The sequence below is a fragment of the Rattus norvegicus genome, chromosome 2 (assembly GCF_021556685.1).
Source record: "Rattus norvegicus strain SHRSP/BbbUtx chromosome 2, alternate assembly SHRSP_T2T, whole genome shotgun sequence".
Lineage (NCBI taxonomy): Eukaryota > Metazoa > Chordata > Mammalia > Rodentia > Muridae > Rattus > Rattus norvegicus.
Genome location: NC_141535.1, coordinates 3476097 through 3538438, shown reverse-complemented (window position 1 = coordinate 3538438; position 62342 = coordinate 3476097). Strand labels below are relative to the sequence as shown.

General features: G+C 41.0%; 1 long non-coding RNA gene, 1 other non-coding gene and 1 pseudogene across 2 annotated transcripts; all 3 read right to left on the bottom strand.

Annotated features, from left to right (window-relative positions):
* Positions 1-2301: 2301 nt before the first annotated feature.
* On the bottom strand, positions 2302-7894 carry LOC147995920 (uncharacterized). Its single transcript, XR_015673328.1, has 2 exons — positions 7614-7894; positions 2302-4065 (listed from the first exon to the last, which is right to left on the bottom strand). It is a non-coding gene; the product is annotated as an uncharacterized LOC147995920 (long non-coding RNA).
* A 38700-nt stretch (positions 7895-46594) lies between these two features.
* LOC134486018 (5.8S ribosomal RNA) lies at positions 46595-46747 on the bottom strand. Its single transcript, XR_015679371.1, has one exon. It is a non-coding gene; the product is annotated as a 5.8S ribosomal RNA (ribosomal RNA).
* Positions 46748-47273: 526 nt separating this feature from the next.
* LOC147995919 (18S ribosomal RNA) lies at positions 47274-48178 on the bottom strand (annotated as a pseudogene; the record flags this gene model as incomplete).
* Positions 48179-62342: the final 14164 nt, after the last annotated feature.

Genomic DNA, 62342 nt, shown 5'->3' with positions numbered 1-62342 from the left:
GAAGTTGTTTGTCAGGTTAAGTAGTTCTCTGGTGGAACGTTTGGGGTCACTTAAGTATACAATTACATCATCTGCAAATAGTGATAATTTGATTTCTTCCTTTCAAATTTGTATCCCTTTGATCTCTTTTCACTGTCTGATTGCTCTGGCTATGACTTCGAATATTAGACTGAATAAGTAGGGAGAGAGTGGGCAGTCTTGTTTAGTTCCTGATTTTAGTTGGGTTGCTTCAATTTTTTCTCCATTTAGTTTGATGTTAGCTACTGGTTTGCTGTATATTGCTTTTACTATATACAGATATGGGACTTGAATTCCTAATTTTTCCAGGACTTTTATTATGAAGGGGTGTTGAACTTTGTCAAATGCTTTTTCAGCATCTAATCAAATGACCATGTCATTCTTATTTTTGGGTTAGTTTATATAGTGGATTACATTGATGGATTTTTGTATATTAAACAATCCCTGCATCCCTGGAATGAAGCCTACTTGAATATGATGGATTATCATTTGGATGTGTTCTTGAATTCTGTTTTAAGACATTCAAGGGTATTTTTGCATCAATAATCATAAGGGAAATTGGTCTGAACTTCATTTTCCTTATTGGGTCTTTGTGTGGTTTCAGTATAAGATTAATTGTATAATCTTATTATACAATTATTAATTCATAGAGGGAATTTAGGTGTGTTCCATCTGTTTCAATTCTGTAGAATAGTTTGAACAGTATTAGTATGAGGTCTTCTATGAAGGTCTGGTAGAATTCAGACCTGAATCCATCTGGGCCTGGGCTCTTTTTGGTTGGGAGACTCTTAACAATAACTGCTTCTATTACTTTAGGAGTTATGGCGGTGTTTTAATGGTTCCTGATTTAGCTTTGGTACCTGCTATCTGTCTAGAAAATTTTCCATTTCCTCCAGATTTTCCAGTTTTGTTGAATATAGGCTTTTGTAGTAGGATGTAATTTTTTTAATATCTTCAGATGCTGCTGTTATGCCTCCCTATTCATTTCTGATTTTGTTAATTTGGATACACTATTTGTGACCTCTGGTTAGTCTGAGGGTTAATCTATCATTTTGATTTTCTCAAAGAACCAGCTCTTGGTTTTCTGATTCTTTGTATACTAATTTTTGTTTGTACTTGGTTTTCAGCTCTGATTTTGATTATTTCCTGCCTTCTACTCCACTTGGGTTTATTTATTTCTTTTTGTTCTAGAGCTTTTAGGTGTGCTGTCAACAGTGGCCCTTCGAATTGGGGGTGACTTGGAGGGGGCATTTTGGGTCTCCTTGGGTATTCCATTGTCTTTATAGGTGATATCTTCTGTCCTACTGTGGTCTTTATCTGGTTGGCTCTTTTAACCACTACCTCTAAGGAGAGATCTCCTTATTTGGATGGGGGAAGGTGGAGTAAAGGGAGAGGCAGGTGGAAGCTCCTTTGTTTTTTTAATGGAGACCTACCCTGGGGGCTGGGGGAGAGGGAGGAGCAGACAGACTGTTTAGTGTCTCATTTGAAGCCTTGGGGGTTTTCTGCATCAGCTGAGCCACAGAGCACATCCCCTAGGTGATACAGAACTTAGAAGTTTGACCACACTTACCCCACACTGCCACAGGGTAGATGTTGGGTTGTGGAAGGCTGCAAGAACACTGCCAGGGGTTTGGTGGGGGTGGTGGTGGTGGTGGTGGTGCAGGAACTGAGGAATTTTTTTTTAATGTTGTGTTTTTGTGTGTGTTGGTGAACTGTCTGTTACAGAAAAGAGGAGAAATGGTTTGTCCAATGGGAACATTCCCTTGGCCTATCCACCTTGGGGGATTCCACAGGAGTCCAAAAGGTTAAGCCTTCCTGCAGATTAAAGAATGAGCAGGTGCCCTGTGGCTTAAAGTGTCTGCTGCTTTACCAAGTTAGATAGGGAGTCTGCCAAAACTGATTGCAGGTTGTTTTGCAGGCTGTCAGGATTTAGACAGGGGCTAGAGGGACCTTCAGCCAACTCCAGAGAGTAGCTCTGGCCAGGAGCCTTCAGTTGCCCTTTCAGATTGACCTAAGCTTGAGATGGGGCTGACTGAAAACTCAGCAGGAAAAGATAGGTTGCTAGTCTCCAGAGTTGGGGGAGGTGACTCACCTTCCCACACTGCAGTTTTGTTGATCATTGTTCCAGCACTACATTGTAGGGCTCTGGTGCCAGAGTGCTCTCCGCAGTGATCTCTGACCAGGCTGGCTAGTTGTGTGGGTACAGGTTGAAAGACCCCCGGAGAGGATCTTTCCCTCAGGAGGAGTCCCAAGCGCCCAATGACCGAGCCAAGTCCACTCGGATGCAATCAGCAAGAGGGTTTATTGGAAAACACAGGTACCTGCGGGCACACAGTCTCTTCGGAGGACTTGCACGCCCAGCAGTTCCAGCATGGGGCTTTTATAGGGATTGGGGAAGCAGAAGCAGGCGTACAGAAGCAGATGCATAGTTATGGGGATTGGTGGATTCAAACGAGACACATAGACATGTTCACATATGATTGGCTATTTCACATCATGAGGTAATAAGGTATAGCTACACACATTGGCAGGTTTGGGGCATCCTGGATGTTGGGGGCTGGGGGCTTATCTCTTCCTGCCAGGTGGCCTGTGAGTCAGATCCAGTACTCCTGGTCTGTTCTTCATTCCTTTCCTTATCTTTATGGCTTGCCAGTCCTGCCTTGACAGTGTTTCCTGTGCTCCTTTATCTTTATGGCCTGCTAGTCCTGGCTGTAGGGCTTAGCCCTCGGTCTGTGGCCTTTTGGGGTTTATTCTTTTAATTTTGTATCTCCAAAACTAGAATTCATATAATTCTCCTTCATTCCTGTCTCCTTCTACTAAATAATTCTAATCTTAGAATTTTGATATCAAGTCTCGTATTTGGTCTCACCAGTTGTCCTAACTGACTGGTACTGTTGTCTCAGAACCATCAACCACACAGCACCCACTCGATTTTTAACAAAAGCAATTAACCTGTTTGTCACGCAGGGTCCAAAAACTAAAACCAAGAAAATTATTAGTAATTGCCCAGCCATATAGCAGAGAGTAGGGTAGTCATCCAGGGAGACCGAGTGAACCAAGACTCAAACCAACGTTGTTGAGCGTCTCTATCTTTTTGTAGGAGTCAAACCTATTAATTAGTTTCTCTAACACACATGGACCTATAATCAGAAGCAGAAGCAAAATTAAGAAGGGTCCCATAAGGGAAGATATCAGGGTAGTCATCCAAGGAGATCTACTAAACCAGCTCTCGAACCATCCCTGATACGCTTCTCTGTCTTTTGTCTAACCTTTCTCTAAGTTTATTCATGGAGTCTTTAATTACTCCTGAATGGTCTGCATAGAAGCAACATTCTTTCAGTGTAGCACACAGGTTCCTTCTTTAAGGAATATCATGTCTAATCTTCTCCTATTCTGAAGGACTACCTCTGAGAGGGAGGTTAGGTATTCTTGGAGGTCAGCTAAAAAGTCTTTCACTCTTTTTATATCTGAGTCAATGGCAGTTCTGAATTCTCTATAAGCCTTACATTTCAGGGCAATGGCAGATGTCCTTGTGCTTCCCTTGCAGCACCTAGATAGCCTTAAGTAATTCTCAACTTTTTTTTTCTTACTAAGTCTTTAGCATCAGGATTCCAATCTGGACACTATCTAAACCTACGCACCAAGGTCATGACTAGCTTTTAGAACTTCTAAACTTATACAGATTGTGATCTCTGAGGCACAGTCCCAAGAAGTGTTAGGAGTACTAACATATGCAGTGTTACATCATTTGTAATAGAAATCAAGCCTATCCCACACCTATCTTGATAGAACCCAGGACAAACATGACTGAATTTACTGAATTTCCCTCTAGGTCCCAGCTCTCAGCCCCAACAGCTAGTACACGGCTGGTGAGGGCTGAGAATTGACAGCTGTCAGGGTGGTCAGCAGCACCAGGTACGGTCCTTTCCATCGAGGCTCGAATGTCTGGGCTCAGTGTAGCTGCAGTCTCCGACCTGGAACTCAGGGGTCTCCGGGGCATAGGCTGCTGTCAGCTGTGAGCAGATTTCTTTCTGTAGGTCTTTTAGCCTGGCACACAAATCATTATTACTATGGCACTATGACATGTTGGTTCAGTAACATCATCTAATACAGTCAGGGGGGCTGAGGCCCCATATAAGATCTCAAAGGGGGTAAGGCTGAATCGGGAAGGGGTATTTCTTGCTCTGAAGAGAGCAAGAGGGAAGGAGTGCCAACCAGTCTGTGCCAGTCTCCATGGTCAATTTAGTCAGGGTCTCTTTTAGAGTTCTATTTATTTACTCTACCTGTCCTGAACTTTGAGGTCTGTAAATACAATGTAATTTCCAATCGACCTCTAAATACTTGGCCACACCCTGGCTTACCTTGGCAACGAAAGTAGGGTCGTTGTCTGACTAGATTACCTTGGGCATTCCAAATCGGGGGGAGATTTCTTCCAGTATCTTCTTGATTATTGCAGAGGCAGTCTCTCGTTTGGTGAGGAAAGCTTCTATCTATTCCTGAAAAAGTATCTACAAGCACTAGGAGATACTTGTGATTATATTTTTCTGGTTTTATCTCAGTAAAGTTCACTTCGACTTTTCACTAAACTCTCTAGGTCTCTTTGCCCTGTTTGCTTGCTAAGCATTCACTTATTGACATACCTTATACTTTCTACTGCCTCTCTGGCTAAAATCTTAAAGTCTATTACATACACTTAACTACTTGGACAAACTTTTTATCTCCTAAATGAGTCCATTTCTGTATTTGGCAAAGTGAGTCTTTTCTTTGTTCTCTGGGGAGTATAGCTTTCCCCTCAAGTGTGCCATTGTCCTTTATCTTTTAAGCAATTTGGGCCTTTTCTAAGTGAGGCCATCCCTTAGTCCAATCACAGTTCCCAGTGGCTGTCTCTTGCAGGCCTGCAACCAGGATAGGCTCCTGCATAGCCATTTCCCGAGCCACTTTATCTGCTTCGTTATTGCCCCATGCCACTGAATCTCTTCCTTCCTGATGTCCTGGGCAATGAATAGTACTCACAGTTGTTCGCTTCACCAGGGCATCCAAGAGATGGCAAAGGCATCTGCGGCACTGATGTACGGGGGAGGGGGGGTTGAGGTTCAGCCATCCAGAAGACATTGTGTTGTCCACCATGGCAGCACCCACTTGTCTCTGACCTTCATTCATGAAGAGAACTGTTCCCGTCTGTAGACAAGGTAGCCTCGGCTTTCAGCAGTGGTCAATCAGCCAGTCGCAGAGGTCTTTCCTCCACCCATGGGCTTCTGCCAGTGCTTGACACTCATGTTGCAGTGGCTCCAGGTCAGGATTGGGCAGCCAGGGGACCAGATTGTCCCCAACCAGTGGAGAATCTAGTCCATCGCAGCTGACCAGTGGTCCCAACTTTTGGGACGTTCTATTCAAAGGCAAAACATCAACCACTCTATCACAGTTTAAGTCCTGGATTGGGTGATAATTGTTAGTGCCCGGCTGGCAGGAGTGACGTGTTCCAGGCAGAAAAGCACTGAGCCACACATCTCCCAGCATCAGGTACTGGTGCACTGAGACAGGTCTTAAGCTCCACATTCACAGTCTGTAGATATGCATACACATGGCCTCATCCAGCCATTTTAGCCCATGCAAGCCATTTTGGAGAGCAATTTTCTCATGAGCAAGGGATAGGGGCAATCAGGGATGACCATGAGTTAGTGGGTTACCCGACCCACGCCAAGGTCCACTGTTCTTCGGGCAGTCCATAAGTATTGTTTGTTGCCAGTAGCCCCCTGTACCCAAGGTCTTTGGATACTGGCCCACTGGAGCATAGGAGCACAGAGCATTGGTTCCCTGTATCCATAAAACAACTGGGCAGGCTTCCCTCCTATCTCTGCACATAGCCAGCACTCCAGGACCGAGAGGCTCTCCAGTGTCCCCTCTTGTTCTTTCTGGGGCAGTCCCTGACCCAGTGTCTTTTTTTTTTTTTTTTTTTGCATTAGGCACACTGATCTTTAGCCAGGAATTCTCTTCTGTTGCCAGGTACTGTCTTCCTACGTTCCCTAACTACTGTGGCCAGTATATGCTCCTCTCTTGTCTTTTATCTCTCTTTAGCTCTCTAGCTTCCTCTTCTTTTAGTCTCTTTTCTTCCCTAGCTTCCTGCTCTTTTTACCTTCTTTTCTCCTTCTCTTTGTTTAACCTTACTTTCTCTGTAACTTATACTAACTCTCAGCAACTTAGCTCAACCCTTCAAATTTCTGTAACTTTCTCTTCATACCCTTTCCTTATCTTAGCCAGATTGGTGGGGCATTTTCCAGCCCCTAGGAGACCCACCCTTGGAGCCTGGGGGCAGACCCGGAGCACTCCCTACCTTCAGGTGTATTGAAGTCAGTCGGGAGTGAGGGCCTTCTACCCATGTCTGGAACATTCTTTCTGGCCTCTAGTAGGATTCTGTCTTTCCTCAGTGGTAAAGAAGACCTGTCACAGTTACTAACAAGCATCTCAAATGGGATGGTGAGAAAACAAGAGAATCTTGAGAATAGAGGTCCACTGAAGAGGGCAAACAGCATTTAGTCACACAGCTAAACCAGGAGGCTTTCTTGGATAAAAAAGGCCAAAAAAGGCAGCCTATCTGTTACCGGCTGTCTCTCTGGACTTAGATTTTCCCTTAAGGAGTACCTCCCTTCAGTGTCAGCTTGGTGGCTTTGTCTCTCAAGAGAACCAGCCTCCAAATGACACTAGGCTTCTAGTAACAACTAATAACAAAAGGATGGAAAGACGTTAGAACCTGGGTGCTAGATACTAAGCAGCTGACAAAAGAATTGTAACCAGTTCACCTGGGGCTTTCAGGACTTTAGTAGCAGCCCTTTACCAAACTGTCTCAGTGGGCTATAGGCCCATGGAAAAGAAAACATTAATCCTGACTGGCAAAACAAAGTTTTTCACAGTTGTAGATTCTTTTTGAAACTATTTTAGGGGCTTCTCTGCCCCCCAACCTGGGGCATCTCTCCTTGGGGAGGAGGCTCAAGAGAGAAAGATAAAACTCCTGGCAGAAAACAATTTCTCTCAAGCAAATTATTTTCAACTTTTAACTTAAGCAACAACAGGACCAAGTAAAACTCTTTGAGGAACAAAGCAAACAGTTTCATGATTTCAAACACAGTCGTCAGTCCAAGATTTTAAACACAGTCGTCAGTTCAAATTCAAACACGAAACAAAAGTCAAAAAGACACTAACAGACACCAACACATCCAGAAAACCACAGTCAGGTCACAAAGAAGACAAACAATTCCAACAGTCAAACAAGTAACAAACAGACGCGCCACGTGGCTTCGGTACCAAACTGAAACCAAAAATTCAGACGGAGTCAGCGAGGGTCTTGGATCCTCTACTCCAATAAAATTCAGACGGAGTCATCAAGGGTGCGGATCCCTCCGAAAACGGACGGAAGTGCCACGGATCTGGATCTCCCTCTCCTCCAACCACCCTTGGAACGTCTTCCATGGCTGCGGGGGAGAAGTCCGAGCTCGTCAGCTCCTTCTCTGGCCCGCCCAGATAGTCCCCAGATCTGAGCCTATTGATCGATCGTTCACAGGACAAGACACAACAGACAAGACAAACACCGGCCAGCTTACCTCCCGGTGGGTGGTCGGTGAACTCTGGGCGGAGGGTCTCCAAATCCCGGACGAGCCCCCATAATGAAAGACCCCCAGAGAGGACCTTTCCCTCAGGAGTAGTCCCAAGTGCCCAATGACCGAGCCGAGTCCACTCGGATGCAATCAGCAAGAGGGTTTATTGGAAAACACAGGTACCTGCGGGCACACAGTCTCTTCGGAGGACTTGCGCGCCCAGCAGTTCCAGCATGGGGCCTTTATAGGGATTGGGGAAGCAGAAGCGGGCATACAGAAGCACATGCATAGTTATGGGGATTGGTGGATTCAAACGAGGCACATAGACATGTTCACATATGATTGGCTATTTCACATCATGAGAAATACTATATTAAGGTATAGCTACACACATTGGCAGGTTTGGGGCATCCTGGATTTTGGGGGCTGGGGGCTGATCTCTTCCTGCCAGGTGGCCTGTGAGTCAGATCCGGTACTCCTTGTCTGTTCTTCATTCCTTTCCTTATCTTTATGGCTTGCCAGTCCTGCCTAGACAGTGTTTCCTGTGCTCCTTTATCTTTATGGCCTGCTAGACCTGGCTGTAGGGCTTAGGGGTTTATTCTTATAATTTTGTACCTGTGGCCTTTTGGGTTTATGCTTTTAATTTTGTATCTCCAAACCTAGAATTCGTATAATTCTCCTTTCAAGGTAAAGTGAGAAAGATCTCAGTCAGGGAGAGGGAACCTTTTTTTTCCACCCCATGTGCCGGTCCTTCTCGTTACCCCCACTGCCTGCCACTTTGGTTACCTGGGCTGGGCTGAACCAGCAGGGGACTGACTAGCCAGTGAGGAGTGCAAGGGAGATTCTGGCAGTGATGATTTCTGGAGAGCAGATCTCATCTCCAAGTGGCAGAGTAACAGCTCTTATAACAGAAGCTCATAGACAATGGAATAATTCCTGCACGCCTTTCATTGTGCTTAAATAGTTTTGTGAATGGGTCAGTGTCTGACAGAAGGTACTTCCTATTGGTTTTTCCTGAGAGCTTGGGAAGACCTCCTCATATACTTATTTGTACGTGTGGTCCTGCTTCCACCTCTGTTCTGTCTTGAGCCTACATGACCTGTGCTGAAGGGGCTTGCAGCATTGCCCTATATGACTGGTCTGTCTCAAACCTCTGTAAAGGGGTCTTTGGGGGGACCTGTTATCCTTGGAAATTAGGAAGGCACCCTCAGTTCCCTTTAAGTGTCCTGGGGATTCAACCTATCTCCAGCAGGAATCAGGGTACCTTTCACTGCCTGCCCCTCTAGAGAATAACATTGATGGATTTCCATATATTGAACCATCTTTGCATCCTTGGGATGAAATCTACTTAATCATGATTGATTATCATTTTGATGGTTGCTTGGATTTGGTTTGTAAGAATTTTATTGAGTATTTTTGCTTTGATATTCATAAGGGAAATTGCTCTGAAGTTCTCTTTCTTTCTTGTTTTTTTGTGTGGTTTAGGTATAAGCATTGTTGGTATCAAGTGTTGCCTTTAGCAGTAACACCGTACAGTCCCAGAAGATGTTTTGGCTCAAGTCTCACCTCTACCTGGGCAACTTTACCTCACAGTACAAATAAAAGCAGACTCCCTCCACCCTCACTCTCTTTTCTGTTCTTTCTCTGGCCCCTTCTCCTTGTATTCAATAAGGGAATTATTAAATCTCACCACAAGAAACCGTGTTGTTATTGGTTTCGTGTGCTCTTTCTGGACGGGCGCAGCCAATATTTAACAACAACAAGCATAATTATGGTTTCATAGAAGGATTTGGGTAGTGTTCCTTATTTTTCTATTTTGTGGAATAGTTTGCACCATGTTGGTCTGACATCTTCTATGAAGGTCTGATAGAATTCTGCACTAAACACACCTGGTCCTGGGCTTTATTTGATTGGGAGACTTTTAATAACCGCTTCTATTTCTTTAGTAGTTATGGGACTGTTTAGATGCTTTGTGTGATCCTGACTTAACTTTTCTACCTGGTATCTGCCTAGAAAATTATCCATTCAATACAGATTTTCCAGTATTGTTGAATATAAGCTTTGTAGTAGGATCTGATCATTTTCTGAATTTCCTCAGATTCTCATGTTATGTCTTACTTTTCATTTCTGATTTGTTAATTTGGATACTCTGTGGTTAGCCAGGCTAAGGGGTTATTATCTATCTTGTTGATTTTCTCAAACAACCAGCTCCCACTTTTGTTGATTCTTTGTATATTCCTTTTTTGTTTCTACTTGGTTGATTTCAGCCCTGAGTTTAATTCAGTTTCCTGCCTTCTGCTCTTCTTGGGTGCATTTGCTTCTTTTAGTTCTAGAGGTTTTAGGTGTTCTGTCAAGGTGCTAATGTATGCTCTCTCCAATTTCTTTTTGAGCTGTGAGTTTTCCTCTTAGCACTGCTTTCATTGTGTGCCATAAATTTGGGTACGTTGTACCTTTATTTTCATTAAATCCTAAAAATTCTTTAATTTATTTCTTTATTTCTTCCATGACCAAGTTACCATTGAGTAGAGTGTTATTCAACTTTCATGTATATGTGAGCTTTCTGTCACTATTGTTGTTATTGAAAACAAGGCTTAGTCCATGGTAATCTGATAGGATGCATGCAATTCTTTCAATCTTATATCTGTTGAGGTCTGTTTTGTGATAAATTATATGGTCAGTCCTGGAGAAGGTACCATGAGGTTGTAAGAAGAAGGTATATTCTTTTGTTTTAGGATGAAAAGTTCTATTAATATCTGTTAAGTCCATTTGGCTCATAACTTAGGTTAGTTTCTCTATGTCTCTTTTTAATTTCTGTTTCTATGAATTGTCCATTGATGAAAGTGGGGTGTTGAAATCTCCCACTGTTACTGTGTGACATGCAATATATGCTTTGAGATTTAGTAAGGTTTCTTTTATGAATGCAAGTGCCCTGGCATTTGGAGCATAGATATTCGGACTGAGAGTTCATCTTGTTGGACTTTTCCTTCGATGAATATGAAGTGTCCTTCCTTGTCTTTTCTGAAAACTTTTAGTTCAAAGTTGATTTTATTCGATATGAGAATGGCTACTCCAGCTTTTTTCTTTTGACCATTTGCTTGGGAAATTATTTTCCAGCAATTTACTCTGAGGTAATGTCTGTCATTGTCACTTATGCAGGTTTCCTGTTTGCAGCAAATACTTAGTCCTCTTTAAGTATCCACTCTGTTTGTCCATGTGTTTTTATTAGAGAAGTGAGTCCATTGATATTAAGAGATATTAAAGATTAGGATTGTTGTTTCCTGTTATTTTTTGTTGTTAGAGGTGGCATTATAGTTGTGTATTTCTCTTCCTTTGGTTTTGTTGCAAGCAGATTACTTTTGTGCTTTTTCTAGGGTTAGTTTTTCTCCTTGTGTTTGAGTTTTCAATCTATTATTCTTTGTAGGACATAAATACCTATCTTAAAGAAATACAGCATAGCACAGGTAAGGAATAGAAGCCCTTAAAAATGAAACACAGAAATCCCTGAAGAACTACAGGAAAGCACAAACTAACAGGTAAAGGAATTGAGCAAAGTCATCCAGGAATTAAAAATGGAAATAGAGACAATAAAGAAAGCACAAAGGGTGACAACCCTGGAGATGGAAAAAGAAACAAGAAGATCAGGTGTCAGAAACACAAGTATTTTCAATCAGAAATCAAGAGATAGAGGAGAGAATCTCATAGGCAGAAGATAACAGAAAACACTGACACAACCATCAAAGATAATGTAAAACGCAAAAAGCTCCTAACCCAAAATATTAAGGAAATCCAAGACACAATGAAAAGATCAACCCTAAGGATAGTAGGTATAGAACAGAGCTAAGATTTCCAACATAAATGTCCAGTAAATACCTTCAACAAAATTATAGAAGGAAACTTCCCTAAAGAAAAGAAAGACATGCCCACAAACAAACAAATAGTTTACAGAACTCCAAATAGATTGACCAGAAAGGAAATCTGTCCCATCACATAATAGTCAAAACACCAAATGCACAAAACAAAGAAAGAATATTAAAAGCAGTAAGGGAAAATATCAAGTAACATATAAAGGCAGACCTATCAGAATTACACCAGACCTCTCACCAGAGACTATTAAAACCAGAAAATCCTTGGCAGATGTCATACAGACCCTAAGAGAACACAAATCCAGGCTACTCTATCCAGCAAAACTGTCAATTAACAAAGATGGAGAAACCAATATACTCCATGACAAAACCAAATATACAAAGAACCTATGCATTTATTATGTGTATCTCACTGTGTCAGACAGACATCTACATACACATGTAAATAAGTTACATATTTACTAAATTACTTAAAAACATTTTACAATATTCAAGTAGACATATGTACACACATGCCTACATATATACACATATACAAGTGTGGCTGGTATATACCCATGGGTTAGGTGTCTTTTTTGCACATCTGTCTTTATAAATGTATGTGGTCTGTGTGTGTGTGTGTGTGTGTGTGTGTGTGTGTTTCTGTGTGTGTGGCATGTGTGTGATGTGTATATATTTATGTGTGAATGCACACCCATTTGTGTGGAAACACATGTGAAAGTCAGAGGAAAAGTTCATGTGTAGGTTCTCACCCCTTATCTTGTCCTGGGCAGACTCTATTGCTACTACCACTGAGTAGTCAAGGCTACCTTGATCAGAAGCATCCAAGACTTATCTTCTTTGCTCTTTCCAACTTACCATATGACCTGTGGTAACCACTTCAACCATGCCCATGCTTATTTCATATGGATTAGTTTTTGTTATGGTGGCTGTTTGTGGCAAGGTCTTTTCCTTAGTGAATAAAGATTTCAGGGCACCAAACACTGGACATATACTTCCAGCTTAGGCTTCCAGTTTGGAGGGAGAAAGAGAGGATGAGAAAAGTGACCTATGGATTGTTGGATTGTGGGAGAACTGGGGTAGGTGATATAATGAACTAGAGCCTCCCACTTAGATTTCTGATCACTCAGGATCAGCCACTGAAGGATTTCATTTACTATGGCTTACTAATAATGATGTTAGTAGTTGTACTCAGTGATTGAATTACCTATTGATTCTAAATTAAGTTTGTATGGTGTTTGCCATTACACAGCTTCTCAACTGATTTCCAGAGATAGGTACAGCCCCACTCCCACCCCAAACCCCCACCCCCGCCAGCTGATAAATTTGGATGCTCGAGTCTGAGGATTGTCATGGTAGTGACCTTCTAAGGTAACTTAGCAAATTGGGTGAAGAGATTTCTGGATCTACAGAACAGAAAGTCTGTCAAGATGAGAACAGCCCACCAGGGCCAAATGACCCATTGGTGCCATGTGACCTGCTGCTACATGGGGTAATATGGGATGGTGCCCTCTTCGGTATTTCACGCTGCAGGTGTTCAAATTCAGTTTGAACCAAAATGAGTACTTTGGTATTAAAGCCTAAGTTTAACCAATAACAATATTCCAGCACTGACATTATATTTCTTAGCATAAATCATCCTATGGGATCTGTACGGTTCAGAATGAGTTCTCTGCATTTGATCTTTTCACAAGATTCAACCAAACTCCAAGCTCCTTTGGAGGTCACCAACTATACTATAGGCTGTTCTCCTATGGCACCAAACCTGGGCATAAAATGTAAAATGGGATTGAACTCCCATGAATCTATTTCCTTTCACTTTCATTTTGTTCAGCCACTGATGGTTTTTGGTTGTGTTTTTAAGTAGCCATACACATACCACCTTTTACATTGTCTTTTGCAGCGAGGCTCTATGGCTCACGTCTGGACAAACCACACCAGGCCAACAGGGCTCCACGTGGAGAGGTTTATTGGAATGGAAGAGACAAAGGCCAATGGGGTGAAGAGAGGTAGGAGAAAAAGAGAGGAAAAAAAGGGAAGAGAGGAGAGAGAAGTTGAAGAGGGCAGAAAGGATCTGCCTTTTATGTGAAATGTGGTGTAACCGTAACATGAAATATATGCTGGAAATGGATGACAGTTACCTTGACAACAGATGCTCAGGTGACCAGATGACATCATTGCTGGAGGTAAAAGCAGTTCCTGATACCAACATTTAGAAATGTAGGTCACCAACTGGGACCCTCCTTTGTACCTCTAGCATACCTGTCAAAAAAACTAGATCTAACCATGCAGGGATGGCACCTTGTGTTTGTACCTTAGCAGCTGCTGAACTCCTTATTTAACAATAAGAAAACCTAACATTTGCGTTGCCTATAATGGTTTTCTCCTCTTATAACATGTCACAGCTCCTACCTTTCAAAGGTTTACAGAATCTACCTCCCTGCAAGGTTCTTTCTCTTCAGGTAGCACTAATAGAAGACTTCACACTTCCCTTTCAATCACACCTGCCTTTCTAATCTTCTTTCTCCACCAAATACTAACCACTCCTTATCCCATCCCTGCACTAAAACCTTAGAGGAATTATTACCTCACCCTTCACACATACAGGAGGGTATACAGGTACACAGATGGAAGCTCCTTTCTACGTGAAGGAGCCATAAGAGTCAGCTGCCCCATAGTCTCAGACACTGAGGCACAGGCCCTTCCTGCTCACACCACCAGTCAACAGGCTGAAGTAGTAGTCCTTACCCACGCGTTTCAACTGGCACAGGGACAATCCCTCAACATCTACACAGATTCTAATATGCCTTCCATATCATCCTGACCTATGCCCCTAACTGGAAGGAGCATGAGGTACTTATGACTAAAGGAGGATCAGTAACTAATGCAAACAAAATTATGGCCATGCTAAAGGCCTCCCATCTCCACAAAGCTATTGGGTTTGTCCACTGCAGATCCCACTTGATGAATGACTCTATTGTCTCAAAGGGAAACAACGGAGCTGAAGAGGCAGCCAGAGCTGCGGCCCTTGGGGCCTACACATGTCTCATCCTCCCCAGGACATTCTTACACTGCAACCCACATCCCCACTCTCACTCCCTAACACTCATCAAAATCTGTCCTATCCTAGCCACATCTTTCATCCTAACAGCAAGGCATTGTCTTATTTTGTTACAACCCACCAGAAGCCTACTCCTAAGGACTTAAGTTTCTTAAATCCATCACTGCCTCTTCCAAAGTCTGTCAAGTGTCAGACTTCAGCCTCTGGTATTGTAGCACCCCTTTTTCTACCCATCAGGCCAGAGGTTCCCTTCCTGGAACTGACTGGCAACTTGTCTTTACCCACATGCCAAATGTGCCAGTTACCTCCTAGTTTTGATTGACACATTCTCAGGGTGGGTGGAGGCATATCCCACAACTAACAAAAGGGTTCAGACAGTTTCTGAGTTCCTCTTCCAAGAGATCATCCCAATTTGGTGTCTCAGCCTCCCTTCAGTGAGACAATGGTCCCTAATTTACTTCCCAAATTTCTCAAATTCTGTCTAAGGCCATAGACATCACCTGGCATTTTCATATTCTATACCACCCTCAATCTTCAGGTGAGGTAGAAAGAACTAACTGCTCCCTACAAGCCACTCTTGTCAAACTGTCACAGGAACTTTGATTGGGAAAAATTCCTACCTCTTGCTCATTTTATGCTACAAGCTCTCCCCAAGTGACTTCTCTTTGTCTCACCTTTCAGACTCATGTATGGATGTCAGTACTAATTCCTGGTCTTTCAACTAAATGCACTCCCCTCCTAGACCATTTACTTACCCCATTACTTTCTCTCCCCCTTTCTCTCCTATGGATCTTTACTGACCACCACTGACTAAGGCCACACGCAGTCTCCTGTCCACTACCTATCAACATTTGAGACCAAGTTCTTCTGTCCCCTCCAGATCAGCAGCTCTTAGCTTTCTTTTCTAAATGGTAGGGCCCTTCATGGACCCTGCTCTCTTAAGCTCCACAAGATGTTGAGACCACCCACCTTGTGCCCAATCCCAGAAGAATGAGACACCACTCTAGCATCTGTGCTCCACTCCACTGGATTAGACCTGGGCTTAGCTGATCGTTTCCATCCATGGTATCACTTACATCTAGAGATTCGAGGTTCAAGGAATCCCCACTGATCACAAACAGACTTTCCCAATAGGATCAGGAAACCACTCCATGCTGGGAGCCAATCCAAATTGCTGTCATCCCTATATCTGTCATTCCTTCTACATATTATGTTCTCTTTGTCTCCTTCCTCTTTGACCAGATGATTGCAAAAAATGGCCAGATAAATATGGGGGCTGCCCATATTGGTCGTTCCAGATACATATGTTAGGATCAAGGACCAATCACTTCTGTCAGCAATGCAAGACCCTGTTCTTCTATATAAAAGACCCATGGAATCCCAGGTAGAAAACAGGAGTTGTTGGTAAGCTCTAATGTAAATCCCAAGCAGGGCCTCCACATCCAGAGTACTATCCACATCCAGAGAAATTTTGTCCAATTTCCCAAACTCTAGATATCGGAAAAATAGGAGAAATAATCAAACAGTCCTCCAAAGTCCTTACGTCCTTGACATCCCCCCTCACAAATGGTACTAACTTATCATTTACTTTTTTGATTCAGACCCTGACCTTAGTGTACCAACTCCTTAGGGCACCCAACCTGGTCACTTTAAAGACTGCTAGCTACGCAGTATCCCTCCTGAAACTAATTCACAATTGCCAATTACAGCCTCTCTAGTGATACTGCCCAATAACCTTACCTCAGCTTTTATCAGCTGCCCTGACTCCGATGCTGCCATCGCCCCATACTTTTTTATATCCCTCTTATTGGCGTGACAGTTTTAGGACATCCAGGACATGTTCTGAAGGAAAACTCAGTTCCCTAGAGTGCAATAGCACCACAATCCTTGATATCCCATCTCTGCCGCAGGGCCCTGCAGCCAAAAACACGTCAATTCTGTGTGGCACTGGTATATATCATCACCTACCTGCCAGCTGGTCAGGAAGAGTTTACACACTGGTGTTCCTTCCCTGAACTAGGAGTAATACATGGCAAAGAATCTCTACCAATTCTAGTTTTTGGCATATACCTGTCCAGCATAAGAGGGCACTGCAGGTTGTGCCATTCCTGGTTGCTGCAGGAGTAGCTACAGGTGCTGGCACTGGAACTGCAGGGCCGACGACTTCCCTAACCATGTACAAGAAGTTCTTATCCCAGCTTGACAACGGTTTCCAAGGAATGTATAAAACCATGCTCACCATCCAGAAAAAGATCGAATCTTTGGCAGCAATTGTGCTTCAGAACAGACAGGGACTAGATGTCCTGAAAGCTAAAGAAGGTGGTCTTTGTCTGTTTCTCCAGGAAGAATGCTGTTTCTATGTCAACGAATCTGGGGCAGTAAGAAATACATTTTACCAGCTGCAATCAGACATCCAGAAATGCAGGGAACAGCATGAGGCCTCCAATTCCTGGGTTTTTCAAAACCCTACATGGAAATAGGATACTGCCCTTCTTAATGCCTCTTCTCCCCATTTTCCTGGAGATACTATTTCCTTCCTGCCTCATTAATCTTGTTTCCATATTCCTTCAAAGACAATTTCAAAATTTTCTAACCAAAAAGTCAAACAGTTCCTTTTACACAACTATCAAGTGGGCCCGGATGGTGAAAGTCAGCTACATCCCAAAACTGATAATGCTCCTAGACAGCAGGGAGCAGTTTAAGAGGTCTAAAGCCCCTATTTACCTTTTAGCATCGGCTTCCCCTTTTTCCCTTTTTTCTTCTCTCTATGATAAGAAAAGGGGAGGTATGTTATCATCAGAAGTGGTTTACAGCTAGCCTATGAATCCAGCAATGACATCATCCTTAGGTAACAAAGACCTGCTTGCTTCTGTTGCCACGGCAACCACCACACTCTCAAGGCACATGCCTCACTCACATTAAAAGTACAAACACACACACACACACACACTCACACACACACATTTATTCACACACACACAAATGAGTATTTACAAACAGATAAGTAAGATAGAGTACATTATTCTTTGTATTATTTTATACTATTGTAGAACTAGAGTTTCATAAAGGTTACCCATTGTCAGAACCCGAATGTGGAGAACTAGAGTTTCATAAAGGTTGCTCATTGTCAGAGTCCGGATTTGCAGGGACGGACGTGCCTGAGGGAGAGCCAGAGATGATAGTATTTGCCAAACCAGCTATCAGCCCCAAGGACACTGACCATCCGTAGCCACCCCTCCCCTTCCTTCACCCCCCTGAGTGAGATGAGCCACCCTACCTGCCTGCCGAGCTGCTAGATAACACATACTCCTTTCTGATGTCATTTCGCGCCGAAAGTAACCGTGCACCTTTTGAATTGACCAATCATGTGTAACCACGAGAATGCCCCTTACCTCCCCTATATAAACCCGAGTTTGGAGGCTCGGGGTCAATTCCTCTGTCTCCAGTGTGAGATACGTGTCGACCCGGGATCCCGCTAAGACCCGGGATCTCGTTAATAAAAGCTACCTCTTGCTGTTACATCAAGAATGACTACTCGTGATTCCTGGGGGCACCCCACCCCGCGATCAGAGCGAGAGACGCAGCTCCCCATTTTGGGGTACACTCTTTCACTATCATGCGTTTATAACTATGCTCACATAAAGAAAAACTATTATAAGTAACTAAACATCATTTACAAGATGGTAAGAAGTAATAAGTATTTATATAAACAATGGAAATGGAATAAAGTACACGATTACAGTGAGAAATTATCTCTTTTTAAATTGTTTTTAATGAGTTTTTAAATAACCATACCACTAACTTTCAATTTAAGTCCCCAGGAATTAAATTCCTAAAGCATATTGTACCATAACTGACATGGATAAATCCTACCTCATAGTAACTAGTACTTTTTTAAATAGGCAAAGACATATTTGTATCCATGAAAATACATTGTTTCAGGTAGCACACTTTAAATTTTCAATCTCCTCCTTCCTCTCCAGCCTGTCAACAGCCTTATTTTCAAATGTTTTCCTATTTCCCATCCTTTCCTTTTCACTTCCTCAGTCAGGTTCTTCCAATGAAATTTAGGTATTATACACAGTATTCCTGCTTGGCATAATCTTCTGTGAATATGTAAGAGATATACTCCTTTCCATGGTCCTTCCTCTTACGTTCATTACTGGACCTGGTGAAATTCAATAAAAACACACTAAGAAGTGAAATAAATGGTATAGAGACTTGTTTTCATATAAATCAAGGATGTAATTACAAATTATTAATTTTAAATTAATAGGCTAAATAACAGTTTTGTGCTACAACAAATAAAAGCAGTTTTTCAAAAAACAAAACATAACAAACAAACAAAAAGCAAAAACAGGGTTATGTTGCAAAACAAAGCAGGTGAGCCCTACACTATGAAATTTAGGAAGCAGATTTCGTTCTGAAAATATTTCTGCCTATAGTAATGGAACCAAGATCATACATGGTTCAGAACCAAGAAGTATACTTTTTGAGTGTGCTCAGTATTGTAGTCTGTATTGACAATAGGTCAATATTACTTCCTGAATCCTATTTGAGCCAATATAAAGGTAGGGGAAGAAAAGTATGAAAATGGCGGCCACCACATTCTCAAAGTTGAAAAGGTAAGATATTCCCAAAACAGTTAGAAAATATTTACTGGGAGTCTAATCCTGATGCTGAAACCAAACAACCAGAAAAGAAAGTCATACACCAACATCTCTGATGACCATAGGTGCACAAGGCATTAATAAAATATGTGTAAACCAAATGCAGTAACACAAACAGATTTCCCATTAGGCTTAAGGCAACTTCATCCCAGAGATGGAGGAAAGCGTCAATACATGAGAATTAACATAATATACCACATAAGTACAAGTACCACCCTATTGCATACATAAAAGACCTTTGATAAAATACAGCCTCCATTTGTGAGGAAAGTCTTGCAGAGAATAGGGATTCAAGGGATTTATCTCAACTTGATAAAGGCAATATACAGCAAAAGTCATCCAAAAGAGAGAGAGAATAATTCAAAGTACTTGTTTTGGAATCGAGACCAAGAAAAGGATGTTCTCTCTTCTCACTTCTCAACATACTGCTAACAGTGTTAGGTCAAGCAATTAAACAAGTCAAGGTAATGAAGCAAATACAAATGAGAAGGGAAGAAATCAATATATGTTTATTTTCATGTTTTAAGATTCTATACATAAAAACTAAATCTTTAAAAAACTCCTAGAGCTGATAAATATTGATAAAAGTTGAAAAACACAAAGTTAAAGCACAGGAATCAGTATCCTTTTTATATACAAAAGACAAACACAGAAAGCAAGGGGAAAATACTACTCTCAATAAACTAAATCAAAACAAAACAACAAGAAAATACTTGAAATTAATATGACGAAGGAATGGGTGCCATGAAAACTGTAAAACAATAGAGAAATTCACTGAACATATTCCTGCTTAAGAAACAGCTACAGGTGTTTCTTGCTCTCTTGCTAAGAGCAGAAGAATAAATAATACTCTGTTAGTAATCAGTGGCTTCTGGGATTTTCCTAACATTCACATCACCACAGAGAACTACAAACAACTAAGAAACCTCTTAAGTTATTGAGAAGCAAATCCCAAGCTTCATGCATTTTTCATGTAAATAAAATAAACCATTTAAGTATCAAATTTAAAATGGAGATATGATCTAGTATGCACCCCCGCCCCGATTACCACAGTCCTGTGGGTGCGACTCAGTTTGACAGCTCCAAGGACTATGTGTCCTGAGAGCTATGTGTCCTGAGGACTTGATGCTGTTATGCTGTTATGGAGTTCTGCTCTGTTCACTTCCAGCATATTCCTCATAATCTAAGAATTATGGGAAAACTGTAAGGGGCCTCAAATCACTCACTGGCCAACATCTCTGGCACTAACAATTGATTTCTTATACACATTTTGCCCTCAGCTTCCTGATGAGATTTATTAAGAATTGCTCTTGAGTAGATACTCATTCTGAGGAATTAAAGTAGATATGACTGATTTTTATATAAGTGGTTAGATCTGTGAGTCTTTTAAGAATACTTTTTAAGGATAAATAATGAAATAATTACTCCTGTCTTTGTCTAGAAGAAAACTAAAACAATTACATTGTATTTTAATGCTGCTTGAAAGATTTGGCTGGGACATATAAGTGATGGAACAAAGAATAAAGCACAAAGGTTAGGGCATCCATCAACTATGTGTATCTGTTAAAGCTTGTGTATGATGGGCTGGAACACTGTTCCTTCTACCATCAACTCTGTGTGTGTGTGTGTGTGTGTGTGTGTGTTTGTGTGTGTGTGTGTGTGTGTGAATTTTCTCTCTTCCCTGGTGTTTCTCACTGGCCCCAAGGAGTTAAGAGTTCATAGGTTTTCGCTGATCATAGAGAGTGCCAACCCCCCAGTAACTTAATCTTTGCTCCCTCAGAAAACTGTCTGTTGAGTAACATCTCTAGTCGCTGGCTGCCTGTGACAGCATCCCCATAGGTGTCTGGATCCACCCTCATCAATGCTCTAAGCACTGACCCCCAACGGCTGCCTGCCTCATTTTACCCACCACACAGATGCCAATATTGGTCATCAGCAATGGTAGAAAATAGTTTACTTTTAATTTAGAAGGAAATCGAGTTTCAACTTAATTTTCTGTGTGTTTTCTTGAATGTATGTGACTGTGTCCTTGAAGAGACGGACTGCCCAGAACTGCAGTTATGAACAGTTGTGAAGCGAGTTTTTCTTATTTGTAAAAACTGACAAATAAGGCCCCACCAATGCCATTCAAATAAAAAAAGAAAAAGAAAAAGAAAAAGGAAAATGTAGCTTTCAATTTCTTGCCATTTTATACCTGAAGGAAGATAAACGTGACAATGCCTATTATTATTATTATTATTATTATTATTATTATTATTATTATTATTATTTTGGTTTTTACTGGAGGATCACTAGGGACTATTATGTTATTTACAATTCTTTACATGGTAGTATAGATGAAAGACTCAGACTAAAATATTTCCTTTTGTAATATATATTTCATATGTGGAAATAGTAGAACTGACTTGCGAGGATTAATCTTTCTAAAAATATATAAAAGAAATCAACCTCCATTAAGAAATAGAACTCACTTAGCTTCTCCATACCTGCCTTCATAACCACAAGAACCAATTTCATCTCTTGAAAAAAACAGAACCAATTCAATTTCTTTGCGTAGAATCGGGATTCTTACTCACTGATAATCTGATATAAGATCTGCATTAAAATAAGATTTAATCATTATGTTAAAATATGTTTTCCTTAAATTTTATTAAGGAAATATGGTTTCTATTATTGTCAGGTGCAAATATTTAGGTGCCAAACACCTGCATGAATGGGCATTATTTCTATACTTAGTACAAAAACTAGTAAAATTCTTTTTTTATTCTTCACCAGTGTTCAGACAAAAACGAGTCACAATAAACTCACGGTATCATGTTTTAATAAATGTAAACCATTCTGTTACCTTGTCAGACAGTCCATGGGGTAGGCAAGGGTGAAAGTGGTAAGGAGGATGAAGTCCACCTCCTTGCTTAGGAGAACTATGCAGCTCACTATAATAGGAAAAACAGAAAAGACGTTTCTTGGAATGGTTACTTTTTCTTTCCTTAAAGAACTTTCTATAGAACTTAAAACTAATATGTTAAAGAAATTTCAAGTTTCTGCCAGCCATTTGATTAAACAAAAACTTACTAATCATTTTTTGAAAGTTTGGATTCCTGTTTCCCATATCCAGAAACTAAGTCAGTGTAACTAGGTGATCTGTATACACTACATCCATCCATACATGCACGCCTGCGTGAACACACGCACACACACACACACACACACACACACACACACACACACATACACAGACACACACACACACACACATAAATATATGCACATTATAGAAATAGTTTTATATACTATAATGACACTTTATCTTAAACATTAAAATTTTTCTTTTACGCACAGGGAAAAACGGTCTAACAGCATTATTTTCTACTTGTCATGAAACAAGTGCACCTTCAACTAAAAAACCTGAGATCAATTTTATTCAGTAGTAGGTGCTTTGCAGAACATAATTCGAGTTTCGATAGAAAAACAGCTTACCAGCATTTGTAATATCCAAATCAAATTTGCAATCTCACCCAGATGTATAAATGTGCCCGGCACCTGAACCATAAAGAAGTCCACTAATAATGGATAAGTATATTAAAGAAATTGGTATTTATCTCTGGATAATACTATTAGGTGAAGCATGATGTGTGCTTTTATGGAACTTTTTCTGCTACAAACAACACTGTTAGTAAAGCAGGACCCAAACCTATTACTTTAGCTAATTTCAAACATGGCTATTCTGTGTACACTGCAGTAGCACATAGTTAAAAATACTACTCAGTGCCTCTTTTCAAACATATTGAAACACCTCAATGCTCTATGAAAAACAACAAAGTTATTGCATCACCAGAAATACACAGTTCAATACCTAACTTCATTTCAGTAGACCATGAGACTTAATCTCTGGGTCAAGGGCACCAATTATAAAAGGAATTAAGCACTCTAACTAGTCCAAGTAAAAGACACACAATCCAGGTACTTTATTTACAAGTCATAAGCCTAATTGGGCAGGTTTACAGCTATAGTAACCTATTTCCATGCCATAATGTCCCATGTTACTTGGTGTTTTTCCAGGCCACATGCTCAGGGTCCATCTCCTCACATGGTGGCTTCCTCCTCCCTTTGTCTCCTCACTTGTTCCCCCTTCTCCTCCCTCTTGAGACCCTCCACTCCATCCTCAAGTCCCACCTTTCTTCTTCTATTGCCTAATCACAGACTCTATCCATTTTTGATGAGTTGAACTAAGAAGCAAACTTTACAAAGCATCACTTGGGGTACCTGAGGATCTGCTCCTCACGGCTTCCAGATCTTGGGAGCCAGTATGTAGGGAGCATTTAAATACAAGCAGCACCACACCAACTCCACCAATAACTTTTCCTTATCTGACCAATAACCATCAACATTTTCCCAAAACACACCCCATACAGATATTTTCAGATCCTAGCACCCATAGCTATGGCTTCTGGTAAAATGTAAGTACGTGTCACATTCTTACAAACTCAAGACAAAGTGAGCAGATTATCCAGTGTTTCCACAACAGTCCACTATTTAATCTGCAAGAATTTAAGGGTCATCAATAACAAACCAACAGAAAATGTCACTAAACAAAGACAACAGCCATGATACATTATATTCCAAAGTTCCAACCATGAATTAAGCTTTAAAAGGAAGTTACATAACCATTATATTTTAAGGACTTTTAAAATAAGAGTCTCATTTCTTTCTGCCTCCTGGTTGTCCCACCTTCTATTCTACCCTTTTCTAAAGGCCATCATTTTTTTAACTGAAAGGTGATATATCCATACAAATACACAAGATACTCTCTCTACAGTCACTAGCATTCTTAAAGCCTTCAAAGAGCTAATTATTCCACTTCTACTTGTACTTCTAATGCACCACCACCTACACCAACATTCAGAGGCCATCCATGGGAGGACTATTGCTTTAAAGAACTTAAGTTCACCTGCTTTTCCTTTCAGTTTATTCTGGTAATAATGCTACTCCAGCTGGGTGTTAACATCAGGATGAAAAGGTGTTCTATGTAGACCAGGCTGGCCAGGAACTCATAGAGATTCACCTGCTAGGATTAAAAGCTTGCTCCACCAAACATGGCTCTGATGAACTGACTCAATCTAACAGCAGCAGAGTCAGTTTTCTGTGGCCTTTGATTTCTTACAAGGAAAAACAGGCAACTCAGATATCAGGTTCAGATCGTAGGAGAAGAAAATGAGACATAAAACTACAATCAGACTTTTGTAATTCTGGTATAAGTAGGTATAAATAGGTTAGAGATCAGGGGGCTGAGAACAAAGAAACACAGAACACATAAAGCTCTCCTGCCTCACTACATAAGCCAGACAAAAGAACAATAGACCAGTAGGTAAGTGTCCCTAGCCTAAAATCAATTCCTTTACATTCAAAAAAATCCCTTTCAGAGCTGAGTCAAAACTACCTAGAACAAAAATAAAGCCTTGTTGGGAATCTAGAATTTTCTAGTATTTTCACATAAGAGAAAAACTGACTTTCAAACGAAACTGCAAATGTAGCTATCTTGTCCAGAAAGAACTAAAGAAAAATGCTAAATAAATGCTTCTAATACTAGTAAGTAATACGCACATAAACCTGAAATTTCATTTGCAAAACAGACTGCCCAGTTCACTCAACTCAATGATACAGAATTATCCAAAACATAGAAGTTAGTATGTTTACCTACATTAAGGGAGGAGTGTTATTTGAACAGAAGAGAAAGTCTGAAGACACAGTATAGCAGAAAATTCCCCTTAATGAGCAATAAAAAGATATAGAAAACATCCAGAAACTCTCATCTATGTGACATAACAGAGTCCTCAATTTAAGATACTCTTCTCTGTATATTTCAACGTACACTACAGCAGTAGGTTTTCTAATTTCCCTATACCTGTGATAATAAAGGGTAGCCAATTTGAACAAATGAATAAATTTAATTGAGAAAGAACAAAATACTTTCCAAAGAATATATTGTTATAATTTCAGATACACACACACAAAGACACACACACACAGACACACACAACACACAGACACATATACACACACAACACACACTCTCTTATGTATCAGTTTTTTTTAAACAAACAAGAATACAGCTCTTTAAGATCTGTTATACTTCTCACACCCAGGAGACAAAGAAAAAAACAGTATCAACATGCCTTCCAGAGCTCTGATGTCTGGGTGCCCTCAATACTGACATATTGCCTAAATGTTAAAAAAGAGCATTCAAACCCAAACTAATTCTTCTCATTAAAAACATATTTAGTCCATTTTAAAAAATCACATTTAAGAATAATGTTAACATTATATAGAATGTATTGTGGACTGTATGCCACCTTAATAGATGAATTTCCATTTCTTCAGTTTTCTGATAGAATGTTAAATCACTTCTAACAATAGCATAGCATTATTTCCTGTTCTACATTCTAACCTTCTTCCTTTAAGATTATAATTTTATAAGATAAATCTGATTATACAATTTTGTTATGTGTAGTTATATGTAGTTTAGCTTTGATAAACTCCATTCTCCACAACTCTACAAACTTTATTTCATGAAACAATTGAAATGGCTACTACTACCCAATGTTCCTGATAAGTAATAAAACACAAGAGGTTTACAAGGAGTTAGATTTATTCTCACAACACTACAGGGAAAAATTACTATCACCCACTACTTTTATTTTAGTAATATAAGTTCAACATCTGGTGAGTGCCCAAATTGGAATTTATTTCCAGTCAGTCTGATTTCCAAGCTCTTAAATTATCATACTTGTTGTTATTAAAATCTCGTTGTAATAAAATACCCACCACACCCATTAAAATAAACCACACAAAACTAACACAGTTCCACTTGGCGAGATTTAATGTGAGAACAAGACAAGGGAAAGGGGCGAGAGAAAGAAGAGAAAAGAATGAAGAGAAGAGAGAGCATGAGGGCAGAAGAAGTCTGCCTTTCATTTGGAATATGACATAACTACTCCAACGTGGAGTTGGGATTTGGACCAAAGGAATACTGGGAATGTAGGGCTGTTTCCATGTCAACAGTTACCACATGGTGTCGCGGCTCAAGGGAATTCCTGATACCAACAATACTGCTGTTATAATTCGACATATTTCAAAAAGAAGTTCACAAAAAAACCAAAGTCTATATACACAGGGAATTCTTCTTTCATCATTAGCTGTTACTATTTTTGCCACATGACTACTGTATTTATGGAGGTGAAAGTAAATATTATCTCATAAGGAAAATTACTGACTTAGAATAACCAGAGATTGTTAATAAGGATTATTATAACCCAACTATTAGGATAACACTACGTTATAATAGTATTACTTCTAATATTGCCCCTGGTGTTCCAAAATATGATAGTACCAGTCCTAAAACTGGCACAACTAAAATAAACTCTTCCATAAACAGACTTGGTCATGTTATTTCATTATAGTAACAGAAAAGCAAATAAGTCAGATTATAAGTAATTGAAGATTAAAATAAAATTTTCTTAATCTTAAAAAGTTCATGATAAAATTGGGCACAAACCAGTAAAAAGCACTCAACATCGCTAACCATTAATATAGATAGCACTTCCTCTAAACATCGCAGTGTTCCATCCTCCTGCTTAACAGAACAAACGGTTCCTCCAGCTTCTCGAACAAGGCAGCCAGGTGCTCATCCTACAACCAAGAAAAGACATTCCAATAAACAGTAGGTACAACTCCCTGCCACAAAAATAACTTTAAAATCCCAGCACACTTACAAATAAAATTTCATGTTTTTTTACACTATTTTGATTAGTTTGCTTTTTTTTTCTCCATCTTTATTATCTTGGGTATTTCTTATTTACATTTCAATTGTTATTCCCTTTCCCGGTTTCCAGGACAAAATCCCCCTAACCCCTTCCACTCACCTTTCATATGGGTGTTCCCCTTCCCATCCTCCCCCCCATTATGACCCTCCCCCCAACAATCACATTCACTGGGAATTCAGCCTTGGCAGGACCAAGGGCTTCCCCTTCCACTGGTGCTCTTACGAGACTATTCATTGCTACCTATGCCGTTGGAGCACAGGGTCAGTCCATGTATACTCTTTGGGTACAGACTTAGTCCCTGGAAGTTCTGGTTGGTTGGCATTGTTGTTCATATGGGATCTCAAGCCACTTCAAGCTTTTTAAGTCTTTCTAAGATTCCTGAAATGGGGGTCCTATTCTCAGTTCAGTCGTTTGCTCCTGGCATTCGCCTATGTATTTGCTGTATTCTGGGTGTATCTCTCAGCAGAGATCTACATCCAGTTCCTCTCAGCCTGCACTTCTTTGCTTCATCCATCTTATCTAGTTTGGTGGCTGTATATGTATGGGCCACATGTGGGGCAGGCTCTGAATGGGTGTTTCTTCAGTTTCTATTCTAAACTTTGCCTCCCTTATTCCCTCCCAAGGGTTATCTTGTTCCCCTTTTAAGAAGGAGTGAAGCATTCGTATTTTGGTCATCCTTCTTGGGTTTCATGTGTTCTGTGCATATAGGGTAATTCAAACATTTGGGATAATATCCACTTATCAATGAGTACATACCATGTGTGTGTTTTTCTGTGATTGGCTTACCTCACTCAGGATGATATTTTCCAGTTCCATCCATTTGTCTATGAATTTCATAAAGTCATTGTTTTTGATAGCTGAGTAATATTCCATTGTGTAGATGTACCACATTTTTTGTATCCATTCCTCTATTGAAGGGCATGTGGGTTCATTCCAGCTTCTGGCTATTATAAATAAGGCTGCTTTAAACAGAGTGGAGCATGTGTCTTTGTTATATGTTAGGGTATCTTTTGGGTATCTGCCCAAGAGAGGTATAGCTGGGTCCTCAGGTAGTTCAATATCCAATTTTCTGAGGAACCTCCAGACTGATTTCCAGAATGGTTGTACCAGTCTGTAATCCCACCAACAATGGAGGAGTGTTCCTTCTTCTCCATATCCTCACCAGCATCTGCTGTCACCTGAGTTTTTGATCTTAGCCAGTCACTGGTGTGAGGTGGAATCTCAGAGTTGTTTTGATTGGCATTTCCCTTATGACTAAAGATGTTGAACATTTCTTTAGGTGTTTCTCAGCCATTCAGCATTCCTCAGCTGTGAATTCTTTGTTTAGCTCTGAACTCTATTTTTCAATACGGTTATTTGTCTTCCTGCAGTCTAATTTCATGAGTACATTGTATATTTTGGATACAAGCCCTCTGTTGGTCGTAGGATTAGTAAAGATCTTTTCCTAATCTGTTGGCTGTCATTTTGTCCTCAACACAGTATCCTTTGCCATACAGAAGCTTTGCAGATTTATGAGATCCCATTTGTCGATTCTTGATATTAGAGCATAAACTATTGGTGTTTTGTTCAGGAAATTTTCTCCAGTGCCTATGTGTTCGAGGTTTTCCCACACTTCTTCTTCTGTAAGTTTGGGTGTATCTGGTTTGTTGTGGAGGTCCTTGATCCACTTCGACTTAAGCTTTGTACAGGGTGATAAGAATGGATAGATCTGCATTGTTCTACATGCTTACCTCCATTTGAACCAGCACCATTTTCTGAAAATGTTATCTTTTTTCCTTGCCTCCTTTGTCAAAAACTAAGTGACCATAGGTGTATGGGTTCACTTCTGGCTCTTCAATTCTATTCCACTGGTCTATCTGTCCGTCTCTGTACCAATACCATACAATTTTTATCACTATTGCTCTGTGATACTGCTTGAGTTCAGGGATAGTGATTTCCCCGGAAGTCTTTTTATTGTTAAGGATAGTTTTAGCTCCCCTGGGCTTTTTTGTTATTCCGGACGAATTTGAAAGTTGTTTTATCTACATGAAGAAATGGCTTGGAATTTTGATGGGGATTTCATTGAATCTGAAGCAGTCATTAAAAGTCTCCCAATCAAAAAGAGCCCAGGTCCAGATTGGTTCAGTGCAGAATTCTATCAGACCTTAATAGAAGACCTCATACCAATACTATCCAAACTATTCCATGAAATTGAAACAGATGGAGGACTACCGAATTCCTTCCATGAAGCCACAATTACTCTTATACCTATACCATACAAAGACCTAAGAAAGAAAGAGAACTTCAGACCAATTTCCCTTATGAATATCAACACAAAATACTCAATAAAATTCTTGCAAACCGAATCCAGGAGCATATCAAAACAATCATCCATCATGATCAAGTAGGCTTCATTCCAGGGATGCAGGGATGATTTTACACACGAAAAAGCATCAACATAATCCACTATATAAACAAACTGAAAGATAAAACCACATGATCATTTCATTAGAAACTGAGAAAGCATTTGACAAAATACAACACCCCTTCGTGATAAAGTTCTTGGAAAGAACAGGAATTCAAGGCCCATACATAAAGATAGTAAAAGCCATATACAGCAAACCAGTGGCTAGTATTTAACTAAATGGAGAGAAAGATGAGCAATCCCACTAAAATCGGGGACTAGACAAGGCTGCCCACTCTCTCCCTACTTATTCAATATAGTTCTTGAAGTTCTAGCCAGAGCAATCAGACAACAAAAGGAGATCAAAGGGATACAGATTGGAAAGGAAGAAGTCAAACTATCATGATTTGCAGACAATATGATTGTATACTTGAGTGATCCCAAAAGTTTCACCAGAGAACTACTAAACCTGATAAACACCTTCAGCAAAGTGGCTGGGTATAAAATTAACTCAAACAAATCAGTAGCCTTTCTCTACACAAAAGAGAAACAAGCAGAGATAGAAATTAGGGATATGACACCCTTCATAATAGTCCCAAATAATATAAAATACCTTGGTGTGACTCTAACCAAGCAAGAGAAAGACCTGTATGATAAGAACTTCAAGCCTCTGAAGAAAGAAATTGAAGAAGATCTCAGAAGATAGAAAGATCTCCCAAACTCATGGATTGGCAGGATTAATATAGTAAAGATTAGTTTGCCTTTAAAGTGAAGCTATAGGTGACAACTAGTGGTATACTTTGTCCAAAGTGCAAACAACTTACTTTTACTGATTAGTAAATTTTATCTGTTCTTTGTATTTTTCAAAAACTAGAAACATAAAAAGAATATGTTTTGCTATGTACAGAAGATTAACTAATACCACTATGTACTAGATACTTATATGTTTTTCCTAATTCTCAGAATTATGAGCAATACTGAGCTAAACAAAAATATATTGAATTGTTCTGTGCAAGAATATATACTTCCTCTGAACATAATTTTTGAGAGTAAAATTAACTATAAAGGTTAGAATTTTTGAACAGTGAAAATATATTCTACCTGAAGCCATATTGTAAACTAAAATGAACAAAAATTATCTGGATATGTAAATATCTTTATTCATAAAAACACAGCCTTTTCCCCATCCATGATTTTCAGATTTCATCCTCCAACAGCACTGCCTCATGGTAGGCAGAGATTCTGTATGGAGAGAGAAAAAAAAAGTCAATTTTATATCATAACGTACTCTTCATTGATATTTTATCAAGGGAAATGGGAAATTTGAAAACTCAAATGTCCAATTAATGAAAGACAAAAGTATAATCCCAAGTAAGCCTTATCAAAATGTGTTATTTTCAGGTTGCTTTATCAGTGCAGTCTGTCCAGAGAACATTCTCCCTACACTTTTAGTCTCATATTTAAACACTTTCCAACTTTCTACTTGTAAGAGGTGTCAATGGGGAATCTATGCGCTCCTGAATAACACTTAATGTCCTCTTTGCATAAAACATCAATAAATCCAACTGTCACTTACTTGTTACCATTAAGTAGTTAAACAATCTACTAAAATATTCCCTTTGTTATCTGATCTAAAATGACTCTTAAACTGTGTCATACAAGCCACTGAAGAAAACACACATAGCATAACACATCTGCTAAATAAAATGCACCCCCAAGAAGTTCATTAAAAGATCTACATAAAGGACTTGTTAGTGTGATAACAAATTTAATACATGAGGTTGAAACAAAATACATTAAGGGAGTATTACTTACTGCAGACCCATGCCAAGATGTGCTCTTGAGAAATGATTACATGCAAGAGATCAGGGGTAAGAAGGATTGGCGAGGGGTGAGGGCCTGGAGACTGGGTAGAAGCAGGCAGACAAGAGCAGAGCCATGAGGGCAGAGAAGGGAAGACAAGGTCAGAGGACAGAAAACACTGGCGTTCTTAAGAAGGAAAATAAAAGAAGGGAAGGAAGAAAGCATGGAAGGAAGGAAGGAAGGAAGGAAGGAAGGAAGGAAGGAAGGGAACAAGGAAGAGATTTGGTAAGTTGCTCATTTGACAGGCTACATGCCAGTATGGAAGACACCCTTGGATGAGTTCAAAAACTGTACAAGATCAGGCATGGTTGTTCATATCTATAATTTATTGATGAATATCAGACATTCAAAGTCATCACTGGATATGTAGTGAGCTTCAGGCAAGTCTGGGATTCATGAGACCCTGTGGTAAAAAGAGTGAGTGAGAGAGAGAGAGAGAGAGAGAGAGAGAGAGAGAGAGAGAGAAGGAACTAGAGACCTAGAGGTAGAGGAAGAAAGGAAGGACTGAGTTTGAGCGATAGCGACGCAAAATGGCAGCCACCACAGGCTCAGGAATAAAAGTCCTTCGAGATTTCCAACTGTTGGAAGAGCTGCAAGAAGGCCAGAAAGGAGTAGGCGAAAGCACAGTTAGCTAGGGTCTGGAGGACGATGAGGACATGACACTCACAAGATGGACAGGCATGATAATTGGACCTCTACAAACAATTTATGAAAACCGAATATACAGACTTAAGATAGAGTGTGGGCCACTCTAGTATCCAGAAGCATCCCAGTCTGTGAGATTTGTAACAAGAGTCAATATGAACGGCGTGAGCAGTTCCAATGGACTGGTGGATCCACAAGCCATGGCAGTGCTGGCAAAGTGACAGAATTCCCACACCATCAAAGTCATCCTGCAGGAACTGAGGTGCTTGATGATGTCAAAAGAGGACATGAAGCTGCCACAGCCACGAGAAGGACAGAGTTACAGCCATTAGTCACCAAGGCCCGGGCCTCCCTTCCCCATCCAACCCAAGTCTTCATTTTCCACAGTAGTGGATTTTCTAGATCCATCTGTAGACCTCAAAGTACTGGAGAGGAAGCCCCACTTAGCCTTCATCCTGAGACACTGCTCTGATACTAACTTCTTGTCCATTTGAAATACCTAAGTTGTGCTGAGTAACATCATCTGTCGAGTATAACCACCATCTGCCTGGTTGAACTTATGGGATCAATAAGGTGTGTTGAAATCGGTTTCCTTTGGGAGCAGTGGGCACTGCTAAAGCAACTATGTTCAGACACGTCTCACACAATCACCTGCTGCTGGCACTTGGCCTGGGTATGCCTTTGCCCGCCAAGCCCTCTGCCACAGCTGTGTGGTAGCCCATAGAATAGATGGGGAGGTTTCAGGTAGCAGCCGTGGGACTGACCACCACTAGGCTTGGGGTGCCCTGGCTGTACCCATGCTTTCTTAAGTCTAAGTGATTGCCCCATCCAAGCCATGGTCCCCACTCCTCCACTCCCACCCTTGGTCAAAGCTTAGATTGTAACCTCCCCTCCCCTGAAATTGGCCACGGGTGAGGAATTAAGAGTTTTCAGTCTCCCCATCTTTATCAAGGGGTGCTGCTTTCCCCTCCTCAAGTCCCTTGCTGCCCATCACCACCAAACACTTGCTGTGGCCAGAAGCTATCAGATGAGGTTGAAAAACCCTGGCCTCCCTTCCTTAGCTCTGGACCACACTTGTTCACCTGCCACCAGCCTGGTAAGGAAGTGCTGGGTCCGCGGCCCTGCCACCACCATCAACTCTTGAGGTTTGAGCTCAGGTCTAGAGGTGAACAGAGCAGCCACAGGGCGACTCAGATGGGCCACCACTCAGGGTTCTTGGGTATATGCCTAGAGAAAGGCCATGTGGAGAGTCCTCAGTGCACATGGTTCTGAGTTGGTTCCTTTTCCCATAATTGCTTTGTTTTTACAAGTTGAAGAGGTATGAACAGGGCTCTCAGTCACCTGATCACCCATCGGGTCTGGTGTGGAGACTGACAGCTTGAGCACGAGGCCCTGACTCTGCAAACTCATGTTTCAGTGTTGCTCCTCAGACCCTGTGGAGGGACCCAGAGGAGCTCTGTATCACCATGTTCACAGATCCTTTGCAGATAGGTGGGTCTGGCTCCTGGCTCATTGACAAGCTCCCCACCCTGTTCAGGGCCACTAAATGTTGAAAAGTGGATGGATACTAAAATAAAGGCAGTTCGAGGTGTTACAAAGGGGAAAAAAAAAAGGACTGAGCTAATGAAACACTGGTGATTCAATCTTAGTTCATCCAGCCTCATTAAGTTCCAAATTTTTCAGACTAGCCATATGTACAGCAAAATTCAAAAAGACAATGATAATAACCACATGGCAGTCACATGGAGAGGAAATTTGTTCTCAGTGGTAGAATGTAAATGAGCTGAGTTGATAGTATAAGAATAACGCAAACCCTCAACTGATGGATTTGAAGTATCTTTTCCCACATATGAGCTTACTTTAATGAGAGGAATGGTGGACATGTCAACCTTTAATGAAGTACAATTTTTTAAGCCTTCTCTATTCCTATTTTCAGTCATGGTGACTTCATGCAGGATTTTCTGATAGTATATATCAGTATGATATCATCTTACTAAAATCAATAGGAAATACCAAATTTTTGAATCCCAATTAATTAAAGATGAATATTTACACAAAATTATTTGTATCAAATTCGACAAAGTTGTTTTCCTGAATAACAAAGGCACACAGAACTAAACCCTTAACAAAAATTAAAATCAGGACCCATAGAAAAGGTTCATGGGTTTTCCTTGGTCTCTAGTAGAGAACCTAAGTTCAGTGTACAGTATCTATACTTGGTGGGTCATTACTACTTGTCAATCGAGCTCTGGAAATTGGGTACCCTCTCCTACATTTTGCAAGTACCTGTACTCATTTGTGCACACATGTACGGATGCATAAAGCAAATATTTAAAACTGCTTTTAAATATGAAAAACTAAAAAAGTCAAAAAGAAAATGAAGGACAAAGAACAATGATTTGAATATAAGTCATGTTAATACTGTACATATCTATAAAAAAAGTCATTTAACATAACCTTGAAACAGCATAATTCAGAGAGTTAAAATGCAGTCCCACACTCCTACCCAGTATTTAATATCAAATTATTCTCTATAATTATCCAAATCAATATTCAAATCAATAATTTCTACAGGTGCATTTAATAGTCTTTGTTCATTAAACTAATCAAAATCTATATTGTAGTTATTTGAAGAGAAAGAATTTTATGAATCACGTGATATCAGCTGAATAAATATTAAAATTATGTATGTAAAACTTTACAAATGTTAGTTTCAACACAAAAGTATAAATTTACAATTTAATAAACAAGGAACTAATTGATTAACCAAATGTTAAAAACTAAAATTCATCTATGTATGCAATAGAAAATAATATTTGAGATATAAAATTAAGACTTATGTTAGTAAAATAATGCGTAAGTTATTTTACTTAAAAAGAAAATCTTATGATCGTATTAATACAGCTAGAAAACATTAAGAAAAAACTTAATAATCTTAAAAATGGGATACACATGCACAAAAATCTGGAAAAGTTTGATACATATACATTATAGTATAATTTCATTTAAAAGTTAGAACTACCATTGTGTTTGTTGTGAATGAAAGGAAGATGTTTCAGACCATAAGCAGAAATAAAATTTTCTGGAATTTTACATAAATAAAAGGCATTTAGAAAATAAAATTTTTAATAACATCTCCATCATAATTAGATGAGTATGTTCCTGACTTCTTGCAATGAACATTGAATTGATCTCTATTGTATCAAGAAAATTGTGATAGCTGTTCGGTATAGAGAATGAAAAGCTGTCCTCTGGAGCTCATGGTTATCACACTCATGAACCCACAGCACCTGTGTTAACACAATACTTTCACATGATCAAGCCAGCTAGAGTCAGGGCTTAGATGGGGTGACAAACCCTTGCCAATGCCATATTGAGGTGCTTTTGACATTTGATGGCTACTGGAGAATGAAGAATCATTCATTTTTTTGGGGGGGGGTATTACCTTGGTAATTTGCTTGTGCTTCAATAGATTCCCTTCACAAGTGACACTAGATTCTGATTCTTTGATGAGATCTAAAAGGTAAACAGATGAAGACATGGTGTCAGGAGATGTATTATAGGAAATCTGGTGAGATTTGGTAAAGAGAATGTAGAGTGCATACAAGTATATTTCTTTATATAAAAAATAAAGAAAAATATGAAAGGACAAATGTTTACTTAATTAACAGAAGATAGAATATCTCTATAGACAAATTCTAAATAGCTTATATACATAAAGCTAGAAATAATAGATGAGTTTAAAAGATGTACAAATTTTCTTCACTGTTTAAGAGATCATCGTAAGAGATCATGGGAGAGAATGTAATGTATTATAATATACTTTCAAATGTAAAAGATTATAACTTTAGCTTAGTAATAAATTCAAGGTTTTTCACCGAATGAGAGTATGTACAAACAGTTTGAGCTAATGCCTCCCTGTTAAATTATACGCATTTCTAAATTCCTCAGAAAAACAACCTTAGAATAACTACTTTTAGTCCCCCAAAGTCCAGGTAATTGGGGCAAAAACTCTTCAATGGTTTCTTCAAGCTATACATAATTACTTTTATATTTATTACTAAACAAAAATTATGATCTTTTACATTGGCACAGAATTTATTTGATACAAATTTAGATTTTTAAGATTTTCTTTAATATAAATTTCACATTGATTTAAAATTAATATTGTTACTCTGATGTACACGTATTGTGCCTATACAACACACTTCAGCATATATGGCTTTTACCCAGTCCTTTTCTGCTATTAAAAAATGAAGCTGAGATGATTAAGAACGTGAGTTTAAGGCCAAATAGCAAATTGATGTCTCTAAGTTTATTGTTAGAATGCTTTCAAGATAATTTATTAAGATAATTAATGGAAAACAGTCCAGATTACTTATATAGGTAGATGGTTTCTAAAAAACACCAGAAGTCCACAAAATATGACATTTAATGTTCTTTAACTTTTATTGAGACATGTTCACTCCCACCATCTCCCCTTTGGTATATTCAAAGAAGAAACTGAAAATCTCCACCTCCACGTGAAGTGATTTATTGTGGCAGACAGACACTATGCAAAAATTGCTCCAATTCTTCTACAGACTAATTACTGTCCAGAATAGGAAAAATTGCAGAATAAGTTGGCTGAAAATTTCTGCCAAGCCAGAATGATTAGCCCTTCAAAATTCAGTGTTTCAAAACTCTTTCTGATGATCCTAGGCCAGAGGCCTGAGACTTGCTCTTACGTGTTGCTCACAGGGGGCTGTGCAAATAGAAAATTGTCACTATAACCTGTCTCAGTTCTAGAAGTCATGCTAGGCTTCCTATATTTACAGATATACGGCTCATTCTCAGATTACTGGCGGGGTTGAAAACTTAGTATAATCTTATAACCCACTCAGACAATTTAACTTTAAGAATACATATTTAATTAGCTAGTTATCAGATAATACATAAGCTAGACAGGATATAACAGATTTTAAGCCTTTTAAAAGCTAAAATATATCTAAATGTTCTGTTTAACTGATAAAAGTTGGGCTGGTGTTAGGTACATCTCATACTTTTAAATTACAAAATGAAAATACTTGTGCTCAACTTATATTTCAGAATAAAGTTTCTGTTTTTTTTTTAATTAAAAGGGTAAAAGAGTAGATTGATGTCATTATTAAGGTAAAGGGATGTACAGTATAGAACCAGGCCTGTCATTGGATAAAAAGGAAGGATGGGTGGGAGAAAAGTTTTAGAGAGGCAGAGGAAGCCAGAGTGAGAATGCGAGAGCACAGAGAACATGGCAGTAGATGTTTAGATGCCTCTCTGTACATATTACAGGTTGTTATGACTATTCTCAAGGGATGGGTGTGTAGAGGATTCTGTGCCATCTAGATTGGCAAATTATATCTTATCAATTGCATCAGAAAATATTGTTTGATGTGTTCGTTCATAAGGCAACTTAATTGAGTTTAAGAGAGTGTATGGTGTCCAGATGCATGGACCTACCAAAGAATCGGGATGTGTTTGCCTGGCGTGGTGGAAACCCAACCAAGAGGGCTGTGGATGAGGTAGGAACTGCCTGACAGGGAGCCATGTTGGGAAGAATAGTGTGTCAGAAAGTAGATGGGGGGAGCATGGAGCCATTCAGATAAATTATTGCTATTTCCAATGGCACCAGAAATATTAAGGGAGTGAGACACCTAGGGTATAACTGGGAACCAGTTCTGTCTGGTTTTTTTTCTGTTTTGTTGTTTTTATTTTTACTGCAGCACATATATTGTGTGTCGAGTGTCCTGAAGGGAAAACATGCTTAAGTCCTTAAGTATGAAGTGATTTATTGTATCATGGGCACATATATCCATGATGGGATACTAAAGACAAAGATAGGATAGTGAGGATTTTTAATTTCCAAGAAATTATAGGATTTTGGTGTTACTCAATCATATGATTTTTTTGGGTAGGATATATATATACCTTGTGATCTAGACTAATAGATGAATCACAGAAAGAAAAAAGGTGGAGGCAGAGTTACCATTAAAGGTTTTTGGGGCCTGGGAATCAGATGCAAGGGACAGAGAGACTATAAGGCCACAGAATATGTTGCTTATCAATTATCTTGAGAGGTTACAAAGGGAATGGCAGGTTTGAGGAAAGCAGCCAGTTAGACAGGACTGTGATCTAATACTTCCCTGCTTATGAAAGAAAATTCAAAAGTCACATCCAGCTGGAAAGTCTTATGAATACTATGAAGTACCTATTAATGTGGGGAGCCAGGACTGCCCTAGGCTGTCTGAAAGACCTGGACAAAAGAATAACTGGAACACGTGTTCTTTGCCCTTACCCAGGATCAAACTTGTCAAGGCCTGTCTGATGCTGAAGCCAATGTCTTAAAGGAGTCAAGGTTGAGGGAAGGGACTCTTCCGTTAGGTTGTGGTTATCACTTCTTAGGCAGCTGTAACTGTGGTATCCCATGTTCTTTTCGTCAGCATTGTCTGACTTAATCATTTGCTGACATTGTTGTTCCCCATGTAAAACCACCAGTACCCCCAGGACTGCAAATTATAAATATGATTCTACAATTTCTAATAAAGTGCAAATAAATTTCAAGCAATCATCACAAAAATGTTTACTAACAGCAGTCACATTTTAAATAAGACAAACTAAAAATAAATTGAACACCATGTGCTCCAGCTGTATATCCTGTGAACATAACCCCAAGACACCAAATTACTACAGAGGTACTTGTACAGTTTCACCCATTGTTGCTTAGTTCCCAGCAGGGAGGAAATGCAATTCATATGAATCCTAATGGTGTGACTGCTCTGCTTTTCCTATCAGTTATTTTTCTATACTGCCACGATGCCATCCTCAGCGTGCAATCCTAGCTAGCACAGTGATCTATGACTCCAGATATAATGCTTGACGATGTGATTGCAAATATTGGAAGAGAAATGAAGCCTTATATACTGCTATATATTTATTTAAATGTCCCTGTTTGTTTTATTCCAGAGACTGTGCTGCTAAAGGTATATACACACTTCTCCCTCATTTCCTCTGCTGAAGGCTATGTGGCTCTGTTTTAATTCTCATGTGAAAAGTATCACATTCTGTATACTATTTCAAGAGATGTATCTCTCTTACTCTTTTCTCTTTAAAGACTCTAAACTGTCCTTATATCAAACTATGCTGTTTATATAACAGGCAAACCCAGAAATATCAAGTGTGCTTCACAAGGTAAGTATGCAAAATACGGTTTTATAGAATTGCTTGTAATGCATCTACTCCTATTTTTATTTTCTGGTCTATTCAGGTGTGTTTTATAATATCAACCTGCAGAATTACCTATGGAAAATTACAAACAAAAGCAAAAACAGAAAACAATTAAAGTCTGTTATCAAATCTTAAGCAAACATTCATCAATCTAGGACTGGGAAATTGCTCAGAGGGTAGAAACATATGGACCTGGGTATGAATATTTAGCATGTATACATGCCAGGCATAGGGGATAGCTACACATAACTATTACCTCTGAATCCTGAGGGCTCACTGACTAGTTCTCCAATTCCACACTGAATTTCTAGTTCAACAAGAGAACTTATGTCAAGAACAGTGAACAGCACTAAAGAAGACACTTAAAATCCTTCTCAGAGCTCCAAAAACACATGCACAGATGGGTAAAGCCACACAGTTACAGGCATGCACCACACACTCACATCCACCTACATTCTTACAACACACAACACCACAGATACATAGAAAATGGTTAAGGGACTGCAGGGTAATTCTTAATTTGCTGTTGTCACCCAGTATGTATCTTATATACTGATAATAATCAAGAAAAGATTAAGCTGAACAGAGTTTATTCATCGTTTTACCTTTTGCTATATTTTAATTTAATTAAAATGCTTTTGTAATTTTATGGGATTCTAGAATCACCCAGGACAAAATCTTTTGAGCATGACTGAGAGAGAGAGACATCAGACTGGAAGAGTTATAGTGCAAAGGCCCTCCAGCCAGAAGCTGGAACCCAGATGCCCTTCAACAGAGGAATGGATACAGAAATGTGGCATATTTACACAATGAAGTACTACTCAGCTTTTAAAAACCATGACTTCATGAAATTCCTAGGCAAATGGATAGAACTAGGAATTATCATCCTGAGTGAATTAACACAGTTAGTATATACTAGTCCAAAGCTTGGAATACCCAAGATATAATTCATAGACCATATGATGCTCAAGAAGTAGGAAGAACAAAATGTGTACACTTCAGTCCTTTCTAGAAGGGGGAAAAAACACTCAAGAGGGAGGGGAATATAGGGACACAGTGGAGCAGAGACTTAAGGAAAGGCCATCTAGATGCTGCCCCATCTGGGGATCTATCACATCTGCAGCCACCAAACCTAGTCAGTATTGCTGATGCCAAGAAGTCCTTATTGATGGAAGCTTGATGTGGATGTCTCCTGAGAGATTCTGCCAGAACCTCACTGATATAGACAAGCATGCTTTAAGCCAACCATCGGACTCCATGGGGACTCCAATGAAGGAGTGAAGGAAGAGCTGAAATGGTTTGCAAACCCATAGGAAGAACAACAATATCAACCAACTAGACTTACCAGTGTTCCCAGGGATTAAACTACTAACCAAATAGTACTCATGTAAAAGCCTATTGCTTCAGTTGCATATGGAGCAGAGGATGGCATTGTCTGGCATCAATAGGAGGGGAAGCCCTTGGTCCCGTGAATGTTCCTTTCTCCAGTGCAGGGGAATCGTATGCTATTGAGGTGCAAGTGGGTGATGGGAGGAAAAGCATCCTCATGGAAGCAGGGGGTGGGTTGTGGGAGAGTGGGTAACTCGGCAAGGGAATAATATTTGCAATGTAAATATATAAAATATCAAGTTAAAAAATGTTACCACTGCTCTTAATAACCCTATATAAGTTTTTAAAATCCACTTGACAAAATTCTTACTACGTCTGTTTTGTGTTTACACATGGACTATGATGGATTAACACCATATCTGGGAATATCTCCTCAATATTAGATATAACATCTGAATATGTGATTATTTATATCCATTTTGTGTTCAAGAAGAATCCGATGCCAAAGAAAATTTCCTCTTTTTGATTAGCATGGAAATTATATTCAAAATAAGCTAATATAATAAAGGATACGTGAGTGTATACACATTCACATACATATTCATATATATGAATATGTGTGTATATATATATACATGATGTAGGCCTCCTTCACAGGGCATCTAGGCCTTAACAGTTCCCTCAGGCCTACACATTGCATCTAGGCCTTCATGTTTTCCCTAGACCTTTAACAGCCAGCAGCTTTGCCCTCTGAGCCATCAGTCTACAGAAGAATTCATAGAGAAACCCTATCTGAAAAACTAGGGGAGGGAGACAAACAGATTAACAGATTGATTGCTCGCTCTCTCTCTCTCTCTCCCTCTCTCTCTCTCTCTCTCTCTCTCCCCCCCCCCCTCTCTCTCTCTTTGTGTGTGTGTGTGTGTGTGTGTGTGTGTGTGTGTGTGTGTGTGTTCAACTGAGGAGGCACTGGCAAATAAATATTTGCCCCTCCTCTGTAAGCCAGTCCACCCCAATGCTGCCTTCCCTTTTCCTTAGTTTGTTTGGTTTATTCCAAGTTAATTGTATCTGTTTCTTTAATTTCCTCTTCATTTCTTTATTTGAGTCAGGGGTCTTTGCACATAAGCCCTGGAAATCAGTACCTGGATCAGGTGTGCAGCCTGCTCACAGTGTTCTAACCACCTCCACCACTCAAGTGATGCAATTAAAGACATGCAGCACCGCACCTGGCTTCTTTTCACTGCACATTTACTTTAGTTGCAAGGTTCATTCAGGTCTGAGAGAGGAGGGAGGGAAGGAGGGAAGAGAGACAGAGAGTGACAGAGAAACAGTGACAGAGAGGGAAAATTGTAGGTTATTGTTTCTTCTCTTCAATCACTGTCTGTTTTTTGCCATCTTGGCAACCATGCCCCGAAACCCTACCTTGGGTAAGATAAAGCATAATGGCAACAACCATATAATTCCTGCTTAGTTGCACTGAACACCCCAGTCATCACTACCTTTGGAGAATTGTAAGGGGGCTCCTCTGATCTAGAGAGTAGTACCCTTGAATGAGATGAGAAGCACAACAAGCATTATTTGTTTTGAAATATAAGACATGGAAAGAACTACATGTGTGGATTTACAGAGTGAAAAACAGAGATACAGACAGACAGAGAGAAAGACAGACAAACAGACAGGACGGACATGACAGAACAGGACAGGACAATAGAAAAAAGCAAGAACACAAACAAAAACTCAAAATGGAAGTCCGGTTCCAAATAGTCTCTGTCTGCACTGTCGCTCTAGTGTTGGTGGTCCAGCTTATAAAACCTTTTACATGGATCGTTTTGGGAAATGCTGCTCAGTGTTCGGTTCAGGTCCAAGATTATTGCAGGTAACTAGACAACAAAGAAAGCAGTAGACTGACTTCTACAGTGTTTGGTTTCTGAGTGTGTTATCACACAGAAGAACCTACCAGAATATGTAATGAATTCTGGCAGTAACAGCAGAAACAACCAATGAGAAAGTGTCCTTATAATATTAGTAATTGCAACGAAATGGCAGACTAGCTAGGTAACCGTTACCTAGCCATTAACTAATCTGACATAGGCCTTCTTCACATTGCATCTAGATAGGCCTTCCTATCTTCCTCTCCAGTACTGAGACCAAAGTGAGATCAAAGTCATGCATCACCATGCATGCCTTCCTTTTCATTTTTTTCTTTCATCCTAGGAAGTGTGTGTGTATGTGTGTGTGTGTGTGTGTGTGTGTGTGTGTAGAGAGCGAGAGAGAGAGAGGGAGAGGGAGAGGAGCAGAGAGAGAGAGAGAGAGAGCGTTCTAGAGAGAGGGGGGGAAGTTTTAAAATCAGCACTCAAGACTTTTTCTTCCTATCTCTATCCCAATCCCCCCAAACCATCAGTAAAGCCACCAGCACCAGAGACAGAGGAAGATGAAATCTTTAGTCTGAAAAACCAGAGGAGGGAGATAAACAGATCTCTCTCTCTCTCTCTCTCTCTCTCTCTCTCTCTCTCTCTCTTCCTCATAATTTGTTAAAGTGTTCCCTTTGTGCTGTGTGGATTCTACTTTATTAAACAAGTTTCACATCATACTAGCTCCAAAGAGGAGTCAACAGTCTCTTGGCGTGCAGGCAGTTGTTGCCTGCTTTAAATATTTTTTGGTGTGTTTGTTTGTTTGTTTGTTACAAATCCCAGAGCCTGCCTTCGTTCAACAGATCCAAACCCAGTTCTCCAAGGGAAAAATGGAGTTAAGTCCGAAGTCACTGGCAATTAAGTCATCTGCCATTGAAAGTCATAGGAGATGGGAATATCGTGCTTTCTCTAATGGAGATTCACCTGGGAATGCATCAACCACATATAAGGACAGGCCTGGGGTACAACGGGGTGGAGGATGGGGAGGAAGGATCTGGAAAGAGCTTTGCGATGTGAAACTATGATCAGAATGTTGCATAGAAAACAAAATTTGTTCTTAAAAAAAAAAAAAAAAAAAAAAAAAAAAAAAAAGCTCCCGATATCTATCCAAAAAGGAAAGGAAAAAAAACCCGACAGCACAACTTTACTAACTGCAAATGTTCCATCTCCCTGTATCCAACCACTCCACTCCCAGATAGGTAGATGATAGTTTGCACTTCTGTCCCAGTTGTGCTATCGAGGTCAATAAAAGGGGAACTACCTCTGTGGTTATGTTTTACACAAACGAAATAAAATAAAAGGAGTGGATAGACGTGCCTGGCATTTTAAGATGCTCAGTTTCTTTCCAAGCTTCATTTTGTTTCATTCTTTTAAAGGTTTGTTTATTTATTTTCATTTATATGAGTACACTAAACCACTTTTCATATACACATGGCAGTATAGTACACGGGATATCCCTTTGCAGAGGGTTGTGAGCCACTATATGGTTTCTGTGGAATGAAACTCAGGACCTCTGGAAGAGCAGAGCAGTGAGTGCTCTTAACCTCGGAGCCATCTCTCCAGCCCTTCACAAGCTTTATTTAACTAAACATTAAACATGAATCAGAAATGCCAAATCTTGCAAATATGGTCCAGATTCAGCCTTACTTAGAAATCCAGAGCTGGCAGGGCAAGGCTAGGATTTGAGAGTGAGCAAAGGGAGTCTTCCTCTATCCCTGAGGGTGTGCTATCAATTCCATTACCATTTCCAAACAGCTGGGTGTGAGTCTAACTAAGGTTTTCTTCAGTCATTTGCCATGAGCCAGAGCACTGAAAGGACAGCGAGGGATCAGACATTCACACTGAAATCGTCACTCACTGATTTCAGGCAGAAAACTTGCCCCCCCCCCAAAGAGGCACAGCCTGGCTCAGCACTGAAGCAAAGCATGCTAGGGTAGCAGCAGTATTACCCTGACAGACCTTCAGGGACATGCATATCTCCAGCCCCACCCCACCCCCTCTCAGCTAGCTCCTGTCCACCCCTCCCCCTTCCCCCACATACAGGGAGTAGGCCTCCTGTGTGTGTCGTGGTGGGGGGTGGAGATGGAAATATCTCTTGAGAGAGAGTTCGGGTCTCCCAAACAAATAAATGACTAGAAACTTCATTTATTTCCTTTATTTCATTGAGCATACAGTGGAAGAGGGAAAAGGAACAGGGAAACTAGGCCAACTGGTAGAGCTCCTTCCATTTTGTTTCAAAAAGGAAAAGTCAAAGAAACAACACTACCTGGTTTTCATGAAAGGAACAGAATGGTAAGGTTGATACATCTGCTCACCACTTAATACTTTGGCTTTTAATAAAAGGGCCAACAGATCTACCTCCTATTTGGTAAAAAAGAGAATAAAAACCCACAAAAACATTCTGTCAGCCAACTTCCCTTTAAACCTCTGTTAAACAGGAAGACTGGTTTTTTTAAACATCATTTTAAATATTTAAATATGTATTTGTGTGTGTGTGTCTCTGTGTGTGTGAGTGCCTGTGTGTGTGTGTGTGTGTGTGTGTGTGTGTGTGTGTGTGTGTCTGTCTGTCAGTGTCTTCTGTATGGATAGGATGTGCTGTAATACTCGGGGCGGGGTGGTCCAGGGCCCATGGGTGTTGCCACACCACCTCCCAAGTCACCTTCCCCACAGTGCCTTCCCCGCATGGCCTTCCCAGAGGTCCCGTAGCCGGTTTTGGCGCACCACCACAGTGGAAGGACGCCCAGCGTGGCCAGTCACCGACGGGAGGGGAGGCATTACCCACCAACCCTACCCCAGGTCCCACCTGGGCACCCACACCGCACCCCGCGCCCGCCCCGGGAGCGCCCGCCGACCCCCCCACCGCATTGGGAGGAGCGGGATGGCAACAGTGGGACGCACGGAGGGGGAAGAAAGTCGCGCAGGTGGAGAGGTCGGGAGGAATGGGGAGCAGGAAAGATCCACTGGGTTCACTGGCCCAGTCGAACATGGACAGCCGGGTTGAATCCTCTGGCGGACTGCGCTGACCTCACCAGTTTACCTCTTAACGATTTCACGCCCTCTTGAACTCTCTCTTCAATGTTCTTTTCAACTTTTCCTTACTGTACTTGTTGGCTATCAGTCTCCTGCCAGTATTTAGCCTTAAATGGAGTTTACCACCCTCTTTGGGCTGCATTCCCAGGCAACCCGACTCTGGGAAGTCCCGCGCCAGGCGCTCCTGGGTCCGCTACCGGCCTCACACCATCCACAGGCTGGGCCTCGATCCGAAGGACTTGGGCCCCCCACCAGCGGCGCCAGGGAGTGGGTCTTCCATATGCCACATTTCCCGCGCCACGGCACGCGGCAGGGATTCAGCGATGGGCTCTTCCTTGTTCACTCACCATTAGTGAGGGAATCCTGGTTACTTTCTCTTCCTCCGCTGACTAATATGCTTAAATTCAGTGGGTCGTCATGTCTGATCTGAGGTCACTGTCAAGAGGGGAAGGAGGAAAGGAGGGCGCGCGTGCTGCCACGGGCGGATGGACAGAGAGGAGAACGAGAGGGTGCCGGGGTCCCAGGCCGTGGCCTGCGACCTCTCCACCCCAGCCAGCTCCCACATCCCGGGGGCAAGTCGTGTCAGCGCATGGACACCACGGTGTCCCTCTGGCTGGCGCACAAGTGGTCGGCCCCCGGCAGAGGGGGGGGGAGGAGAGGTACCTGAGACAGGCCCCCGCAGGTGAGGTATGGCCCCCACCCTATCCGACGCTTGCAGGTCACTCTCTCTGTGTGCACTGGCGGGTGCACAGTGGTGGTGGATGCACCGACCCCATGGGAAGGGCCTGCCTCCCACCAGATCGGAGGCACGATGACCGACCCCGGAAACGCAGCCCCTCTGGCGCCCAAGCACCCGACCGGCCCATGCCGACGCGTCCACATGGTGGAGAGAGCGGGGGAGGACGGGAGCGGGAGCGGCGGGGCAAGCAGGAAGGAGCCACAAGGAGGTTGGCCGGTGCGCGGTGCCAGTGGATGGGGAGGATGAGGCCTGCTCAGACCAACAAGGCGTGGACGAACGCTGGACAATGCCCACGTCTGTCCTTCGGGAGACGGACGGCCAAGGGGAGAGGCCCTGCGAGCAGAGTCCAAGCCGCGCGATGCGCCCATCCCCCAACCCCCCCCCCCCCCCCGCAGCGGCAGCCAAACCGCAAGAGGGCGGCAATTGATGCTCAAGTGATTCTCAGACAGGTGTAGTCCAGGGAGGAACCCGGGGCCCCAAGTGCGTCCAAAGTGTCCATGATCAATGTGTCCTGCAATTCACATTAATTCTCGCAGCTAGCTGCATTCTTCATCGACGCACGAACCAAGTGATCCAACGCTAAGAGTTGTATGGCTATGTGGGGTGTGAGCGGACTTGTATGGGTGCTAACACTGGCACAAGCTCCCCCGCCCGCCCCTGCTGCACTGGAAGAGAGGGGCCAATGGCGAGGCGGTTCCACCTCAGGCCGGCCAGCGGGAAACTAAAGGATACATGTGAAAAGAAAAAATAGACAGGGTCGGGATCGGAAAGGCGGGAAACAAGGGACATGGGACGCCGCTAACCCAGCACCCGGCGGCTTTGGGCAAGGGAGGTGCTTGAGGCGGTGGTGGAGGCGGAGGCTGGCGCACGGAGGTGTGGATAAAGGCAGAGGAGGGAGGGAGAGAGAGAATGGAGGAGATCCCTCAATGGAACAGACCTGACACCCTCCCCGCACCGCTCCATAACAATCCCTGCTTTTCCCGAAATGGCCACTTGGCTTGCAGGCTGTGGCACGGGCCATGATGGCGACCGGGACACAGGGACACCCCTCCCGGTGAGAGGAGGGACTCACACAGGCCCAAGAAAGGACCAGACACCCCTCGGCCTTCTCCATTAATGATCCTTCTGCAGGTTCACCTACAGAAACCTTGTTAAGACTTTTACTTCCTCTAGATAATCAAGTTCCACCATCTTCTCAGCCCTCCCACAGGGCCATGGGCTGATGAGGCCTCACTAAACCATCCAATCGGTAGTAGGGAAGGGCTGTGTGTACAAGGGACAGGGACTTAATCAAAGCAAGCTTATGACCCGCACTTACTGGGAATTCCTCTTTCATGGGGAATAATTGTAATCCCAGATCTCCATCACAAATGCGGTTCAATGGGTTACCAATGCCTGCAGGCATAGGGTAGGCACATGCTGAGCCAGTCAGTGTGGTGCACATGCAGCCGAGGACATCTAAGGGCATCACAGACCTGTTATTGTTCAATCTCAGGTGGCTGAACACCACTTGTCCCTCTAAGAAGTTGGGGGACGCCGACCGCTCAGGGGGTCGCGTAACTAGTTAGCATGCCAGAGTCTTCTTCCTTATAGGAATTAACCAGACATATCGCTCCACCCACTAAGAACAGCCATGAACCACCACCCAGGGAAGCGAGAAAGACCTATCAATCTGTCAATCCTGTCTGTGTCCAGGCCGGGTGAGGATTCCCGTGTTGAGTCAAATTAAGCTGCAGGCTCCACTCTTGGTGGTGCCTTTCCGTCAGTTCCTTTAAGTTTCAGCTTTGCAACCATACTCCACCGAAACCCAAAGATTTTGGATTCTCAGTAGATGCTTGACTATCATGGGAATAACACCACCACGAACCCAGTCGGCATCTGTTTAGTTATGTACCCCCATTTGTTTTACTTTTTCTTTCTCCATTTCTCTTTCTTTTTCTTTTATTAGGGGAGGGGATTGTTTTAATTCACATTTTAAATATTATCCCCTTTCCTGATTTGTCCTCTAGAAACCAGCTATTATTTCCGCTCATGCCTCCTGTTCTATGAGGGCAGTTCCTCAGTCACCCACTCACTCCTTCCAACCTGCCCATTCTGACAGTTCCCTACACTGGGGCATCAAGCCTTGACAGGACCAAGGGCATTTGCTCCCATTGGTGCCTGAAAAGGACATCCTCTGCTTCATATGCAGATGGAGCCATAGGCTCATCCTTGTGTATTCTTGGGATGGTTGTTTAGTCCATGGAAGATCGAGGGCAGGGGTTTGGTTGGTTGATATTGTTCTTCTTATGGGGCGGCAAACCCCTTCAACTACTTCAGTTCTTTCTGTAACTCCTCTCTTTGGAACCTTGTTCTCAGTTCAATGGTTGACTGCAAGCACTCTCCCTTCTTCCCTCCCTCTCTTCTTCCCTCCCTCCCCACACCACTCTATGTTTGTATGTTTGTGTGTTTGTGTGTCTCTGTGTGTGTGTGTGTGTGTCTGTCTGTCTGTCTGTCTGTGTGTCTGTCTGTATGTCTTTCTAAGTGAATGTCACTTTTCTTTTCTTAGATAAAGTGATGAGATAAGAGTCTTACCCAAGCTATTCAAATATGTCCTTTAGGCTGAGACCAGAGTATTTTTTCCCTCTGTTCTACTATTTATAGACCTAATACTAGGAGCTTCTAGCCTCCATGTGATCCAACCTTCCAAGCTGACTTATTCAATATGGTTTCTCTTGGCATCTTCATGAGATGTTCTGCTTGGACTCACATTAACTTGGACAATGTGTTACAATCTTCTGGATCCTTCTAATTCTCCAGCTTTTTCTGTTTTCCCCAGTGAATAGTTTGTTCTCTCAGAACCTGAATCTGTAAAAACATGTCTCCAGAAAACTTCCGTAAACCCATGTCACACACCACAACTTCTCTTTCTTGCTCTACTTCTCTCTGTCTTTCTTTTGTTTAGTTTTGTCTCTCTTTCTCTACTCTTGTGCATTCTCTTATTCCTAAGCTGTTCTCATGTGAATTGGGCACATTTTATCTGTGATACATTCTGTCACTTTTTTCTTTGAATTACTACTTTATCTGGCCCTCAATTATATGACACTTTCAAACATGGCTACTTCCTTATATAAACTAACCTTACAATGTACAATCATTTTGCTAATATTTATCTACGTAGTTCTTACCTGGACCTATTGGTTGTAAAGAATTAACCTTTCAGGATGCCTATATTTATGGCAGAATCTTTCTGACCTTTCATATATGATGTCCTGTGTCTGAAAGATGAGGGTATTAGAATAAAATTATTTTACACATTTTCTAGAAGGTTGAAAGATTCAATTTAAGTCTTATTTTATGATCACATTAGCAGCCATCAGTCCAAAACACAAAATCACTAAAACAAATCCTAGTTGCATGAGGTAGGGTAGGAAGATATCCCAGTGATTAAGCAGGCAGGAATTGTTAGAGAGACATGGAAAGAAGATTGTTTATTGGTCTATGTTTATCACTTGCTCAGCCTGTGTTTTTATAAAAGCGCGAACAATACACCCAAGAGTGGGACAACCTACAGGGAGTTGGGCCCTCCAACAAAATTATTGATCAAGAAAGTGCCCACAGGCTTTTTCATAGGACAATCTTATGAAGAATTTTTTCTCAGTTAAGATTTCTTCTTCCAAGTTATCTCTAGTTTTATATCACATTGATAAAAAACCTTCCTATATAGTTTGTAGGTGAGAGTTTGTGGATGTATATCTCTAAGCTTGTATATTGAAGTGATATCATTAAAATTTTACAAAACAATGGCTAATAATAACCTCTGTGTGCGTGTGTGTGTGTGTGTGTGTGTGTGTGTGTGTGTGTGTGTGTGTGTGTGTGTTTCTTTAATCCCGCAGGCTTTCGCCTGATTCTCGGTACCGTGTCAGTGCGGGCATTGGGCACCGACAGTGTATGTCAGTGAAATTATGTGTGTACATGTGTTTCTGCATGCCCACAGATATTATATGTATCATAATAGGGTATTAAAGAGGACAATGACTTAATCTAAAGAAATGCTTTAGATTATAGCACACACCAGCAAGAAAACATTCCTTTTTTTGGCATGGGGTAGCAATTGGGCTTGCAACAATAAATTATGAAATATACTAGGAAGAGTGAAATAGCTCAGTAGGTAAAGATATTTGTTGCCAAGGCTGTTAACCTTGGTTTGGTCCTTGGGACATACACAATGGAAGGAGGAAATGAATGCCATAAATTGTACTCTGTCATCCTGTATCCCTGTACATATGTGAGTTCCGTTTCTCCCATTTCTGAAGCAAGAAAAAAATTACATACATGGAATTTCTGCCTAGTATTACAGAGAAACAGAACATAATATTGATAATTAAAAAAAGAATACATACATAGTTCATATGAAGGCAACTTGGTCTGGCAGAGATAAGCTAAACAACTCCTGGATAAAATAAGTTCAGACTCATGAACATGTATTACTCAGATTGGTGAATCAAAAAACTTAAATATGGGGCATGTAGATTCCAGAGACTTTTCCACAGTGGTATTTTGTAACCAGGGTGACCAGACAATAGCACTTGTATTTGTATCACTTAGATTTATAGGGACCTTTCCTTGCATGGTAGAGGAATAGGCATCTACACTGAAATGTACTGTATGTAACTAGAGAAATAAAACAAAATGTTCTCCTTTATAACCAAATCAGGACTACGACTAGGAGATTCCAGGTTTCTTAGTCACATCGTGAAATAGAATCAAGTGACCTTGTTCCAATATGATATTCTTCATTCTTTCTGAGATATGAGGTAGAGCATGAAAGACAATACTCCAACAACTTGGGTTTAGGGTAATATACTAGTTAAAAGTGTCAGGTGTATGAGTCCAAGGGGATCTGACATCCATCAGGAGTCCTGGAATACTTCCACTGGACTCTCCACAGTGGTTGCCTGTGCAGGATTTAGTTGCTGAATCAGCACTCATTTTTCAAATGTAGAAGACATCAAAATATAGACAATAGGGATCATTCTCATATTCATTTTCAAAGCACCCCCACAAGTTTTCTATTGTCTTATTTGGAAAGGATAAATTTAAAAGAGTAAAACAGAATTATTATACTCAAGGAAAAAGCTTGTGTCAAAAAACAAAAAAACAATTAAAGGCAAAAGTCTATGTTTTTCAATAGAGTGACTATAAGGGAAAGAAGTACACTTTAAGCAGCAATTGTTGTTATCTTCTTCAAATTCATGGAGCATGGATGTTATAAAATGAATGATAAGATAGAATAACAATGTAGGGTTAGAAGCTAATTGAGAGAAGAGCAGAAATTAAAATCAAAGCAGCTCAGAGCATCAAAGAAGCCTGTGGTAAAACCAAATCTGCAGCAACACAATTGTAAGCAATACCCATTATGGAAAAGTAAAAGACAATTCAAAAGGCACATTAATGTATATGATGGACACATGTGTCAACTTGGATTTAGATGCCTCTAAATCTGGTGTGGTTTGTCTCCTATCGAAAATGCAAAATGTTCCCCTTCAGAAATTTGAAGTAGATTAAATAATTTTACCCTCTTTGTCCTAGTTAAAAAAAAATAAGGCCAGAAAATAATTTAAATTGTAAACGTGTATATGTGGGGTGTGTGTCTTTATTAAATTATGTGTGAGTATTTGCCTGCATAGGGTTGCCTGTGGAGGGTAGAAAACGAAGGGTATTGGGTCCCTGAAACTGAAATTACCAGTGATTATGTGTCATCTGGTTCTTTGAATCTAACATGGGTCTTCTTCAGAAGTAGTACATGTTCTTAACTTCTCCGTCAACTCTCCAGTCTCCTGTAAAAATAAGTTAAAAAAATGATTTCTGTTGCCTAAAGACAAGGAGGCTGAATGAATATAATGATACTGATGTTATTTTTAAAGATGAAATTCATTATGATAGACAATGGGCATAATATATCTAAAACTAAGAAAAGATAAAGTGCAAACAATAAGGAACAGTGTGCTGTATGAGAGATGTTGCAGGGTAAAAAATGACATGAAACTTTCTAAAGAGGCTTGAGTCTGCTTATAAGGTCACAGTACTTTGTGTGTACATATTTGTGTGGGGGCACATGTGTCTGCAGTTGCATGTCCACAGGTGTGAATAAGGAGGTCAAAGATCAATACTGGGTATCATTCTCAGTCACTCTCTACTGTATTGATTTTGTGATGTGGTCTCAAGCTGACCATGGAATTACCAATTTAGGTAGACTGGGGCTCTGTGAAGCCACAGGGTTTCTTTGTTCTCCATTTCACAGGCACCAGGATGATTAGCTTGGAACACAGTCCCATGACTTTTTACATGTTCTCTGGAGACTGCACTTAGATCCTCATGCATGTATCAGAAATAATTTAGCAGAGGTGCTACCTCTGTCTGGCAGTGGCCATGTAGATGCTGCAAGGAATAGCATATGAGTGCTTCAGTGACAGGATTCTACTATGGCAAGTCCATGGAAACCACTTCTCAGTTGACAAGGTAAATTTGGTGGCCTTAATATTTAGTACCAAGTTTGCATGCCCTACAAGCTCTCCATTCCTTCATTGAACTGCATAAAGTCATTATCAAAACTGTAGCACTTCATCAGTCATGGACAAGGCCATCTGGAGTCACACAGACTAAGTCACTGTGGATGATTCTACATTTTTCTCAAAACTCTTTCAAGGCATAAAATGTTCTTCACCTCTTTTTGTATCTATCAGTCCTCCAGATGTTACCATAAATCCTGGGAATTTGAGACTTATAATCATATCTTTAGAGAAGTACCCAGTCACACTGAGCAAGTCTGTGTCAGTTGTGGAGAGAGGTAGGTCCTGCTTACATAACTGTTTTTAAGAAGCTATATCTGATCAGTGGAGACATGGAAAATGCAGAGATTATGTTGGATTAATAGAGACTTGAAAATAGCTCTTAGAATGATTACATCTTACAAAGATCTATATATTAGAAAGATGTCTAGAAGATCTGCTTTGTAAAATGAACTTGTCTGTCTGCAATTAAAAGGGAATTATGATAGGAGATAATAACTAGAGATAGTTTACCAACAAATGTTTAATTCGGCCTCTCACTATGCATAACTATGTAACCATGTTTGCTACCAGACAGGTATGTCTTCCAGTTTACAGGACAAGCCTGGCCAGACATCTCTTTTGTCTTGCTGAAATTGCGTGTTTTAATGCAAAATAAGTTTAGGTGGTGACTGATCCAAGTAATGGGAGAAGGAGGAAGGGGAACTATTGGGGGATTTGTGTAAAGATAGAGCTTTTCAAATGTGGATATTATGATTTCTTTTAATAATGTAAGCAATGATATCACTGCTTGGGTAAGCACAATTGTCATTGTATAAATATAGAAGGCACAAGTTATTTGTGGCCACTTGCCTGAAAATCAAAAAGTGGTCAGTGTCTTCACTTTTGCTAACTCCCCTTCTCCATCTCAGGACCTAATCATTATAGCTAGAACTGGCATTGGCATCTTCTTGGTTCCTAAATTTTAATTTTTAAAAATTTTTATTAGATATATTTCTTTACTTACATTTCAAATATTATTCCCCTTCCCAATTTCCTGTATATAAGTCCCCATTCCCTCCCATTCCCCTCCCCCATACAGGTATTCCCCCTTTACATCCACTTTACCCCCCCCCATATTCCCCTCTACTGGTGGTCCAACCTTGGCAAGACCAGGGGCTTCCCCTTCCCTTGGTGCCCCAACAGGTCTATTCTCTGCTATATATGTGGTTGGAGCCCTGGATTATTCCATGTATAGTCTTTCGGTACTGGTTTAGGCCCTGGAAGCTCTGTTTGGTTGGCATTGTTGTTTTGATGGGGTTGCATGCTCCTTCAACTGTTTCAATATTTCATCTAATTCCCTCCAAGGGTCTTGTTCTCAGATCAGTGGTTTGCTGCTAGCATTGACTTCTCTATTGAACATGCTCTGGATGTGTCTCTCAGGAGAGATCTATATCCAGTTCCTTTCAATATGCATTTTATTACTTCATCAATCATATCTAGTATACATATATATACATACATACATATATATACATATAAACATATACACACACATATATATATATATATATATATATATATATATATATATCCCCTTTTAAGGAGTGGGAGCATCTTAATTTTGGTCATCCTTCTTCTTGAGCTTCCTGTGGTCTCTGGACTGCATCTTGGGTAATTCGAGCTTTTTGGCTAATATCCACTTATCAATGAGTGCATACCAAGTGTGTTTTCCTGTGATTGAGTAAACTCATTCAGGATGATATTTTCTAGTTCATTCCATTTGCCTATGAATTTCATGACGTCATTGTTTTTGATAGCTGAGTGGTACTCCACTGAGGAGATGTACCACTTTTTTGAATCCATTCCTCTTTTGAAGGGCATATGTGTTCATTCCAGCTTCTGGCTATTATAAAGAAGGTTTTCTCAGCATCTAATGAAATGATCATGTGGTTCTGTTCTTTCAGTTTGTTTATATAATGGATCACGTTGATGGTATTCCATATATTAAACCATCCCTGCATGCCTGGGAGGAAGCCTACTTGATCATGGTGGATGATTGTTTTGATGTGCTCTTGAATTCGGTTTGCCAGAATTTTATTGAGTATTTTTTCGTCGATATTCATAAGGGAAATTGGTCTGAAGTTCTCTTTCTTTGTTGTGTCTTTGTGTGGTTTAGGTATAAGAGTAATTGTGGCTTCGTAGAAGGAATTCGGTAGTGCTCCATCTGTTTCAATTTTGTGGAATAGTTTGGATAATATTGGTATGAGGTCTTCTGTGAAGGTTTGATAGAATTCTGCACTAAACCCGTCTGGACCTGGGCTCTTTTTGGTTGGGAGACCTTTAATGACTGCTTCTATTTTCTTAGGAGGTATGGGGTTGTTTAACTGGTTTATCTGTTCCTGATTTAACTTCGATACCTGGTATCTGTCTAGGAAATTGTCCATTTCCTGAAGATTTTCAAGTTTTGTTGAATATAGGTTTTTATAGTAAGATCTGATGATTTTTTGAATTTCCTCTGAATCTGTAGTTATGTCTCCCTTTTCATTTCTGATTTTGTTAATTTGGACGCACTCTCTGTGTCCTCTCGTTAGTCTGGCTAAGGGTTTATCTATCTTGTTGATTTTCTCAAAGAACCAACTTTTGGTTCTGTTGATTCTTTCTATGGTCCTTTTTGTTTCTACTTGGTTGATTTCAGCTCTGAGTTTGATTATTTCCTGCCTTCTACTCCTCCTGGGTGTATTTGATTCTTTTTGTTCTAGAGCTTTTAGGTGTGCTGTCAAGCTGCTGACATATGCTCTTTCCTGTTTCTTTCTGCAGGCACTCAGTGCTATGAGTTTTCCTCTTAGCACAGCTTTCATTGTGTCCCATAAGTTTGGGTATGTTGTACCTTCATTTTCATTATATTCTAAAAAGTTTTTAATTTCTTTCTTTATTTCTTCCTTGACCAGGTTATCATTGAGTAGAGCATTGTTCAATTTCCACATATATGTGGGCATTCTTCCCTTATTGTTATTGAGGACCAGTTTTAGGCCATGGTGGATCGATAGCACGCATGGGATTATTTCTATCTTTCTGTACCTGTTGAGGCCCGTTTTTTGACCAATTATATGGTCAATTTTGGAGAAAGTACCATGAGGAGCTGAGAAAAAGGTATATCCTTTTGCTTTAGGATAGAATGTTCTATAAATATCCGTTAAGTCCATTTGGCTCATGACTTCTCTTAGTCTGTCGACATCACTGTTTAATTTCTGTTTCCAAGATCTGTCCATTGATGAGAGTGGGGTGTTGAAATCTCCCATTATTATTGTGTGAGGTGCAATGTGTGTTTTGAGCTTTAGTAAGGTTTCTTTTATGTATGTAGGTGCCCTTGTATTTGGGGCATAGATATTTAGGATTGAGAGTTCATCTTGGTGGATTTTTACTTTGATGAATATGAAGTGTCCTTCCTTATCTTTTTTGATGACTTTTAGTTGGAAATTGATTTTATTTGATATTAGAATGGCTACTCCAGCTTGCTTCTTCTGACCATTTGCTTGGAAAATTGTTTTCCAGCCTTTCACTCTGAGGTAGTGTCTGTCTTTGTCTCTGAGGTGTGTTTCCTGTAGGCAGCAGAATGCAGGGTTCTCATTGCGTATCCAGTTTGTTAATCTATGTCTTTTTATTGGGGAGTTGAGGCCATTGATATTGAGAAATATTAAGGAATAGTGATTATTGCTTCCCGTTATATTCATATTTGGATGTGAGGTTATGTTTGTGTGCTTTCATTCTCTTTGTTTTTTTGCCAAGACGATTAGTTTCTTGCTTCTTCTAGGGTATAGCTTGCCTACTTATGTTGGGCTTTACCATTTATTATCCTTTGTAGTGCTGGATTTGTAGAAAGATATTGTGCAAATTTGGTTTTGTCATGGAATATCTTGGTTTCTCCATCTATGTTAATTGAGAGTTTTGCAGGATACAGTAACCTGGGCTGGCATTTGTGTTCTCTTAGGGTCTGTATGACATCTGTCCAGGATCTTCTGGCCTTCATAGTTTCTGGCGAGAAGTCTGGTGTGATTCTGATAGGTCTGCCTTTATATGTTATTTGACCATTTTCTCTTACTGCTTTTAATATTCTTTCTTATTTTGTGCGTTTGGTGTTTTGACAATTATGTGACGGGAGGTGTTTCTTTTCTGGTCCAATCTATTTGGAGTTCTGTAGGCTTCTTGTATGCCTATGGGTATCTCTTTTTTTAGGTTAGGGAAGTTTCCTTCTATGATTTTGTTGAAGATATTTACTGGTCCTTTGAGCTGGGAGTCTTCACTCTCTTCTATACCTATTATCCTTAGGTTTGATCTTCTCATTGAGTCCTGGATTTCCTGTATGTTTCGGATCAGTAGCTTTTTCCGCTTTACATTATCTTTGACAGTTGAGTCAATGATTTCTATGGAATCTTCTGCTCCTGAGATTCTCTCTTCCATCTCTTGTATTCTGTTGGTGAAGCTTGTATCTACAGCTCCTTGTCTCTTCTTTTGGTTTTCTATATCCAGGGTTGTTTCCATGTGTTCTTTCTTGATTGCTTCTATTTCCATTTTTAATTCCTTCAACTGTTTGATTGTGTTTTCCTGGAATTCTTTCAGGGATTATTGTGTCTCCTCTCTATGGGCTTCTACTTGTTTATTTATGTTTTCCTGGAATTCTTTCAGGGATTTTTGTGTCTCCTCTTTATGGCCTTCTACTTGTTTATTTATGTTTTCCTGGAATTCTTTCAGGGATTTTTGTGTCTCCTCTCTATGGGCTTCTTCTTGTTTATTTATCTTTTCCTGGAATTCTTTCAGGCATTTTTGCGATTCCTCTCTGTAGGCTTCTACTTGTTCTCTAAGGGAGTTCTTCACGTCTTTCTTGAAGTCCTCCAGCATCATGATCAAAAATGATTTTGAAACTAGATCTTGCTTTTCTGGTGTGTTTGGATATTCCATGTTTGTTTTGATGGGAGAATTGGGCTCCGATGGTGCCATGTAGTCTTGGTTTCTGTTGCTTGGGTTCCTGCGCTTGCCTCTTGCCATCAGATTATCTCTAGTGTTACTTTGTTCTGCTATTTCTGACAGTGGCTAGACTGTCCTATAAGCCTGTGTGTCAGGAGTGCTGTAGACCTGTTTTCCTCTCTTTCAGTCAGTTATGGGGACAGAGTGTTCTGCTTTCAGGCGTGTAGTTTTTCCTCTCTACAGGTCTTCAGCTGTTCCTGTGGGCCTGTGTCTTGAGTTCACCAGGCAGCTTTCTTGCAGCAGAAAATTTGGTCTTAACTGTATTCCCGAGGCTCAAGTTCGCTCGTGGGGTGCTGCCCACGGGCTCTCTGCAGTGGCAGCAACCAGGAAGACCTGTGCCGCCGTTTCCGGGAGCTTCAGTGCACCAGGTTTCCAGATGGTCTTTGGCTTTTTCCTCTGACGTCCGAGATGTGTGTGCAGAGAGCAGTCTATTCTGGTTTCCCAGGCTTGTCTGCCTCTCTGAAGGTTCAGCTCTCCCTCCCACGGGATTTGGGTGCAGAGAACTGTTTATCCGGTCTGTTTCCTTCAGGTTCAGGCGGTGTCTCAGGCAGGGGTCCTGCCGCTCCTGGGCCCTCCCCCATGGGAGCCCAGAGGACTTATACAGTTTCCTCTTGGGCCAGGGATGTGGGCAGGGGTGGGCAGTGTTGGTGGTCTCTTCCGCTCTGCAGCCTCAGCAGTGCCCACCTGACCAGGCGGTGAGGTCTCTCTCTCTCACGGGGTCTGTTACATTGTCTTTTACAGAGAGCCTCTATGGCTCACATCTGGACAAACCACACCAGGCCAACAGGTTCCACGTGGAGAGGTTTATTGGAATGGTAGAGACAAAGGCCAAAGGGGTGAAGAGAGGTAGGAGAAAAAGAGAGGAAAAAAAGGGAAGAGAGGAGAGAGAAGTTGAAGAGGGCAGAAAGGATCTGCCTTTTATGTGAAATGTGGTGTAACCGTAACATGAAATGTGGTGTAACCGTAACATGAAATATATGCTAGAAATAGATGACAGTTGCCTTGACAACAGATGCTCAGGTGACCAGATGACATCATTGCTGGAGGTAAAAGCAGTTCCTGATACCAACATTTGGAAATGTAGGTCACCAACTGGGACCCTCCTTTGTACCTCTAGCATACCTGTCAAAAAAACTAGATCTAACCATGCAGGGATGGCACCTTGTGTTTGTACCTTAGCAGCTGCTGAACTCCTTATTGAAGAATAAGAAAACCTAACATTTGGGTTGCCTACAATGGTCTTCTCCTCTTATAACATGTCACAGCTCCTACCTTTCAAAGGTTGACAGAATCTACCTCCCTCCAAGGTTCTTTCTCTTCAGGTAGCACTAATAGAAGACTCCACACTACCCTTTCAATCACACCTGCCTTTCCAATCTTCTTTCTCCACCAAATACTAACCACTCCTTATCTCACTCCTGCACTAAAACCTTAGAGGAATTATTACCTCACCCTTCACACATACAGGAGGGCAATTTGCCTCAGACCATCTATACCTGGTATACAGATGGAAGCTCCTTTCTACGTGAAGGAGCCATAAGAGCCAGCTGCCTCATAGTGACAGACACTGAGGCACAGGCCCTTCCTGCTCATACCACCAATCAACAGGCTGAAGTAGTAGTCCTTACCCATGCCTTTCAACTGGCACAGGGACAATCCCTCAACATCTACACAGATTCTAAACATGCTTTCCATATCATCCTGACCCATGCCCCTAACTGGAATGAGCATAAGTACCCCATGGTACTTATGACTAAAGGAGGATCAGTAACTAATGCAAACAAAATTATGGCCATGCTAAAGGCCTCCCATCTCCACACAGCTATTGGGTTTGTCCACTGCAGATCCCACCTGACGAATGACTCTATTGTCTCCAAGGGAAACAACGGAGCTGAAGAGGCAGCCAGAGCTGCGGCCCTTAGGGGCCTACACATGTCTTACCCTCCCCAGGACATTCTTACACTGCAACCCACATCCCCACTCTCACTTCCTAACACTCATGAAATTCTGTCCTATCTTGGCCACATCTTTCATCCTAACAGCAAGGCATTGTCTTATTTTGTTACAACCCACCAGAAGCCTACTCCTAAGGACTTAAGTTTCTTAAATCCATCACTGCCTCTTCCAAAGTCTGTCAAGTGTCAGACTTCAACCTCTGGTATTGTAGCACCCCTTTTTCTACCCATCAGGCCAGAGGTTCCCTTCCTGGAACTGACGGGCAACTTGTCTTTACCCACATGCCAAATGTGCCAGTTACCTCCTAGTTTTGATTGACACATTCTCAGGGTGGGTGGAGGCATATCCCACAACTAACAAAAGGGTTCAGACAGTTTCTGAGTTTCTCTTCCAAGAGATCATCCCAATTTGGTGTCTCAGCCTCCCTTCAGTGAGACAATGGTCCCTAATTTACTTCCCAAATTTCTCAAATTCTGTCTAAGGCCCTAGATATCACATGGCATTTTCATATTCTATACCACCCTCAATCTTCAGGTGAGGTAGAAAGAACTAACTGCTCCCTACAAGCCACTCTTGTCAAACTGTCACAGGACCTTTGATTGGGCAAAACTCCTACCTCTGGCTCATTTTATGTTACAAGCTCTCCCCAAGTGACTTCTCTTTGTCTCACCTTTCAAACTCATGTATGGATGTCAGTAATAACTCCTGGTCTTTCAACTAAATGCACTCCCCTCCTAGACCACTTTCTTGCCCCATTACTTTGTCTCTCCCTTTCTCTCCTATGGAACTTTACTGACCACCACTGACTAAGGCCACACGCTGTCTACTGTCCACTACCTATCAACATTTGAGACCAAGTTCTTCTGTCCCCTCCAGATCAGCAGCTCTTAGCTTTCTTTCCTAAATGGTAGGGCCCTTCATGGACCCTGCTCTCTTAAGCTGCAAAAGATGTTGAGACCACCCACCTTGTGCCCAATCCCAGAAGAATGAGACACCACTCTAGCATCTGTGCTCCACTCCACTCTATTAGACCTGGGCTTCTCATCTGATTGTTTCCATCCATGCTATCACTTACATCTAGAGATTTGAGGTTCAAGGAATCCCCACTGATCACAAACAGACTTTCGCAATAGGATCAGAAAACCACTCTATGCTGGGAGCCAATCCAAATTGCTGTCATCCCTATATCTGTCATTCCTTCTACATATTATGTTCTCTTTGTCTGTTTTCTCTTTGACCAGATGATTGCAAAAAATGGCCAGACAAATATGGGGACTGCCCATATTGGTCGTTCCAGATACATATGTTAGGATCAAGGACCAATCACTTCTGTCAGCAATGCAAGACCCTGTTCTTCTATATACAAGACCCATGGAATCCCAGGTAGAAAACAGGAGTTGTTGGTAAGCTCTAATTTAAAAACCAAGCAGGGCCTCCACATCCAGAGTACTATCCACATCCAGAGAAATTTTGTCCAAATTCCCAAACTCTAGATATCGGAAAAATAGGAGAAATAATCAAACAGCCCTCCAAAGTCCTTACGTCCTTGACATCCCCCCTCACAAATGGTACTAACTTGTCATTTAGCCTTTTGATTCAGACCCTGACCTTGGTGTACCAACTCCTTATGGCACCCAACCTGGTCACTTTAAAGACTGCTAGCTACGTAGTACCCCCCCTGAAACTAATTCACAATTGCCAATTACAGCCTCTCTAGTGATACTGCCCAATAACCTTACCTCAGCTTTTATCAGCTGCCCTGACTCCGATGCTGCCATCGCCCCATACTACTTGTATCCCTCTTATTGGTGTGAGAGTTTTAGGACATCCAGGACATGTTCTGAAGGAAAACTCATTTCCCTAGACTGCAATAGCACCACAATCCTTGACAGCCTATCTCTGCCGCAGGGCCCTGCAGCTCAAAACACGTCAATTCTGTGTGGCACTGGTATATATCATCACCTACCTGCCAGCTGGTCAGGAAGAGTTTACACACTGGTGTTCCTTCCCTGAACTAGGAGTAATACATGGCAAAGAATCTCTACCAATTGCAGTTTTTGACATATACCTGTCCAGCATAAGAGGGCACTGCAGGTTGTGCCATTCCTGGTTGCTGCAGGAGTAGCTACAGGTGCTGGCACTGGAACTGCAGGGCCGACGACTTCCCTAACCCTATACAAGAAGTTCTTATCCCAGCTTGACAACGGTTTCCAAGGAATGTATGAAACCATGCTCATCATCCAGAAAAAGATCGATTCTTTGGCAGCCGTTGTGCTTCAGAATAGACAGGGACTAGATGTCCTGACAGCTAAAGAAGGTGGTCCTTGTCTGTTTCTCCAGGAAGAATGCTGTTTCTATGTCAACGTATCTGGGGCAGTAAGAAATACATTCCATTAGCTGCAATCAGACATCCAGAAATGCAGGGAACAGCATGAGGCCTCCAATTCCTGGGTTTTTCAAAACCCTACATGGAAATAGGATACTGCCCTTCTTAATGCCTCTTCTTCCCATTTTCCTGGAGATACTATTTCCTCCCTGCCTCATTAATCTTGCTTCCATATTCCTTCAAAGACAAATTCAAAATTTTCTAACCAAAAAGTCAAAAAGTTCCTTTTACACAACTATCAAGTGGGCCCGGATGGTGAAAGTCAGCTACATCCCAAAACTGATAA